Consider the following 72,089-nt stretch of genomic DNA (forward strand, 5'->3'; position numbering starts at 1 on the left):
CTCCTCGGGTAATGACATTGCATGAACTTCCAGTATCAATCATTACCCTTTTCATCTCCCAGCCTTCAACCATCATAGTGACGACCAGAGCATCTGCATGGGGTGGTATCTCAGGACCTGCATCTGAAAAGGGGCGATTTAATGACGTCCTGTCAAGGGCGGTAGTCCTTGACTTTTTCAACGTTGGCTGGTACCCAAGTCCGCCTGCTATGACATTGATGGTACCCTTTCCTTTCTTCTTTGGGTCCTCCTTGGGTCTGTCACCTTCTCCTCTTTTGCCTTCCATTTGGATGAACCGATCCAATTTGCCCCTTTCTATGAGACGCTCAATTTCTCGAGCTAATTCCCAGCATGCATCAGTGTCATGGCCATTTTTCCTGTGGTACTTACAATAGTTTTTAGGGTTTTTACCATTATTGGTATACTCCCCCCCTTTGGTTCGGGGTATGAAATGCTCCGCTTGTGTTGGTTGTTCTCGATCCACATAAGAACTTCACTCTTAGAAGCATTGAGAGGTGTGAAGGAGGTGATAAACGTTGATTTATTCCTAGAATCTCTTCGCTTGCTTCGGGAGGAAGGATCCTAACGCTTGTCTTTGTCTCGATCTCGAGGACGAGATTCGCCCCTGTCTCTTTTTGGCGATGATGGTGAACCTCGGCGAATGTCGTCCACCTCTATAAAATCCTTACAACGCTCCATCAGCTCCGCCATGCTGGTGGGTTTCTTTCGGATGAGATCTTCCTGCAAACTCTTGCAGGTAGTGTTTCTTACGAAACATTCCACAGCTACGGAGATATCCACATCAACGATTTGTATGCACAATTGGTTGAAAGTGTCCACATACTCCCGAAGGGGTTCATTCGCTTTCTGCTTTAACTCAAAAAGCTTTCCAGATTTCACCACTGCAGGAATACAACCGGTGAATTTAGCACAGAATTCCCTGCTCAATTGATCGAAGTTGTTTATCGAGCCCGGAGGTAGAGATTGAAACCATAAATAGGCTGGGCCCCCCAGCGTGGTGACAAACATTTTGCAGAGCACGGGCTCGGTGGCTTGGTTGAGCCTGGCCAGTATTCGATACTTTCGAACGTGAGCTTCTGGATTATCTTTGCATGTGTATATTGCGAGATTGGGAATCTTAAAAGCTCTTTCTGTCTCCTCCGCCTCAATCCAAGCTGCAAAAGGCGAATCTCTATTGGCGAACGGGTTGTGCCTGGCATTTTCTTCATTCATACGGAGCACCAGGGCCCTTACTCTATCATCAAAATTTTCCGGATCCGCCCTGGGATGGCCTCTTCGTGGAGATCAAGAAGAAGAAGAAGAAGAACTTGAATCAGACGATGGATCTGATGGCGAACGTCTTCCTTCATTACCGCGTCCACTTCCTCCTCCGCCTCCTCCTCCACCACCACCTCTCCCTCCATTTCCTCCACCTGGGGGAGTCGGACCACTTCCTCCCCCCTGACCTCCTGACGGGATGTGTCCAACAGTTCCTGAAGGCGGCGGCGGCGGTGGTGGTCCACTTGCATGGGATGCCTTTTCTGGCCTTTTACTTCGTCTACGGCCAGTAGATGGGGGGCGATCTGCCACGGTGGGAGGATCTTGCTCGTCGGGGCGAAGGTGACCTTATCCGCTTATCCTTCTCTTTTCTATGCTTCTTGCGAGTTGGCCCTTTAGATCCGCCAAGGGATAAATTCGTCCGTGGACGCCTGGGTATATTGGACCCACCAAGATTCAACCCCGGACCCCCAGATCCGCCAGGAAGGGTCGTATCATTTCTTTGACTTCCCTCACCAGGGAATAACTCCCGATTAATTGGTCGCTCGCCACCTGATGTCGTGGCAGTTAACATGGAATCCGTGTTGTGAGCTTGAAGGAACGAGGAGCTATGGGCACCTGGTCCAAGGCCAAAGTTTAACAAAGGCAAAGATGAAACGGTTGAAGTAGACGTCGTGCTCCAACGCGGAGGAAGAGTCATGTATGTTCGAAGGAGATTTCCTATCTCGAGTCCATATCGCGCCTCGATATCTTGTGCACACATATTGATAAAAGCGGCGGTAGGCATGTTAGTGTCGACATGCGATATTGGAGCGGTTGTATCGGTGCGACCAGCACTAGATGGTGTAACTAACGGTGTTTCAATCCCTGAGGAAGGATTTTCACCTCCGTTGGTCATTGCGTTTTCAGCGTGAACGAAAAAACCCTTTGTTTGATTAAGGATTCCACGTTCACCGCACCAATGTTAACTTGAGGAAAAATCCTTGATCGGAGCACTTCCCTGTGAGGTGCCGTTGGGATCGGCCGGGGACACTCCGATGCCAAAGTCAGTAAGATGGATCAAGAAAACCAATGGAATTGACAAGAATGGTGAGAATGTGTGTGTGTACCTTGATAACCTAGGGGATCAGGCTATATATAGCTGGGAAGTTGTAACCTTCAGGTAACTAGAAAGTCTCCATTAATGCCTCATTAATGGCGGTTACGGGTTATTCTGAACCTGGCGGATTAAATGTTAACTCATTAATGATCTTTTATGGCCGAGCCAGCGGTCAGTCGTTATAGAGGCGAAGGGAGAGATTCGCCTTATAGGTCCGCCAGCGGATCTCTCTGAGCTGATCTGGGGAGATCCGCCAACCAGCTTCCTTTTGGAGACCACTACGCGACGTACTTCGAGGTGAATATCCCTTTTGGTCCTCAGGATAATATCTCAATGTTATCATTTAGCTTTCTGTAGTGTAATTTTTTCCATTTTCTACGCAGCAATCCTTTCGGCTTTCTCCTTCTCAACTTCTTCTTTAGCTTCAGCTAGTTCTTTTCTCAAAGAAGTTAGGCTAGTAGCTTGTTGAGTGTTCAACAGAATCTGTTTTTACAACTCTCCATGTTGCTCATTGAACCTTTCGGCTATTGATCGATATTGCTCTACCAAAATGGTAGTAGCAGTTTGATCCTGCCAAGAAGAGTTCATCAAATAAGGAAGGCTCAAACCAAAACCGAAAGAAAAAAGTTAAAGATACTTACTGCAGCTTTTCGTTTAAGGACTTCCTGACAAGCAGAAAGAACGCTAAGTTGCTCAAAATGTTCTGCATCTTCCGGCATTACCGAAAGGCGAGAAATGTCCTCTACAATCACATGGATTTTAAGAGAAACATTTTTGCCAAACAGTTTGTTCCAAAGCTGCAAAAAATCGAAGGAATTTAACAAAGAATGAAGAATCAAAGAACTCAGAGGGTACGGATTGATAAAAATAGTTTTCTTACCTCAGGTCGGTCATACTGATGAAAGCGATGCAAGTCATCCAGGCTGACGGAATCTGTCACTTGATAAACCGTTCGAAGGTTTATTCCTTTCGTCTTTCATTCTCCTTCAAATTTCCTCCTTTTAACATCCGGTTCCTCGGTAGAAATGGTAATCCCTCTATTGGAGCGCTTTGTAAAAATGGCGCAGTTTGGAGGAAGAGAAACTACCATTTGATCCAAAGTTAGACTTTGCTCCATTTCTCTTTCGGTAAACTGCTCGAAACGAAGCAATATTTCTAGTATCAGATATGTCAGTATCTGAAACTGAGGGATTGTTTCCTTCAGCAGTTGTTTTGGAGGAGGAGGCCGTGTCTTTCTTCTGAGGGATTGAGGAAGAGACCATTCGTTGAAAATTTTCTTCGGAAGAAGGAAAGTCTGAAGAAGAGCTTACCTTAACATGAGGAATTGAAGAAATCACTTCAACTTTCGGAATAATTGGGGTAGCTTCGAATGGTCCAAGAGAAGGGGGAGTGTCCACTTGAGTTATGTTTTCAGTGGGCGGAGTTAGAAAGCCATCTCGAGGAATTGTGTTTTCGAGAGTGTTCGGTTTTGGAGCTGTTGGTGGAAGTTGACTTGGTTTTTGTTTCAAAACTGCAAGGATTGTTGTTTTTGTTTTCTGGCTAGTTTTTGCTTTACAGCTGTCGAAGGAACCAGATTCGGTTTTTTATTGTTTATGGCCGAAAGAGCTTGTTTCGGTTTGAGGTTTGAGACCGGGGGGTTTTTGGAAATCCCCATTTCTTCAATCACCAAGGGTTGTTGTTCAGAATTTGGCTCTTTGTTCTTTTGAGCAACTTCTTGAGCTTTCTCCATCTTTTTCAAACGAATTATCATGGTATCACGAATAGCCATGGTCAGAATGACCTGCAAAATAAAATTCAAAAACGAAATTAAAAATTGAACTGAGAAATCACATTCAGCGTATAAATAGCTCAGTTCATGGGTAGATAATCCCATAACGACGAGAATAAAAGTAGGTCTTTCCACAATTCTGGAGGACTCTAAGCACATCTTTATAATCCCATTGATTAGTGTAGGCTTCGATCCGAAGATGAGCTGTGTTTTCAACAGCTGATAAGGCTCGCTCCGGTTTCCATGTACTGAAAGATTTGGGATTGGGATTCCACCCAGTGGGAAAGGGATACCCACCTAGGGCATAAGGGTTATTGGGATTCGCGCCATTAGGTTCCATCCAGAACCACTTCGGCTTGAAGTCCTTATGGCTCTAGACTTTGTCCTTGATAAAAGCCTTACGTTTTGAGCTATATCTCCAATATATCATATCTTCGTCTTCTTTCTTCATCGGTCGCCAGTAAAACCGAAAAAGTGAACCCGTTAGATCAAAGCCAAGATCAGTGCATATTTCGTTAAAGCTCAGCAGCTCCAGCTATGTGTTCGGGGCAATCTGACAGGGGCTAATATTAAACTCCTGTAGAACCGAAACAAAGCCATCTGGGAGGGGAAAGCTCATTTCCCATTCCAGAAATTGAGAAAAGGTTCCTAATTTCAGTTCAGAAGGGGGAAGGTGGGCTCTTTCGTCTGGTCCGGGAAGCGTGATGGTCATCGTGTCCAGCCATTTATGTTTTTTCCTAATTTCCACTAAATTCTTCTATGTAAGAGATGAAGGCTGGTTGGGAACCCTAGGGTTTATCTTTTTAGGTTTCTTGGCTTCTTCGTCCTCTGAAGGAGAATTTGGGGTGGGTTTGGGAGCCTTGGATTGGCGTACCTTCTAGGTTGTAGCCCGGGGTGCCATGAAAATTAATTTGAAAAGAAGAAAGAAGAACATTCAAGTTAATCGATGGTAGCAAAAGAAGGAGGAGGCTGAAAGCGTTTTTCCAGTTATATGTTGTGATGAGAATGAAGTGTTATTCCTTCGAAGAGTTTTTTACTAAAGAGCTTAATGATTCAAAAAGACCGAGCAGATGAAGAGTTTCTCAAAAAGCTGACGTCAAACGTCGGTAGTAATAATGATAATGGCCCGTTAATCGAGAAAATCCTAAAGGACGTTTTTTATTTTTAAAAAAAAGGGGGGAGGGGGGTTCCTCATATAGTATGAAATGTGAAATGGGCCTAAAGAGGATCATTTAAGCGCATTATCTCATATTATTAGTTAGCCCATTCAGAGCTGCAAGGGCTTTTACAGAAACAGAAAGAATGAAAGACCTTGGACCTCTAAGCACACTGCAAAGTCACCTATTGTGGGAATTTAGGTTCCGAACCAATCGGATAGTGACACATGTGTCCAAGCACAAACTCAAATGTCTATAAATAGCACCAAGATCAAGAAGGCAGGTACACAATTCTAAATACCTGAATACTATTACATTCTCTATAAGTTCTCTATTCTTAATATTGACTTAAGCATCGGAGAGGGTTTGCCGGTCTCCGGCTCCCTATCTGACTGTATATTATTTATTTGTGTGATTTTATATCTTAATTTAAAAAAATTAGATGTGAATTTATATATACTAAACCCTAAAAAAACAATATCCTAGATCATTCATTTATAAATCTGTCTATAAAATATATTAAAATAATAATGTAATAATAATTCAAATTATTGTTTTAAAAATAAATTTCCTTTGTATTTTTGGTGATGAGAGACATTTTGAAAAAAGGGGCCCAACCCAAGAATGAAAATTCTGAGCCGTAAGAACTTGTGAAGCAAGAATCATTACAAGATTCTCGTTTGGATCCACATAATACTGACTTCCAAACTTACTCATTATCAAGAAGAAATTTGCATTTAGATGAAATAAAATGAATCTTCTCACTAATAATTTTAGAGGTAAAATAATCCATACTTTTTTAGGATTTTTAAAGATGTTGATGTTGGGAAATATAAGTAATAACAAAATTTTGTTTGTACACTAAATTCGAATAAGGATAAATGACACAGAAAACCTCTATATAGAAATATTCTTAAAACGGGCTATTTATATTCTAATTAAGAGATGATTACTAAATGGAGGTTGATAATAAAAAAAAGAAAAAAAAATCCTCAACATTTAAAAGTGTAAACTTTAATAACAATAAGAATTCTCATTCAAAAAATATTTATGTGAAGTTGTTTGACATGTCTATTTAGTTTCTAGGCTTGTTGTTACATTTTTGAACTTGCAAGTATTAAATAATTTACTAACATGAACATTTTGAATCCAAAACATATCTGACTTCTTAAGCATGTTTAAAGTTTCTTGGTATGTAACTTATTAAAAAATAATTCAGTCCCAATTATCTTTTTGCTCATCTTGTGTAATTGCATCAATTTTCTTCTTCACTTGAAACATAATTAATTATTATAGAGATATAATTTCTTAATATGTGACTTTAAAAAAAATGTATAATAAATTATATACTGGTGGTTCTTATTTATAACTGATCTAAATTGGGATTGAATTATTTTATTTATAACTGATCTAAATTGGGATTGAATTATTTTTTTAATAAGTTAGAGGCTATATAAGAATAAAATATTTTTATATGAAAATGTTACTATATAAGGTTTCACATTCTCTGTGGAATTGCCAAGTTTGATAATAATCCCAATTTGTCTTTAAAATTGTTAAGAAGGTTGAATTTTATCTTTTTGTCTTTAGATATTTAAGCTTAATTTTATCATTTTTCAAAGAATTTTATTAAACATAGCATGTATGTATTTAGTATACGGTAAAAGTTATTTATCATGAATGTAAAATTAAACTAAAATTTCTACCGTGAGGGGAGAAAAAAGGTACTTCGTACAATAAATAGAATTGATCATCATCCCCGATAACTTGAAATCTTTAACCCTAATGGGGCGTTTGGTATTCTACTGGAATAGAGATAAGGATAAAGATTGGAATAGGGATAAGAATAAATGGTTGGGATAAAAATAAAAATATGATAGTCGAGAATTATTATTCAATGTTTGGTATGCGGGATAAAGATAGGGATAAAATAATACATTTTACTATTTTAACCTTATTTAAACTACATAACATTAATTTGAGGGATAAAATAGACTTTTCCATCCAATTAAACTTGCAGGAGCTTATACCACCCCCTTCTTGGGTATATGATTTGAAGAATAAGACACATATCCCTCTCTTATCTTCCTAACTTGTCTCTAAAACAAACATGGGATAACTCATCTCAATATTTTTATCCCTATCCCTGTGCCTTTATCCCCTCTAACAAACAACCCGTAAATTGAAATGCCACCACCTTTTCAACTATAAATAATAATAATAATAATAAAATGCAACCACCTTTTGCGTAAATGATTATGATGATTATTATTGTTTTTGTATACTGCTTAATGAAAACAAAACTATCATATTAGTTATTGAAAACAGTTTTGGGCTTTGACATATTCCCACCCAATTAATTAATTTCTATCTTACAATCAAGTAGAATATATAAAAATCAACTCCACCTTAAAAAGTCATTGAGCTAGAATATAAGGGAATCATGAAATTAGATTCACTGCTTATATTATAACTATAAATTGCCTATCATACAGCAGATTGCCTCATTTAACAACTTAAACAAATCAGACATTATAGAAGTGGACTATTTCGCCAAAACAGACCCAAGGAAGAAACATTTTTATTTGTTTCCAAATAAAAGATTTAAGAAAGTAGAATATAAATATATTGAATTCCTTCAAACTTTATCCAGATAATGACTTCCCAAGAGGTCACCTTTTTTTTTTAAAGATTACAAGTCAAACATAAGCAGTGCCGCCAGTTCTGAAAGTTGCTAGTAAAAAATGTTGTTGAGAAGAGAAAAAATCAATCTCTCTTTTTTTTTAAAGAAAACCCAATCTCTTAATTAGCTTAAACAAATCTGCTAATATTTATTTATTAATTTGGTAACTATGCTTGGTCTAAAGCATTAGTTGGACTATAAAGTCAAAGCTGCTAAACATCATAACAGTGAATTGGTTCATTGTTCCTAATTACAGCTCTATCTTCATCGGTACACATGGTAAAATACAACACTCAATCTAATCAAAACAAAGTAAGTCACTGGTAAAATTGTAATCACTTACCTGCTACTCAAGTGAGACGATATTCCCGATCCAACCTTGCTGCTGAATACATGGCTCCCTTTGAACTAGATCAAATTCAACTTACTCTCTTTTCTCCTTCGCAGCAATAAATATCTTTCCAACACTGACCAAATCGTAGAACCAGTAACCGTCGACATAGCAAATAACAGATACACAGTCCACAAGGGTTGAAATGGCATAATGAAATCTATGGAACATTCATAACTTGGATGGACTGTAACATGTCTGAAACAGCTATAACAAGGTCACCTGATTTTATCATTCCTCTAGCCTTGAGCAGTGAGAACGTCTTATTAAGGTTGCTTTCCATATCATCTGCAAAGCTCAGACGGAAAGGTATCAGGCCCCATTGTAGGTTCAGACGCCTCCTTACAGATGTCGTGGTTGTGAAAGCAAAGATTGGGCAGTCAGGACGGCAGCGAGACAAGAGAGATGCCATGTGACCATCCTTTGTATAAACAAAAATGGCATCTACCTCCAAATTGTTAGCTGCAAAATAGAAAGCACAGCTAGCATTATAATTTTAACCAATAAAGGCACATGCATACAAGAATGCAAGCTTTTTGGTTCTCTGGCTATTAGAATCTTTGCACTACGCAATCATTAAGATAGCATGTCAGTTTCACATGATTGAGTTGAGCACTTTTGACTGCTCAAACATTAGCTTTGGATAATTTTATGATCTGAAGTGCTCGTCTAAAAACCCATGTACATGTAACAAGATATAGAAATTTCTCTTCTAAGTAGCAGGCCTAAAAACTAAAAAGTATACAACTCTTTAATAGAATGAACAAGAAGGCAACCAAATCTGAAATGCCATATATCCCCATCCGTTCCCCACTTGGGCCAGCAGTAAATGTCTTGGGACAACAACCACAGGTATAGGTTTGATTGCTGAGAGGTTCATAGGAAATGGTTAAACAGTAAAACAGTCTCCAAATTATTATCCTAACCTTGTAGTGAGAGGAGTGCAGTCTCTTGCACAAAACTAAACTAAACCAAACCATAAATGAAAAACAGCCCAAGGAAATATGCAAGCCAGCCTAAACAGTCACAGCTTAACTTGGTTTTGTATGTTATATATTCATAATTCTATCCAAACCGGACCAAAGATGTACTAGATTCATCTGGAGAAAATGTAGACTTCGTCAAAGAATGCTTACCCATCTTTGCAGCAGAACTGCAGATCTCTTCTGAAATACAGTCAGAAAATGCAGCTCCCACTGGTGGTAGTTCCATAGCTTCATGGCGTTTTTCCTCTCTCCACCACTTCTCGATTCTTACACTTACACTTCTGAGAACAGTCAATGCCTTATCTGGGAACTGCCCCATAGCTGACTCACCAGAGAGCATCAAAGCATCAGACCGTTGCCTGACAGCTTCAGAAACATCTGCTACTTCTGCTCTGGTGGGTGTAGGGTATTCAATCATAGATTCAAGTAGTTGAGAAGCAACAATAACTGGCTTATTTAGCTGCCTGCATAGCTGAACAATATTTTGTTGGGCTGCTGGGACCTGCTCCAATGGTATCTGAGCACCCAGATCAGCTCTAGCCACCATAGCTCCATCTGATGCTCGAATGATCTCTTCCAGGTTCTTCAAAGAATCAATACTTTCTATTTTTGCAACAACAGCAATGTCACTGCACCAGAAAATCAAATGTGTCAGTTCACTGTAACAATCATTTCTTTTGTGAAAAGACAGTTAACATCAGAACAAATAAAACCTGGGAAGACATGAATTCTTCATACATTTTTAAATTTTAGCAGACATTGTTAAAGAGTAATTGATATTGTTCAGAGCTTGCAAATTGCAATGGCACACAAAAGCAAATAACTAGGACAAGCTAAGGTTCCCAAGTATACAGAATATGTGCAAGATAAAATAATAATAAAAAATTGAACTCAGCTTCAAATGATAAGGCAGGTAAAAAACAATCCACTCGTCATCAATCCAAAAAGGTAATATACATACTGCTTAAAAGTGCTTACCTATCACGAGACCTTGCAGCAATGTAGCTTTTAAGATGCTTAATCACTTCAGCCGACTTGACAAATGATATAGCAATAAAATCAACACCCTCTGCGATACCAAAATCAATGTCCAACCAATCCTGAAAATATCAAGACTTGAACATGAGATGAGATAAAATACTTCAACTCTGGAAAAAAAAAACAAGAAAACATAATGCAGCAAAAACAGGCCATATGGTATTCATCAGACTCAAATTACATGCAAGTTAATACTCTAATGGTGTGTTTGTTAGAGTGGATAAAGATACGGGAATAGAGATAAAAAAACCTGAGATGAGTTATCCTATGTTTGTTTTAGAGATAGGTTAGGGAGATAAGAGAAGGATATAAGTCTTATCCCTCAAATCCTATACCCAAGAGGGGGGTGGTATAAGGAGGTGGGATAAGCTCCTGCGATTTTAATAGGATGGAAAAGTTCATTTTATCCCTCAAATTAATGTTATGCAATTTAAATAAGGTTAAAATAGTAAAATGTATTATTTTATCCCTATTCCACATACCAAACATTGAATAATAATCCTCAACTATCATATTTTTATCCTTATTCCAACCATTTATCTTTATCCCTATCCCAACCTTTATCCTTATCCATATCCATATCCCAATAGAATACCAAACGCCCCGTAATAATATGCATGCATGAGATAAAATACTTCGACTCTATGGAAAACAATTCTAGAAGACATAATGCAGCAAAAACAGGTAATATGGCATTCATCAGACTCAAATTAAATGCAAGTTAATACTCTAATAATATGTATGCATGAGATAAAATACTTCAACTCTGTGGAAAACAATTCTAGAAAACATAATGCAGCAAAAACAGGTGATATGGCATTCATCATACTCAAATTATATGCAAGTTAATACTCAATAACGTTTGTGCTCGTATAGATTTGCACACAGAAAAATATATAATTGATTGGGCCGTGCAAAGGTATGTTTGCACTTATCATATTCACAGGAACTTTTTATTTTAAAAAGTTCAATCAGATAGCTTATCTCCAACGTAACCTTACAGTTAACAATAGTTACTTAATCTTCTCTGTCTTAAAATAAATGAACTTGATTCTTCTTAATAAATTATATCAATAGCATGTGGTACTAGTAGTGCAAGGGTGATGCAGTACCTTAACTACCAAACCAATGATGATGGCTTACATCATAGAAGAAAAAATATTCAGATACTAATTCATTGCAAGTTTTTATACATCATTCATGGTCAGCAAACCATGTTAATTTCTACTTTTCAAAGAGGCAAGGTAAATGGGTTGGGAGAAGAAACACAAACCTTAGAGGAAATTGTGGGGAGCATGGCATTACGTTCTCTGACTAGACTCCCATCCCTCCAGAAAGTCAAATTAGCCCGTGGTAGCAACAGTCCAGGATCGGTACATAGACACTTGACATCTGGGCCAATTTTCTCAATCACTTCAAACCTTACCATTCCACCGTCTACAAGGAGTTCATCCCCAACTTTGACATCTGTATCACATGAATTACTGCTTTAATATTACTGGAGAATTAGTATGCATCACAGTATCAATAGCACACAAAATTAGGAATACCGTTTCACATAAAAATGATATCAAGCAATGATAATATTATGCCAATTTACCCTCAGCAAAACCATCATAGTTCACATTGATGGTGCGTTGTGGGAGAGGTGATTCAAAGGCTCTGACACTGAAAGTCCATATTTCACCATCCTGCACGTGAAGAGAAATTTATTACCATGAGTTCCATTATCTCAACAACAAGCCGTAGATTAAACATGTTGCAAGAAATTATGAAAGCTTTTCATCTCAATTTCAGATTGTGATAGCTGCAATCAGCAAGGCACCACTGTCTATCCAAGTGGAAGCAAATAATAATGATGATGACACTTCAGGTATAAAGAAAGTGATGCCATATCTTTAACAATATAGCGGTATTATGCATATTTTGAAAGGGAAAACGGCATAAAGCAGTTAGTGAAGCGTCAGCAAAGTTGGAACACATATCCAACAAAAATGAGCCTAATTAGACACCAAAACGACCTCAATCTTCCAGTCCAAAAAATACCTCAGCTTTAGCAGAGGAAGCACCTCCAAGATCCCCCATGTGAATCTCACTCCCTTCAGTATCCATCATAATAGCAACAGCAAAGCCTTTCTCGTCATTCAATCTCCGAACACGCTCAATCACATTCTTGTGCCATTCACGAGTGCCATGACACATATTGATCCTCGCCACATTCATACCTCCAACAGCGAGCGCCTCAAGCTGCTCGAAGCCGCATGTAGCAGGACCAATGGTACAAATAAGCTTCGTCCTCCTCGTGCTTCTAAAACCGTTCTCCTTCAATTCAACCTCCGTCACCGCATCCACCTCAATCGAACTGCCATCGGTCACAGCCACGGAAGCATAGTTAGGCACCAGTACGCCGCCTCCTGTGCCGTTATCGGAAACAAGGATTTGAGATGATGGAGCAGAGTTGGGATCTGAGGAAGTAGAGGCCTTAATGGAGAGAGATTTTGAGGAGAAAGTGATCGGAAACCGGGAATTGGAAGGTGGGAAATGGAATTTAGGGAAGGAATGGTTAGGGAAAGTGAGATTAGTGGAGCGAGTAGAAGGAGTGAAGAGATGGAGAGACTGTGACATGGTTAACGGAGAATGTAGAGAGGTGGAATGGGGAGGGAAGAGGAAGACCAGATTTGGCGGAATAGAAATTGGGAGGAGATTTTAGAGAAGAAAGGGGCGGATAAAACGAAGAAACTGAAGTTAAAGTCAGCTTCGTAGGTGTCGCCGAGCCACCGAAAAATAGCAGCCATCCTTGGTACGATACGCACACTGCTTCATGCCAAACACATTTTAACTTCCTAAATGCGTTTAACAACCAAATTTAGTAAATTACACTCATGGTGCCTAAACTTTGTCTTGCATTCAATGCTCGATTCTCCAAAGGGCTTATTGAATGTGTATTTGAGGAACTTAAATCCCTTACCAATATGGGGGTTAGGTCTGTTTCCATTTAGAATGTAACTCGGACTATTGGAAGTTTTCGAGATGTTCTCCTCCCTCAATGGTAGAGTTTGGTATTTCTCTCTATGGTGCTCTTTAATTTCTACCACTGAGGTCGCACTTCTTTTTCTTTTAATGGAGAACTGGTTGCGCTTGCGTGGGCCTCATTTTTCTTGTCCTTTGACTATTGGTCGAACACCTTTTAAAAATTGGCTTTCAATTGATCGCGCATGTTAGCAATCGTGTTGGTTAAGTTCATTGACATCGCAACAACAGTTGCTGAATTTTTTTCAATGGTTGGTTGATTGAATCCCTCCCTAAGTCCAAAACGAGGGATACATGCCCCATTACTACGCCTTGAAGAAGTGTAAAGAGTTCTCTTCAGTCATTAATCAAATATGCATGGATGTTGAATCTCTACATGGTGCAAGGCCTCAAGGAAAGGCTCGACTCCAATTGGCTTAAATAACTACATAATGTCTTATGGGCCTACAAGATAATTCCTTGAACAGCTATGGGTGAAACGTCATTCACACTCACATAGCGAAGCCTTCGTCCCAATTGAGATAGGAACGACCAGTTCTTGCCAAACTTTCACTCTGAAGCAAACAACGAAACCAACATGAGGCATCTGTTGGATATCCTCAAAGAAATGAGAGAAAAATCCCTCATATGCATGGAGGCATACAAGCAAAACATCAAGTCCTCTCATGATAAGAAAGTTAGGTCGCAACAATTCTTTTTGGTCGACCTCATGATGCGTAGCACCGAGGCATCACAATCCAAAAAAAGGCAAGGGCAAACTAGGAACCCAATGGGAAGGCTCGTACAAAATAACAGAATGTGTAAACTTGGACACATATATGTTAAAAGAATTAAATGACACGCCAGTCCCCCAGAACTAGAACACTTACTCGCTCAGAAAGTTCTATAATAAAGGCCCTTCTCAAACTGTCTTATGCTCTCCATATAGAGATTTTCGATTGTAATTGTTATTCTAACTTCCTCTATACATAGATAGTAAAAAAATAAATAGTAAAAATTACATCATTTCTTTATCTTTACTTCAACTTTAGTGTCGTTGTCAAAGTTCCCTTAGATTATATTAAGACGTAATACATCATTTGCCCCTGAACTTGTCCAAAAAGCCTGATTGGCCTCCTGAATTTTCAAAGTGTTCTGCTAGCCCCCTGAACTTGCATAAAATGTTCAGTTAGCTCCCTGAACTTGCATAAAATGTAATCAATTAATCACTCGGTTGTAAGAAAAAGTAAGTTAAATGCAGAAAATATGTTGTATGTGCCTTAGAATGTTATGACATAATTCACAAAATAGATTAAAACATATTTGATGCGAACCCACGAGGAACAGTGCCTCGAAAACCCGACAACTAGATTTGATCCCTAGGAAAGCTAACGAATCAGGGTCGGACAGAAAAGAACCCTTACAAAACTAGGTTGTAAAGACCCAATCCCAGTCTCCAACAATTAAGGATTTAATCCCGAACTGTTCAAAGTAGTGCCCCAAAGAACACAAGAGAAACCACTCATAAACTCTTAAGAGTAATATTTTTATTAATATCAAACTTGTGTCTTACATATGAAAATGCCTTTAAGGTAAAGCAAATACAAACAATTACTTGAATTGCCCTTACATATCTTTGATAACAACAATAATACAAGGGCATTTAAGTACTTTATTTAGTCAACCATTAAGACAAAGAAAATCAATACCCATAATTTGACAATAATGCAAATGAGAAAATAAGACTCAATTCTCATGGAATTGATTAGGTTCACATGGTTTTTTGGAAGTTGTAATTTTGACCATTGTAAAAGAATTAAATCAATTCATATTGAATTGATTTTATTTTCCTCATAAATCCAAATGGTTAAAATTCATATGGTGATTTTTGACTCAATTTCATCTTCATATAACTCGAAAGTGATTAAATTATTTCATTTTGAACTTCGCACGCTTCATAGGATTATTGAATAAAGGATTAAAATTCGTAAATATAATATCGTTCTTAGCATGGATCTGATTCTCATCATTTCCCCTCTCTTCAAGACGATTCGTCCTCAAATCGCAATGTTGTTCGTGGATAGACTTGAACACCTGCAATTTAGAATCTAGAACACTAAACAAACAAATGTCAAGTTTGTTAGTATAAGCACGTATCTTTTCAACACCCACGAAATCAACAAAATTTGTCTTTTCAACTCCACACAGTTGTTCATCAATTTTCACCTCATCTTCTCTTGCAACCAGTATCTCTGAAACATAACATTGGTCAGATGCAGAAACATATTGAATCTCAACCTTGTCTACATCATTCTCAACTTGAGATCTTGTTTCAATTTTTTTATTTGGCGGCGTTTCATCTTTCTTTGTTAGTTCTTCAATTTCAAGATCATCATCCTCATCATTGCATGCAGTGCTCTCAGACTCTTCCTTCACTTTGCCTGATGCATCAACAACTTTTCCAGTCTTTTCACCCTTTCTTTCTTCACTTACATATGTATGTTTATCGTTGTTACCAATAATCTCATATCGAGATATGAAGTCTTGTTTGTTGTAGTAGTTCTCGACTCGATTGAAATCTTGCATTAGGCTCGGCATGTGTTTGTACAAACCCATATAGAAATGGTTAGGAACAAATCGTTTTCTCATAACGGCTTTTAGCTCTTTCCAAGAATTAATTGGTGGCTCTCTACACCTCTCTCTGGTTGTCACAAATTGATCCCACCAGATTAAGGCATAATCTGAAAATCCTGTAATAGCTTTTCGTACCTTCTTCTTTTCTGAAAAATTGTTATAGTCGAAAATCATTTCCATTTTCCTCTCCCACTTGAAATAAGCTTCGGGATCGTCTCTTCCACCAAATGATGATATTTTGAATTTTACATTCCCAAGACCTATTTCTTCTCTACCGTAATCACCCTGATTTCTAGTCGATCTTTCACTATCATCATAATGATACATTACATCGCCTTGGTTTGTTTCTAGAGCAACTCGTTGATTTTCTTTCATGATGTTCATATGTTCCATCAAGCGGTTTAACAATGTTAACACTTGATCATCTGCCATATTATTGTGCAAAAGAAATTCAAATAGATCAAATAATAATAAAAACTCACGATTCACTCGGTGTTTCGCTCAATTTTTTTTTTTTTTTTTTGGCTATTCTCTCTTATATGCTCATCACTCTGTGCCTTTTACCGCTCGATTTCTTTTACAGCGTTCTTTAAAGAACTCAGTAGAACAAATTCAGTTTTAAAAACTCAACAATCGAAAATCAAAATTTAATCGTACAACCTAAGAAGCAAGACGTTTAAACAATGAAAGGGACACGGATAAATCAAACTGATAACCAATATTTCAACGACGATAAAATGACTAGTAAAAAAATATATGTGAAAAAAAAATAAAAGGAGGAAGAAAAGAAAAAAAACAAATTGAGATTAATGTTGTAATTCCTCAAATGAGAAAGAGAACATAAAATAAGCAAAAGAAGACTACACTTTCTTCTTCACACTTACTATAATTTTGGGAAGTTTGATTATTTTTTTTTCATACGTTCACAACACTTTTTTTTCTGGTTAGTGCATACTTTGTATTTTTTTTTAATGCACTTCAACTTTTTTTTTTTTTGCTGATTTTTTTTTTAAATTATAAATAAAACAAATCGAAAATACTAAAAATCAGAAACAAAACTTAAAAAGAAACTCATTATTGTACTTTTTTTTTCAATTTTATGAATTTTAATTGGAATAAAGAACTAAATCCAATGATTCAAAACTACAGATTAGGATATAAATTCAAATTCTAATGTTTGACGGAACAAAAAAAATAACAGAAAACAAAAAAAAATACAGATAGATAAAACCTGAAAAGTTAGAGCTCAGCTCTGATACCAAACTGATGCGAACCCACGAGGAACAGTGCCTCGAAAAACCGACAACTAGATTTGATTCCTAGGAAAGCTAACGAATCAGGATCAGACAGAAAAGAACCCTTACAAAACTAGGTTGTAAAGACCCAACCCCAGTCTCTAACAATTAAGGATTTAATCCCGAACTGTTCAAAGTAGTGCCCCAAAAAACACAAGAGAAACCACTCACAAACTCTTAAGAGTAATATTTTTATTAATATCAAACTTGTGTCTTACATATGAAAAAACCCACCCTTAAATAGGTAAAGCAAATACAAACAATTACTTGAATTGTCCTTACATATCTTTGATAACAACAATAATACAATAGCATTTAAGTACTTTATTTAGTCAACCATTAAGACAAAGAAAATCAATACTCATAATTTGATAATAATGCAAATGAGAAAACAAGACTCAATTCTCATGGAATTGATTAGGTTCACATGGTTTTTTGGAAGTTGTAATTTTGACCATTGTAAAAGAATTAAATCAATTCATATTGAATTGATTTTATTTTCTCCATAAATCCAAATGGTTAAAATTCATATGGTGATTTTTTACTCAATTTCATCTTCATATAACTCGAAAGTGATTAAATTATTTCATTTTTAACTTCGCACGCTTCATAGGATTATTGAATAAAGGATTAAAATTCGTAAATATAATCTCGTTCTTAGCATGGATCTGATTCTCATCAATATTAAAAAGGAAGTTCTTACTTGTTCAATTATAAAACTTTTTCTTCTCTAATATTAGAATCGCATACCCTGATCTTGGTCGTTTTACTTTTTTAAGATGTGTGCAACACATCTTTCGCGTATAACTTACTTTTTTACAACCGAGTGATTAATTGATTATATTTTACACAAGTTTAGAGAGCTAACTGAATATTTTATGCAAGTTCAGGGGATCAACCAAGCTTTTAAGACAAGTTTAGGGGGCAAATGATGTATTAAGCCTTATATTAAAGGTCAATCTTATGCATGCTACAAGGATTTCAATCACAATCTCTAGTAAAAAACACTCTCAAAATCCTATTAAACATATAAAATGACTTCGAACCCTCCGAGGCTCATAACTATGTCTATTCGATTAAAAATCATAGTACAAAGATTGAAGCAAAAACTTGAAACGTTTAGTCAAAACTTCTTTATATTTTACATTGACAAAGAACAACAAAGCGAATCTAAAGACATAAAAAGCACACAAAATTAATTCCAACATAAATTCACTCCCGATCTTGCACACGCCGTACGAAGAAAGTCAAAAGGAAAGGACATCGCTCTGGATATGGAAAGTGGATGGATATAAGTGAGGCTAAGTTACCAATCGTACTTACACAGTCCCATTTAAGATCAAACTCAACGAACTGAGACATGATCTCTTACACAACTTTAATCAGCTCCATTTCTTTCCTCCACCCACTCCACAATTTGGACTTCTAGAGACGACGAAAGAGGGACCCACTTAGTTCAATACCCATATCAGGGATAATCTTCGCAAAAGTTAGAAGCTTTACCCAAGAATGAAAAAAAGCCTCAAAATACAATGTGAAAATTCTCTTAGAATGTCCACAACGCTGCTCGTGAAGGAAATTGCTTCCCTAACTCAACATATTTGGGATAAATACCCAACAGAACATGGCAGGCATTATTCGCCTAGAAAGAAAAGGAGAGGAGACACGCATCCATCATCAGGATGACCAATAAGAAATGACTGCGATCTCTCTAAGATCAATATGGAAGGTTGCTCCTCAAAAAAATCAAAATTACTTGCGAGATCACAAAAAAGAAGAAGAACATGAAGTAATAAGAAGAAGTAGATGAACAAGGCATAAAAGAAATGCAGCTAACACCTTCCTCCTTTTATATTGCTCATAAGGCAAATGAAATGACAAACATCATCATTACTGACAAGTAATTATTGAAGAACATTAACAACCTATGACTCACCCCTTCAAAAAATGCAAAACTACGACACATGGTGAATAAAGACGAACCATCGTCCACTTAAAAGACATCCAAAAGCACACACAAAAAAATATGATCTGATAATTGCATTTATGAGCTGACTAAGAAAAAAGAAAATCAACTGTTAGGAGCCTGTATAACCTCCTTATCGGTCCCTCATTTCTCAAAATATCCCAAAATTATCAAGATCAAATTCCCCCCTTCAACTTATCAGGAATTGGCAATTACAACGCTTCCTGAAGCCAATGCTTTCTCATCCTAAAGAACGATAAATTAGACTCAGGGGAGGACATCTGATATCAGGCGAATATAAACTTATAATGTGGTGCTTAGGAAACCCGAACCGGTACCTAAAAAAGAGAATGTGGTGCCACCATACAAAACTGGTCAATATGACCCTATATTGGAGACATTAGCTAGGAAAGTCTCAAAAGACCCGATCAAGGATCCACCAATTACAACTATCACGCCCGATCCCGTGAATCACAAGTCTAGTAGGCTTAAGGATATCAGACCCCGATATCCGGACATATGTTCACCTATCAATAAGCGACATGTAGCACATCCCACTCCTAAATTCATAACCGTCTTCTACAACTCGATCATAGTATAAATAAAGTAAGCACAACTTTAGGTACGCTACTTCATTCATTCATTAAACTTACATCTTAGCTTTGGTTTAATGGTGTGTTCATCCTCAAGTTTTATTTCAAATTGACTAAGACATCAGAGCGGGTTAGCCGGACAATGACACCCCTTTGACCTTGTTTTTATCCAATTGTGGGTTTCCAATTGGACTTACAAGATTCAACCACATCATGTGCTGATTGATAAAACTGAAAATTAAATGCTGTAAAAATAAGTATTAAATTTTAAGTGTTAAATATTAGAAGCGTCGAAAATATTAAATGATACAACTTTTTAATAAATATTAAATATAAAAAACTTAAGTTAAATATTTTGAGTTATCAAAATAAATGATTTTGAATTAATTGGATAATTTAAGTGATTAAAAAATTATATCGATTCAAGACTTGTCGAATAATTTTTAGATGATTAAAACTTTCTGCGTACATCAATGGATATTAAATAATTTTTTAATTTATCAAAGAATGCATAACTCTTAAAGATTTGAGACATTTAAAGTACTCAAATGAAATATAAATATGAAAAACTAGAAAGTTTAAACAACAAAGTTGGCTAGGCAAAAAATAGCTTTGAAATTATATAGTGCAGTCTGCAGGCTTAAGCAAAATTGGTTTTGAGTAATACTAATAGGGTAAATTACACCCTTAGCCATTGAAGTTTACCCATTTAACATTGTAAGAGCATCTCCAACAGACTCTTAGTGAACTCTCTAAAAATAATATAAAAAATTGACTCTTAGTGATTTAAGAGTGACTAAGATATATCATCTCCAACAATGCTCCTTATATTCACTCCTTATTTATTATTTTATTATTAAGATTATTATTTATTGTTACATTACCAATAGTGTGAGAAGAGAGACTCATCAATAATAAATTATTATTAAAAAATGAAGTTAGGAGGCACTAAGAGGTGGAGAGAGGCTCTCTATTAATAGAGAGGATGAAGAGACTCTTAGTGATTTGAGGAGCCACTAAGAGGCTGTTGGAGCTGATTTTTTATTCTCCCTCCTCAAATTTTAACTTAAGAGCCAATTTAAGAAGCTGTTGGAGATGCTTTAATAACTGAACTTCAATTTTTTAACAGTATGGTCATTGCACATTACACTTTTTAACACCGGTGGCCACTCAACGTCTCAAAACGACCGTTAATGGCCTCAAAATAAAAAATTCGAATAGTTAATAATATTCTAAGGAACTTTAATTCTTAAAAAAAATCGTTTTAAGGTCATTTATGTGTTTTTTAATTAGAAGAGAGAGTGAACTTGTAGAGAGATAAAGCTCCAAAAAATGTGATTTTGGAAAATAAAAAATATGATTTCATGGTAAATGTCGTTATGAACAACTTTAATTCTTGAATATTTTCATTTTGAGGTTGTTACATGTCATTTTGAATAATTAGTTAAAGTTCAATTGCCATCGGTATTAAAAAGAATAAAGTTCAGTGACTATACCGTTAAGAATTGAAGTTCAGTGATCACAATGTTAAAATGAGTAAAGTTCAGTGGCCATGGGTGTAATTTACCAATACTAATAATACAATTACAATACTCAAACTTTGAAATATAGAATCAGCTAATCCAAAACAATGGTCCGCCAAAACTAACAAAGACCTAAATTGTATTGAATTGAATTAAATTTATTTGAAAGCATATTCTTTTCCGCGGCTCAAACAGACACTGCATTCTTGTTAGACTTTTCATTTTCATCAAATCCATCTATTTAATTTGTTGGAATAATATATTGTTGAATATATTTGCCCATAATATCAAAACTGATCTCTCTCTCTCTCATGCTTTAGAAAAAAACAAATAATTAAGACATGGAAGAACAAATAATTTCCATGAGATCAAAATCAGGCCGTCTCCAACGTTTTTTGGGCCCTGTGCTAAATAAAAAATTAGGTCATATTTATTAAAAAAATTAATGCTTTTATGTAATAATAATATTTATACAAAATGAAACATCAAAATACTTTTAACTTAATTTTTAAGATAATAAATATAATTAATTAAATATTGTATACTAATAAAAAAAATTGGACCATTAAGACCTTTAGAGCGTTAATTTTCTGGATAAGTTAACGTTTACTTAATTTTTCACATAATAATCAATAACAATAATTTATTTAGATTTGTATAATAAAAAATATTGGGCCTCTTAAATTTGTGGCCATGTACGGAAGAGCTCCTTATATATCTTTCTCCTACTCCCTTCATCAAAATGAAGTTTGGAAATATATTCGGGTTAATATATCCACATGTATGGATCAAGCTTATGTAGATAATGGAGGAATGTGCACATGACACATCAATATTGATTTAATTTTACAATTAAAGAATGTGTTGTTTTGTTTTTATTAAAAAATTAATTATTTTCAGACCTTCCAAATATCAATTATATCTAAGATATTTTAATATATTACTAACAAAGTTATAAAAATTATGTTAAAATGCTAAAAACTAAATCTGTTACATATTTTAGTGTATTGAATTGCATTATGTTTAGAAGTCATCTTTAAACAAAGAATTTAACAAATGAATTGGCTTCTTTGAAATTTAAGTGCGATAGGATAAAACTGAAAATGAAGTGCTGAAAAAAATAAGTACTGAATTTTAAGTGTTGAAAAATATTAAATAATGTAAGTATTATAAAAATATTGGTTGATAATATTTAACTTATAATGTTAAGTTAAATATTTTGACTTATCAAAATAAGTGATTTTTTGACTTAATTGACTAATTTAAGTGATGAAGAAATAATTGTTATCAAATACACTTAAATTAAATAAATTTTAAATTTTAATTTAAATGACTCAATACCTTATATTTTGTTTTCATAAAATCATTAGATTCCACCAACAAGTAGGTGGTTGGAAAAAGAAAAATCAACGAACCAATGGAATAAAAAAAAGATTGAGCGAACTCAAAAAAAACTGTGCAGATAAACTAATGAGTGTGTTGTTGGCGTATCAAACCTGTCATCGACCGGCCACCAAAGAAACTCCCTTGCTCTCATTATGGGACAGAAGCTGTTATCCCTTTGAAGTTAAGATTACCCAGTAACCAAATCTCATAATATTGCGAGGAGCTCAATGAGGCAAATCTCAAAAGGGGACTTGATAGTCTAGAAGAAAGAAGTGATAAAACCTACATCCGCATAACAGCTTACAAACAGCTAATTGCTGCTTACCACAACGAACATGCCAAGCTAATTGAGCTAAACGAATGAGATATTGTGCTACGAAAAACTGACAAAATCCAATTAAATGAAGGGAAATACAAGTTGGAGGTAATATGGACATGTCTTTATCGCACCCACCTAAAGATAAAGAGAGAATTTCGTTTTCTTTTTAGAATTTTGTAATTTTGTCACCTCAGTTTCAAACTATTATTCTCCTAGTTTAGCTATTATAGATATATAATTATTTTTTTCGATTTTTAGTATTTTATATTTTTATTGTTTTAATTTTGTATATTTATTATAATAGTTAATTTATTTTCATTTTTTTTTGGTAGAAAAGGAAAAGAAAAAACAAACAACAACAAACTACCCAGGAATTAGCCTAGGGAAGCTAACCCCAATCCTATCTTCTAAAAGAAGAGGAGAGATGAAATTAGGGGAAACAGAAAGGGTAGTAACACCTAACGTCCCCTCATAGCCCGCCGCCGCCAAGCGATCTGCAACTCGATTCTGCTATCTAAATATGTGACTGAACTCTAAGAACTCAAAGGAGGAGCAAAGCCTTTTAATAGCTTTGATGAGGTTGCGACTGTTAAGACCCATAGAATGATTCTCAGAAATCATTTTGATAGCTTCCATATTATCAGACTCCACAGAGAGCCTCTTAATACCCAGCCTTTTAGCAAGATTGATTCCAGTGAGAATAGCCCAGAGCTCCGCAGAGAAGGAAGAACCAACCCTAAGTTCTGGGAGAACCCAGAAAGCCAGGCGCCCCCTGCATCTCTAAGCACACCTCCAGCCGCAATCTTACCATTACTGAGGCAGGAACCATCAGTATTCAGCTTCACAACCCCCTCTCTTGGCCTGCTCCATCCAACGAGATGGACATCACAGCACTGAGAGGATCTGGCAAGGGACTCTCCTTTGAAACTATCGATAATAGAGAAAAGCTTTTTCGAGAAGAATTCCGCTAAGTTTGTCATAAATACAGTTTTATCTCCAAAAATCTCCTCGTTTCTCCATTTCCAAACTTAGTGACAGATAATAGCAAAGAAAATGTCACCATGCTCCATGTATGGAAGTAACTTGCCACTAATACCATCAAAGAACCAGTCGACCTCAGAATGGGCCATGAAGGAAGAGAAAATATGGTGTGGGAGAATTTTCCTCCAAACCTCTTTACTATTAGAGCAATCTCTAAGAGCATGGCACAAAGTCTCAACATGGCCTCTGCATCTACTGCAAGCTCCAGAATCAGCCAAGTGCCTTTTGTGCCTATCCGAATTAGTAAGAAGCCTGTCCTTAACGCCCAGCCACAGGAAACTCCTAATACGGTAAGGAACTTTGAGGGCCCAAATCGACTTCCAAACATCTGAGGGAGGATCAGATCTGTTGAGAGAGAAAGCTTCAAAGGCCGATTTGCAAGAATAAACTCCATTGTTAGTCAGCGCCCAGCAATGCCTATCCAAGTCTTCCTCTTGATTACTCACCTTCACTCCCCGCATTCTAAGGAGAGTCTCAAGGCTAAAGAAAGTATCAAACTTCGGCCAGATCCAGTCCCCTTCCGAGTCCACCACATCGGCAATCCTCCAGTTGCGGATATCACTAGGCGGGGGGGGGGGGGGGGAAGAACACACCTCAATTAACGGTTTATCCCCAATCCAGTTATCAAACCAGAAACTAATGGACTTACCATTCCCCACCTCCAGGCCAACTCCCGAGCAGAACTCATCAAACACAGCGCTAAGTCCTTTCCAGAGGAAGGAACAATTAGCAACTCTCTCTTTCGGGCCCCCGAAGATTTTGTCTTTCCGATACTTACCACAAAGGAGGCGAACCCAAAGAGAGGAGGGGCTTTTCCACATACGCCAAAGGAGTTTCATTAATAAAACTTTATTATTGTCCTTTGCTTTCCTAATTCCCAGACCCCCAGAATCTTTAGGCTGGAAAACCTCACTCCAAGGCACTAGATGGATCTTCCTGCCCTCCGCAGCTTCCCCCCACAGAAACCTACGGTTAATCTTATCAAGATCATTAAGCACAGGATCCGGAAGCTTACAAGCCTGCCTGATGTGATTGGGAGCAGCACAATTAATAGATTGAATTAATGTGAGGCGGCCAGCGAGAGACAGAGTCTTGGCTTTCCACGTGGCACACTTCGTATTAGCTCTATCCAAAGTATCTTTGAAGGAGCCTTTAGACACACTCTCACTGTGGAGGGGAACGCCCAGATACTTCCCAAGAGAATCAGTAAGAGGAATACCTGAGAGATCACTTAATCTTTTACAAACTCTCTGATTCATATTCTTATAGCACATCATCCTAGATTTCTGGATATTAAGCTTCTGCCCAGAGGCCGAACAAAAACAATCCAGAATATCCATAATGACCCTCAACTGCTCCTCATTGCCCTCAAGAAAGATAAGGACATCGTCAACAAAGAATAAGTGAGTCACCTGGGGACAGAAGCTGTTGATCGCCACAGGGTGGAAACTCCCATTATCAATCGCATCCTGAATCAGGTGAGAGAGCCTCTCCATAGCAATAACAAAAAGGAAAGGGCTCATAGGATCCCCCTGACGGATTCCCCTGCCCGGGGAAAATTCCTCCGACATATCCCCATTGACCATAACTTGAAACACAGGAGAAGAAATACATACCTTAATTAATCTTCTCCAGCTGTCCGGGATTCTAGCTCTCTCAAGGCTCTCCATCAAGAAATCCCAATTAATTCGATCATAGGCCTTCTCCAAATCCAGCTTCAGAGCCACAATGCCTTTCTTCCCCTTCCTAATCTTCATCGTGTGGACCATCTCTTGGGCGATCACCACATTATCCATCATTTGTCTACCAAGCACAAAGCTACCCTCATTCTGACAAATGATCGCAGGAAGAATGCCACGGATTCTATTAGCCACAATCTTTGTAACAGTTTTGTAAAGAACATTACAAAGACTGATAGGTCTCATATGCAAAAAGGAAGAAGGCTTATCAATCTTAGGAATCAGAACCAGGAGGGTTCTATTAACCAGCTCAATATCCTTCGAACCACTAAACACCCCAAAGATAAAATTATAGATGCCTTCCTTCACGACATCCCAATGCTTATGGTAAAATCCCGCCGGAAGACCATCAATCCCAGGAGCTTTAGAAGCCCCAATGCTGAAGATAGCTTGGTCAATCTCTTTTCGGGAAATAGGTTGAAAGGCCTCCTGACTACTTTCCTCATTGATTAAAGGAAAGGTAGCAATAGAGTGAGCCCTCTCCAAAAGAACAGGATCCTCTTTGAACAGATCCTTGTAGAAATCCAGGGCTAAGTTCCGAATAACCTCATCTTCATAAACCCAATCCCCATTAGAATCCTTAATGGCCTCAATTCTATTTCTCTGCCTTCTGATCAGGGTAGAAAGATGGAAGTATCTGGTATTACGATCCCCATCTCTAATCCAGGACTTCCGAGACTTCTGGAACCAAAGGAACTCCTCCTGCCTAAGCACAGCCTCCAGCTCTTTCTGAAGGGTTCTGAGGAGGCCCTCCAGGCTATGATCAAACCTCCCCTCCAACCTGCGTTGAATACCCTCCATCCTCTTTAATAACTTGTTCTTCCTTCTGATAATATGCCCAAACACATTCTTATTCCACCCCTGCACCTTATTCCTGAACCCTTCAGCAGCTTGCAGGACATTCGAATGAGGTATCCAATTCTCGTGAACGAACTCTTTGAACTTAGGATGGGACTCCCAAGCCAACTGATACCGGAACGGTCTCTTACCCCTAGGATGCTTACCTCTCAAAAGTCTAAACAAAATAGGACAATGATCCGAATGACGGAATGGGAGGTTCAAACAGAGCACTCAGGGAAGGAAGTCAGAGAGAAAACATTAGCGTAGACTTTGTCCAATCGAACAAAGGTATTATTACGCTTCCAAGTGAATTTATGACCCGAAGCCCCCAGATCGGAAAGCCCACATAAATCCATACTATTCTTGTGGTGCAGACAGCGATTAACATAATGATTGGATCCCCCTCTCTGGTCACTCATAAAGGCGATATCATTAAAGCCACCTGCCATAAACCAGGGCTCCGAAATGCTGACACTCATAGAATAGAGAACCTCCCAGAGCCGTTTTCGATTAGACAAGATAGGTTCGGCATACACAAGGGTAAACAAAAAGGGAGTATTGCCGGAAATACTCACTTTACAATGAATGAACTGCTTATCCATGCTAAGAACATCAAAATGAATCTGATCTGGCCTCCAAAAAAGCCAAATCCCCCCAGCCCGGCCAATTGCCTCCGATCTAACACAGTACCAGTTCCTAAACTTCTTAACCACCTCATCTGCTTTCTCACCACTAATCTTAGTTTCCAAAAGAGCAAAACAAGATGGATTAAATTGCTTAATAAGATCATTAATATGGATACGGGTAGCCTTGCTAGCCGCACCCCTAACATTCCAACATAACAAATCCATAGAAAGGAGGACAACTGACCACACCCCTACCCTAAGCCAGGTATTTACTAGGGGCTCCTGAGAGCCTTCCCGAGGTACCCGCAGGCCCCCTCTTATCTGGAAAAGCCAAAGTGTTAAGGGCACTTTTTTGTTTTCCTTTAAGCTTTTTCATATTAGTTTTGTTAACTCCCATAGATTTCCCAATCCCAGGATCAATACCAGGAACAGGAATACTAACTTCATTTGATTTCTTCATCCTTCTAGCTGCAAGGGTCAGGGTCCCCCCCTGGGCTTCTTCTTTAGAGACAAAAAGCGGGTTCACAGATTCAACCACCTTCTCGACTGGATCTACAGACTCCAATCCTGGCATGCTCTGATCCATATGATTCTCATCTTGGTCCGACTCTTGAACTTCCTCAATCATCAGGGCCCCAAATTTGGAACCAGGCAAGACTACTGAAGAAGCCTCAGTCTCCTCCCTAGCTTTGAGGACAAGCTTCTCCCTGACATTTGGAATAACAGTAGCTTTAGAAGCAGGGGACTTAGAATTTGTGTTGATATCAGGAGGATGATTGTGAACCACTGAAGGTTGATTCCTACGTCTAGCGGGCCTCTTTGCCACCATCCAGGGACCAAAGTTCCCTTTGTTCCCCTGGTTCCCTCCAGATATCCCCACACTACTCTCAACCCTCTCTTTAACAACCTTCTCCCCTTTAGGGCAACCCTCCTGAGAATGACCATACATGCCACAATCATAACAAATGTTATGTAAACCTTCATACTCAATGAAGAACACTTTATCCTGAACACAGAACTTTGAAAGTAAAGGTTTAGCCAGATCAACATCTATACAAACCCTAGCAAACTTACCCCTAATGGCCCCAATTATAGTTTTGTCCACATGGTGGACCTTACCAACCAAACCTCCTATTTTACTAAGAAAGTTTTCACTGTAGTACTCAATGGGAAGGCCCGGGAATCTTACCCAAGTCAAGATCCTGTTAACCAAACAGTCGTGAGGATTAAAATTAGGAACCCAAGGCCGTAAGGCCAAAACATGATTGGAAATGATATATGGGCCTCCCTTGATAACCGAATTATAATCCTCAACCCTGGTAAATTTAATGACATAGTAGTCATTTTCCAGGTCAGTAATACTGACTTTACCTTTCCTTGCCCACTGCGCTTGTATTCTTTGGGCAAAATAGTTAAAACTAATTCGCTTACCCAGGACAGTAACAATCAAAGACACCTTCCACTTCTCTCTGAGCTCACGCTTCTCTGCAGCGGAAAGTCTAATGACCGGACAGAGAGGATCCTCCTGGCCATTATATTCCTCATCAGAATCCGAGACCATATCATCAGATTCTCCCACCATTAAAACTTCCTCTAAAACCGGCTCTTCCTCAGCCACCCCCATGACCGTGTCCTTCCAAGAGTTTTTACCAACCTCGCTCATCTGAACCCTAGGTCTGGGGGAGACTGTCTTCCCATGAGCTACTCCTTCAACACCCACCCTTCCCGAATTAATAGAAACATCCAGACCCGAGGCAGCCTGCCTCCCCGCCGTTGCCCCTGCCTGTCCCTCACTGCCCGGAGGAGAGGATCTCGCGCTAGGCACTGCGCCGACAGCCCCAGCCCACTGCCCGGCCGAGGAGCCGGCAGCGCCTGGGCAGTGCCCGGCACTATCGGCGCATAGCCCTGCGCCAGGCACCCCCCGCCCCACATCTCCCCCCGAGATTGGGGGAGCCTTGCCCCCGGCATCAGAAAACCCAGCCGCCCGTATATCCCTTTGATCCGCCTCCAGCCGCGACAACCTTGCTGACTCTGGCGCCCGTGGATCACAAAGATCCGACCCCAGCCGCACGGACGCCGCCCGCGAGAACCCTGCCGACGCTCCATCCATTCCCACGAGATTCCTGCCGACGCCCCTGATCTCCCCTGCCTCCACACTGCCGAGCGCCCCGCCCCGATCTACACCAGGCGCACGCCCGCCGCCACCTAAACTCGCCTCACCCTTCTCGCCCCAAACCACCAGGCCGCCGCCCCCTTCCCTGCCGCAAATCCCCTCCTGATCCGACCACCCCTCGCCGGCCACAGCCCCCCTATCCCTAGATCTATCCCTAACTCGTTTCACCATAAACCCTAGCCGAGAGAGAGAGAGAGAGAAGTACTCTTTTCTTCTTTTAGTAAAATGTGCTTTCACTTTTTATTAAATTGGTATCTAATTTTATATATAGTCTTTTTGTTTTTTTTAACTGTTTTTTTTTTGTATATTTATTATAATGGTTAATTAATTTTTATTAGTTATATTTATTATTTTTTTTTTTGTGATGTAAATTAATTAATATAATATTTATATAATATTAATATAGTATTTATGATTACACCGATAATATATTTACTTTTAGATGTTAACTAAGTTTAAAATATTTATTACAAATTTTGTCTGTTTCCACTATATAGATTAGAGTATATATATTTCTTTAAAAAAAATTAGTATGAAACCTCGTGCAATGCACAGGATTATGTTTTAATAAAATAAAAAAATATATAAATTTTTTGGTGAAATGAAAAAATTAAACGATTACTCTACTAATGTAAGACGAAGAGCGCTTGATGCGCCGGTTAGGAGGACTTAAGAGTGGCAAAGGAATGTAGTGGTGAGGGATATGAGTGTATTGAGGATTGAGGAAAATATGGTAGTGGATAGGAAAGAGTAGAGGGAGAGAATTTGTGTCACCGACACAACTTGATTTCACGGTTTTATATGATGGTTCATGTTAGCCGACCCCAAAGAAGAAAATTGAAAAAAACAAATCAAAACCTGAAACCATTCTTTACCCCATAGAATGTGGATTTTCACAAAAAGATACTTGAAGCTAATTCATTTTGTCTGCCCCTTATAACTTCCGCTGTCTTTCTATCTATGCAATCCGTTCGGATGATTTGCAGGTGGTGCCAACAGATAAGAGACACTTATCTAATGAATTTCACAAAAATATAGAACGACATCCATAGAGAAAACTAATAAAAAAGAAGAAATATAGAACGACATCCATAAAAAAAACTAATAAGAAAGAAGCAGTTCAAGGGGCAAGTAAATCAAAACCCATTTGAAACACATCAAATAGTTCATATGAAGAGGGAGATTGAAGAAGGAAAACCGCATGAGTTGATGGAGTGGAAAGTTAATTAGGAATAGGGTTCGAAGTAGTTGAGAAAATGGACTGAGCAGAAGCAGTTGATGAAGGAGGTAAGATAACTGACTAATTAAAGAAGGCAAAGAATGAGAGAGTGGCTGTAATTGAGGTGAAATATGTAAAATGTAAAAATGAGATTAAAGCTAGAGTAAAAAATAGTAAAGAAATCATAAAATTTTATGGAAGTGACACATCATCCATGAGTATCTTGCTTTAAATATAGTAATAGATAGATGGAGTATGTATATTTTTCAATCAAATCACTACGCATATAATAACAAATATTGAAAATTTCACAAGTGAAAATGGAACTTAAAAAGTTTCAGGACTCAATGGGCATGAAGCCCATCCAGGTAAGACGATGGGAAGACACATCATTTGAAGTGGATGACGTGGATTTCCACTCATGTGTACATGTTGGCAGCTAATTGCCAGCATGTCATCGACCACAGTACTCCCACGCTTTCTCTCTCTTACTCCAAACCGAACCCACCCACACCTACCCACCACCAGCCCACCCGCTTCATTTAAACCGAACCCATTTCTGCGAAATAATTATTTATTTTATTTTTTCATCTCATTATTCTTTCCTTTATTCAATAGTACTTCCACAAACAGATCGCACAATCTCTAACTCTAATCTATCTCCAGATTAATCTAATAAAACTTCCTTTTTCAACTTGGTCATCTTCTCCTCTTCAATTCATCTACTCATCTTCTTGTCCCTCTGCAATCTTTTAATCAAAGGTTCGATCTTGGTTCTCTCTTCTTTTACCTCTTTGTATATATGAGATAAAGATTTGTAGTTTCGGCCCGGACCGGATCCCTGACTTGTTGGGTTCTTTTTCTATTTTGTTATAATTTGTTCTGCAAATTCCTCTAATTTTGTTCAACTGGTCATATTGAGATGGGCATTTTCTGATTGCATTTATTGTTCTTTTTTAGGTACTTGAGTGAGATAGGAAATGGGAGGTTTTATGTCCAAGTTTTGGTTCATGTTATTTCCTGCAAAGGAGTACAAGATTGTTGTTGTTGGGTTAGATAATGCTGGCAAGACGACGACGCTTTACAAATTGCATCTGGGAGAGGTGGTTACTACTCATCCTACAGTTGGCAGCAATGTTGAAGAACTTGTTTACAAGAATATTCGATTTGAGGTGCCATTTCTTTAACTATTATTTAACTTCTTGCAGATTCAATTTCATAGGGTGTTGCATTTTCTTGTGTCAACTGCTTGGATTATATTATTGGATTATGAGTTTAGATTCTGATACAAAACTTAAAGGATGTGATTGATAGAGGAGCCATTTGATGAATCAGAGTTATCAATGTCATTGTAGATAAATGTATGATGATAAAATTTTATAATCTGAAATTATGCATATATTAGTTATGCAGTTCAGTGAGAATTAATTAATTTCAAAACCTATCATCTCATTACCCTTTGGTTTTAGGTCAGGAACATATAGATGAATGAATGATGATCCCTTATAGTAGAAAAAATTGGCTAAACTATTAAAGAGAAGCATCATCATTTGATTAGACTGACAACTCAGGACTGTGCTTCTCTAAGAAATTTTGTGTTTTCTTACCTCTGAAGTAGGTTGCTACCATATATTAAAGGGAGCTCTTACCTTAAAGAAAAAGCTTGAGTCGTTTTTGTTGGAGAACATGACCATATCTTGTCATTACATCATTCGTACTCTTTCTTTTTTTTTTTTCGAAAGAAGATTGCTTTTGGTAAGTGGCATCCTTCTTGTCACTCAATAATGTTAGGAAGCAATAGGGGGTAGGACAAAAGGGTGGTTTCATCATATTGGAATTTTCATTTGGTGGTGAGTAGGGAATTAGGAATCATCATCCTTTGTACTAGGGATACAGAAAGGACTCGATTTTCTTTCATCAATCTGGCATCTGCCTTGCCCAGCCACTTAATTAGATTTCGGTGGTAACTTTTCTGCCATGTCCAGGTGGTGATATATATCATTTCAATGTAGTAGGAAGTGATTTGGGGAAATGGGAAGAGGAACTTCAGGGTTTAAAATCATTGAGTCACTTGATAATGACGAATGTCTCCTTCGATTCCAATTCTTGGCTCAGTTCATATCTTATTCAAGTAACAATTCCTTTTCATATTATATTCTCATGCCCTTGGCTGCTGGACCTTGTCGTGTTGTTCTGTATGCATTATAATAGTTATGCAGCTGATAGAGAATGAACTTATTTCAAAACCTATCACATTTGCATCTAAGTACCTTTGTGTGTTAGGTCAGGGACATATCTTTGTTCAGTTGATCTGATGGTCCTTGGAGAAAATTGGCTAAAATATTAAAGAGAAACATCATCTTTTGATTACATTGGCAATTCAGAAAGTGTTGAATCACCTGGGCTTCTTTAAGGAATTTCTGGTTTCTTATCTCTAAAAGTATACATCATCTTTTGTTGAGAACATGGCTATGTCAATTGCAAATGACAAAGGGTGGTTTCATCTATGCGAATTTTCATTTGGCTCGTGAGTAGGGAAACAGGGATCATCCTCATGTGTACTAGGTTACAGAAAGGAGTCAATTTTCTTTCATCGTTCATCAATCTGGCCCAAACACTTGATTAGATTTCAGTGGTAGCAGTTCTTCCATGTCCAGGTGATATATATCATTTCTACGTTGTAGGAATTGATTTGAGTGATTCAGAGAAATGGGAAGAGGAACTTTAGTGTTTAAAATCACCAAGTCCTTTGATAATTGTATAATGCAGCTTTCCCGTGGTCTCCTTGAAATCTAAATCTTGACTCAAGTCATATCTCATTCAACTTAGGATTTCTTTTCATATTATGTTCTCATGCCCTTGACTACTTTACCTTGTTGCGTTGGGGGCTGAGATAAGAATTCTCATCACTACTCATAGTGCAGTTACAACTTGCAACAGCTATTTGGCAGATCAACTGTCTCCATACTGAATGGTTTATAATAGCAAAACCAAAGACAAAACATTCATGGTTATCATTATTTCCAATACATGTAGAGGCATCTTAAAAGTCGAGAGGCTCAATAGGTAGATTTGAGCCAAAACGGACAATTTCTACATGGTATTTGACTAGGCTATTAGTATCAGAGCCGACTCTCCATGTACTGTGTGTTTGTTGGGGGATGAATCAGACGGAAGCTGATGAGTTTGGAACGACCCGGTCCTAAAGAGGTGGAAGGCTTGAACAAGAAGCAACCTTAAGGATTCAAATCGAAAATAGAGAGAGTGACTGATCTATATTAGTAAAAAGAATGTTTATGGGAATTGAAAGTTGCCGCTTTTATGGGACAATCTAAATATTATATGTGGATATGCTGTCTTTTAACTTATTGACTAGCTCGGGGCCAGCTTTGCTATGGGTTGAAATTTACAGTGTAGAAGTGTTATCCTCCACTAAACAATACTTGTTTCAGGTTTCTTAATAACATTTGGTCAAAGTTCAGCAATTCGCTTTTTTTTTTATGAATCGTGTGAAAGATGTTACTTGATCACCTGTTAATGTTATGCTGTTGAAAATGCTGTTTTCACATTCCCCGAAACAATGAACGAAATTTCCTCCTGTTAACCAGGTGTGGGATCTTGGAGGTCAAGACAGACTCCGGACATCGTGGGCAACATATTATCGTGGCACTCATGCTGTCATAGCAGTGATAGATAGCACTGACAGAGCCAGAATTTCAATTATGAAGGATGAACTGTTCCGGTTACTAGGACACGAGGATTTACAGCATTCTGTTATACTTGTTTTTGCCAATAAGCAAGACCTGAAGGATGCCATGACCCCAGCTGAAATAACCGATGCGCTATCTCTTCACAGTATCAAGAATCATGATTGGCACATTCAAGCCTGTTGTGCTGTTACTGGTGAAGGCCTGTATGATGGTCTAGGGTGGATTGCACAGCGAGTCACCGGAAAGGCACCAAGTTGATGATCAAAATTAGCAAAACAATAAGGTTCACATTTCAGATATTGATGCTTAAAACAGACATCTTATTGTAAGAAATCTCATTTTGTACTATCTAACAATCTCAAAATCAATTCTGTATATCTTTTACATTGGGCTGAAGAATTTGTCATGTTTTGCACAATGAAGCATTTTTCATTATAGATTCCCAAATGGAAAAAAATGTAGCTATGTATTGATTGTTATTTCCTGCACAATGAAGAGGGATTAAATCTATATTTCACTCTGCGGTATCCAAAATTTTGACATTTGCTCATTGGAGTATTCTGATATGTGATATTTAACCCATTTTAGATGGAAAATTGACTAATTTGTTAAATTTTGCCACATCACACAATTTTGTAATATGTGTCAAAAATTGTATCACGTCGCAAAAAAAATTAACAAATCGGTTAGTTTTTCATCAAAAATAGATTAAATGTTACTTATAAAAATACTCAAATTTTATCAAATAATACTAGAGGAGCAAAAGGACAAAATTTTGGATATACGGGAGCTAAACAGGGATTTAATCCCAATGAAGAGTTACATCAAACTTTGAGTTGAGAAGCGATATCAAAGCATCCAGCATCTGCAACCTTGGGAATCTTGTGCACTCTCAAACCACCGATCCCATAAAGGATTTAGAGGGCCATGTGTTCTGTTAAAAGTACAACAAACAGAGGTTCCTTATGTTCAGAAACTCAGTATGGATAAATCATGAAAAATGATGCAGGGAATGGATCATGACAAGGAAGTTACACTGGGAGTAGTGGGTCTGGTCTAATTTCCACAACGCCAAGCATTCTGTTGCGTACAAAAAACAACATTTTTAGCTGATAAACTAATTGAAGTTTGGACTCGACTGAAAACTCCATCATTGGGTATTAAGCACATCATCTGTGGGATAAGGTCTAAATTTGTGCCTAACCTCTTATGGGATAAGAAATTGTAAAATTTAGTCCTCAATGTTCTTAACTTCAAGCAATTTTGGGCTCAGACAACGGTATATGGACCAATTTTTTACCCAAGTAAGAAAATCCATAAAAAAGACTCTTCCATGGATTCAGAGACGGAGGCAATGATAGGGGTGCCAGCACCCCCAGCCGTCAGGAACCAGCCCTTATAGGGTGGTTTTACCCTTGCCCACACCTCCATCTTCATCTACGCGATGAAGATTGCACCCCAAAAAGATGAAGGGTTGTGCATCTTCTTTTTTGTCTCAGCCTAGACCAAAACGGTATTGTTTTGCCTGGGTAGAGGCAAAAAATAAATAAATATGGGCTGAGTTTATATTTACACTTTAAGCAGTCAAAGGCTGGCTCCGCTGCTTTCCGGACCCAAAATTGCTATACATTGAGGACAAAATTTTACTTTTTCTTCTTTACGTTACGGGTATATCTGCACTTCACCAAAAACATTAGGTGCAAATTTGTACCGTATCCCTTTAAACTTACTCCTTGCAGGCAGCTGAGGCCATTTCTATCTTATCAAGCTGCTCCAATTCTTCCTGTGCAAGCAAAAGTTAATTTGCTTAGCAAATAAGAAGAGATAACATTTCTGATATTCTACTGAGGTTAAACTACAAAACTAACATAAATTGAAGGATGCCAACAACTCTTGGAAACTTATTTACTATATCTTGCTGTAGTTAGTAAAACATATCCCATTTGCTCATAACAAAATAATTTCCTAAAATTCTAGATGTGAAAACAGATATCAACAGGACTTAGCAACCATCACAAATACCTGTAATCAATGAAGAAGGAGAGCCATATATATAACCTTTTTGACAAGCATAGCAAAGCCTAGTGGTTAAGCTATGTAGCTTTGATGCTTGAGGTTCAAATTTTTTACCAGTTTTTAATTTTTCTTTCTCAGAGCTCAACAAGTAGAAACGCCTATTAACAAATATCAAATGGTCATAAAATTTTAGCAAGTGAAGACACTCTAAAAGGATCCAGCAATGAAGGAAGGTTTTTCGTTTCCTTTATTTCTTGGATAAAAAGGACAATGGTCCGAATTCTGCAGAGCTTCGAATACTGCTTTGGTACACATGTTTACAAACATAGCTCTAAACTCGAAAAATAGGATGGCTCTAAACTTAAAAGAAAGGATCTGCCAAGCATGATGTATTTGCTACAGCCTGCTTACTCTATAGTAACTCCAAGTTGTGAATAGTATGCCTACTGAAGCACTTGAAGTTGATGCCCTGTACCCGGATATACCCGTAGCTCAGCAGGTAAAAAGCTTATTGCTTTTTAGACAAAACAGAACTAAACATTTCGTTGCTAATAGTTGAATCCCGGATTACCTATTAGTAACCTTCAAAATTCAGAGAACTTTGGAAAATAGAAAATCGTTCTATTAAGATAGATATCAAAAACTCCTTTACAACCAAAACAATCCTTTAAATAGTAAAAACCTATAGAATCCTAAAAGGAAAAGGAAAACCAAATCATAAAAGGAAAAGGAAAAACAAAAAGGAAAGTATTAAATAGGCAAAACCCTAAACAAGGAATCCTAAACCGAATAGGAAAAACAAAAAGGAAAGTATGAAAAATAAAGACTAAACAGTAAATTGCGTTTTTGAAGGCCTAAACGATGGAATTTGACCAAAAAGGCACGTAGCTAATGAGATTAAAATTCTATATTCATATGCCAAAGAAAAGTACTAAAAGACTGTCCAACTGGCTTTTCTTTGTACCCTGTTTAACTGCATAACAACTACTTCTCCAAGGATGAATTTTACTATTCATAAATTTTTAGAAGGCATTATCTCACAAAGATCACTATTTCCCTTGGCAATGCGGCAATGCCAATACATGCTATGAAAAGTTCTCTTTAGTAGCACCTAAAAGCTCTGGTACAAGTAAGTCCAAATGAACTGCAACTTAAAGGAACAAATCTTGTGAAACCTCTTTTTTCCTGTTGTGTAGAACACGCATACCACGATGCAAGGGGCTAAACTGAGGGAAGGGAAGAGAGAACACATAATCTCGTTTCTTCCTGTTCTGGGATATAGAATTTAACAGATTTAGAGTAAGTGATAAACCTATTGCACAAAGGTTAACTTCAAAACTTGAGAAATTGAAGTCAAAAGTTTAAATCTGTAGACTCTATTTACTAATGCCAGTGCTTGTACAATAAGATCACAACAAGCTTCACCTGAGCTTTTCTATGCATACTATGCTTACTCATATTTACACATAGACACAGATGACATAGAAAACAAATCAATCCACTATCAGATCAAAGGAACTTGTAGGAAATGATTTGACACTTTCAATTCTTTCCAAAACCTACTTAAAACAAATTGAGCATTCCCAATCAGAACAAGCAGCTGAAATCCTCACCTTAAAAGACAAATTTGCACTTACACCTCTTCTATGATGCTCTTGACAGAAATTATAAGCAAACCTGACCATACTGTAATAACTTAATAGAATCTTAGGATCCGATATCATATCTACGGTTTGCTGTTATTGGTAGAAGTTAGCTGATTTTACTTCCCAAATAGGAGGAATAAGCAGCTGTTCTACTGTTCTACTATTCTACTTGCACTTAATGCATTGAAGTTCACTTGTAACCCCTAACTAAGAAATATCATCAATGTTATTAATTTATAGGGACAACACTGAAATTCTCACAGCCATTTGCAGTATACAAGTAAAAGTAATTGAATTAGGCAGCAAATGCAATTCCTCAAACATCAGAGTGCAGCTAAAATCAGCTGCTTAATCTTCAGTAAACTTGCAATCGGATAAGCAATTAAAAGCAGCAGCCAGAAAAAGAAAGCCATGAATAATGAAAAAGAAAGAACCTGTAAATATCTAGTTTCCTGGTCAAGGCGTTTGAGCTCGGCTTGTATCCTATGTTTTCCTCTTGTATCAGTATCAGATTGTAAAGAGTTGACACGTTGGGCAATCGAACCAGAGGAATCGGACCTATCCGATTGCATCTTATAAGAATAATCCAAGGAAAAAGAGGAATGGAAAAGAAAAATGAAAAGCCCTAACTTCCTCTCCTCTCGTCTCCTCCCCTTTTGACAAAAATGAAAGTTGTTGCATCACAAGAAAGATGCCATGAGAGAAGGAAAGAAGGGTGACCCAGAAATCAAAATGGACCCCATTTGCCTAAAATTAAGTATTATCTTCCATTAAAGCATAAACAAAAGAAATCTGTTGAAATCAAACAACTCAAAAGAAAGGGGTTTTCTTATTCTTTGGCTTTTAGTGAAGGGCATGATGATGAGAGGGGAAAAAGGAAGAGACTTTATTCTTGTTTTTGTCAAGTGTTCTATGAAATGAAAGCTGAAACTCTTTTTTAATTTTATTTTATATTATTATTTATTTCTCTCAATTTCTGAGTCTGTTTTTGTCTTTGGCTTGGTTTGGAGTCAGATTAATGTTTGTTTCTCCCTTTTCTTTTACTAGTTTCCAAGTTCTTTTGTACACGCGATGTCTCTGTGTTCTGTAGTGGCAAACTTGAAATTACAAGGTAATCTTTGGGGGCTTTCAGCTTCCTAAAAATACAAAATATAACTCTGTTCCTTATCCCCATCTTGTTTACCCATTTTTAGAAACTTCTGTTGTGTATTAATGATTTCTATATACTAGTACAAGTAATCCCTAATTCAACATTGAAGAAATTTGGATTTTTTTTTCAAAATAATTCATTATTTTGAAAGAAAATATTTTCCGTCAAAAAAAAGAAAATATTTAAATAATATGTAATGTTATGAGTTTTTTTTCTTTTTGGAAATTTTCATTAATAATAAACAAAAAAAAAATGAAATTTATGTTTTTATAAAGAAGAACAAAAGTTATAGAGGTTTAGACTCTCAGAAGTAGTATTTCTTTCGTTCTAAGAATGTGATGTAGATTAAGTCGATATGAACAGTTTTAATCGTAAACCGATAAAAAATACAATCTTTTCAAATTTAACTTGAAGGTTGAATAAACCCAAAGGATGATAATCCAAAGCTCCAATGGAAGCTAAAGTTTTGATTTCATAAAAGTTTTTTTTCAATATCAAAAGATAGGTTTTTATACCTTCTCTAAATTAAGTGATAAAGACTAAGGCTCTGTTCTTTATTACTGAAAAAAACTGAACTGAACTGAACTGAATGCTACTGAACTGAACTGAACTGAATGATACTGAATACTGAACTGAACTGAATTTAACTGAATGCTACTGAACTTAACTGAATGATACCGAACTTAACCGAATTTAATCGAACGTAACAATAATGATGATATTAGACTTTAAAATAATTTAATGATAATATTGGACATTAATAAGCTTATAATAATAATAATAATAATAATAATATTTCTACCAAAAAAAATAATATCAATAATAAATAAACATATTATTAAAGATTAAACTAAATTAAATATCAAATAAAATCTAGGCTCGATAAAATCCTATGACATTAAATAAAAATGAGTCTAATTTAAATTAAAAATATAAATTACATACAAACACAAATTTATATATAATTTAAAGCCTATGAAATTAAATACAAATTTTTATATGAATACACACTCTTAACTTTTTATTACAATTAAGTATTAAGGTACAAAAATACCTTTAACGTTTTGGGTCCGGGGTTATTTTACTCCTAACGTCTAAATATGAATTTTCATATGAATACAAAATCTTGACTCAATTTATCAATGTTAATGGTAAAATTGCTATTGGCTTCTAATATTAGGGATAAAATTGCACTATTTGAGATATTAAGGTAGTTGAGCCAGTTAATTTTTTAGAGCATTGTAATGTAAACGTATTAATATAATATTTATTTACTTTTCGCAAAATTTGCAAATAAGTTGCACCAAATAATTATAATAAATAATGATAATATATATAATGACAAAGCATAAATTATATATAAATATAATTATAATAAAAATAGATAAATTAATATATAATAAATTATAATAATTATAATAAATTGCTGAAATTATAAATAAATAATGATAATAATAATAAATTATATATAAATAATAATAATATATAATAATTGTAATAAATAATGATAAATTATTGAATACTACTGAAATTATAAATAATGATAATTATAATAAATTATTGAATACTGAAACTGAATACTGAACTGAACTGAATACTACTGAACTGAACTGAACTGAACTGATTGTTACTGAAATTAAGTAATAAAGAACATGGCCTAAAAGCCCATACTAGGGTTATAAGTCTAGTAATACTTCGGGGTAAAATAAGGGTAAGGAACAAGTAATGGCAACAATGTAATTAAGGAGTAGTGGCAAGACAGAAAATAAGAGGTAGCAGCTCTTGTCTCTTTCCCGAACAACTTGGAGAGGAAGTATTCCTTCATCCAGGCACGCTCCGCGTGTTATGTCCCACGTTCCGCGTGGGTGAGCCCCTGAATTTGACTCGTCTTGGTTGGTCTCTCCACGCTCCGCGTGTTTGAGCTTCTGGGCTTGGTTCTCTTTGGCCGGATCTCCCTCGCCTTCACAAGCATTGAGCCCACGCTCCGCGTGACTTGGCTCCTGGTCACTCGAGCAAGCGATGTCCTTATCAGAATGTGTTTGAGATGGATGCAAAATTGATTACGAATGGTATTTTTTCTAGCCTCACCTCTAAGGGCTCGTTTGGTTCGCGGAATCGAGGGGGAATAGAATAGCCTATTCTTAAAGAATAGTTATTCTTACCTTTGGTTGATTTTTTTATGGAATAGCTATTCCATGGAATCCCTATTCCTTGATTTCATGGAATAGCTATTCTTCAATTTAGGTTAGGAATAGCCTATTCCTAATATTATATTTTTGTAATTTACAAAATTATCCTCCATTAAATCCTCAATCTTCTCTCTAATCACTTTCCCAAATCTTATAAATTTTGGTCAATCCATAATTTATATCATATAAAACGTGAAAAATGGAAAAATGACGAAAACGTTAAAAAATGTAAAAATACGAAAAATATGAAACACGAAAAATGTGAAAATGTTACAAACACGAGAATATGCAAAAAAAATAAAATACGCGAAAAACATGAAAACGTGAACAAATGCGAAAAACACGAAGACGCAAAAAAAAAAAAAAAACAAACACACGAAAAATAAAAAATAGGAATAGCGCGAAAAAGTGACAAAACACGAAATATTAAAAACGTGAAAAATAAAAACACGAAAATGCGAAAAAAATACGAAAAATGCTAAAACACAAAAACGTGACAATATGTGAAAAACATGAAAATGCGAAAAACGCAAACAAAACACGAAAACGTTAAAAACAAAAAAATATGAAAAAATACGAAAAACATGGAAAAACGTGAATAACACGAAAAAGTAACAAAATACGAAAAATACAAAAACGCGAAAAAAAAACAAAAAGGGGAAAACCGAAAAACTAAAACGTGAAAAATCGAAAAAATGCAAAATAAAACACAATAACATGACAAAACGTGAAAAATACGAAAACGTAAACAAACGGAAAAAACAAGAAAACTTGGGAAACATAAAAAAACGTTACAAACACATTTTTCGTGTTTTTAACACTTTTTCATGTTTTCGTGTTTTTCGATTTTTTCACGTTTTTCATTTTTTTTTCACATTTTCGTGTTTTCCACTTTTTTCATGTTTTTGTGTTTTTTACGGTTTGCACATTTTTTTTGTGTTTTTTCATATTTTGCGTGTGTGTGTTTTTTTTTGTGTTAACACGTTTATATGTTTTCGTGTTTTCACCCTTTTCCACTTTTATCTCATTTTTTTTCTTTTGTTTTTGTGTTTTTAATGTTTTTTTTTTTTGCGTTTTTACATTTTGTTTTTTTACCTCTCTTTTTTCGTGTTTTTACAATTTTTCCGTTTTCATGTTTTTATTGTTTTTTCGTTTTTAATGTATTTTTCGTGTTTTTTTCGTCTTTCGTGTTACCCATTTTTCTATTTTTTATATATTTTTTAAAATAATATATATTAAATATTTGAACAATTTATAGTAAAAAATTAAAATTTTAAAATAAATAAGAAATTACATTTGAGGATAATATTGTCTTTTTAATAAAAAAAATTATCTATTCCATTCTACCTTATTCCATCAACCAAACATAGGAATAGTAATTCCTAAGAATTTCTATTCCATTCTTTGCTATTCTATTCCTTTGGAATAACCATTCTATTCCGCGAACCAAACGACACCTAAGAGTTTTGTTGAATAATACATGATTGTTGGAACCTTCTTCATATTAACACAGATTATGTTATGTTTTTTTATTCCTCCATGAGTGAATGAGATTGTCTATGTTATTATTCACAAAGCTTGCGATTTTATTGTCTTTTCTATTTTTATTTGGTTAAAAAATGTACTAATTTACGGGTAAAGGTGCAAAATATACCCCTTAACGTTTTGGGCTAGGAGCAATTGTACTTTTAACATTTAAAATGGTGTAATTTTACCCCCCAACGTTTGTAGCCAAGAGCAATTTTATCCCAACGTTGATAAATTGGGTCAATTTCATTATAAAATACATATATTTTTATTTCTTATTTTGCATCAATTGCATATCAATTCGTTCTAGAAAAACGAATTCCATGTTTTTTGTAATTTAATAATAGAATTGGAGTTTAATATTTATAAATTCGGTGAATTTTTTAATTTTTTTGTCTAATTCGTACAAAAGACAATATATATTTTTTATTTTATTCACATCCCAACATATGTTTGTGATTTGTTACTGATAAAATGCTGGACATATGAAGTGTAGATGACAAGATTCATGACCGAGAAGACAGTTTGATGAATTATTTTTCAAATTGACCCAATTTATCAATATTAGGGATAAAATTGCTCTTAGATTCCAATGTTAGGAATAAAATTGCACTATTTTAAACGTTAAAGGGAAAGTTATTTCTAATTCAAAACCTTAAAAGTATTTGTACACCTTAATAATCTTTTATTTAATGATGTTAATCATATTTATTAGTGAAAGTTCTTGTTTTCTTTTATACTCGTTTGTTTTACAGTGTGGAGAAGATATTTTGCAAGCTCAGAAGATATATAAATAATTGCCCAACTAAAAATTATTTGTTAGTATTGTTAATGTGAATGACTAATGGGGTGTTTGGTTGCTCCTTTTTTCCTTTTGCATTTTCATTTCAAAAGGGAGAGTTTTAGGTGTTTGGTTAGTGACCTCATGTTTGCTTTTTACAATTGAAAAACAACATTATGTGTTTGGTTAGTGATCTCCTGTTTGCCTTTTACACCCGAAAATCAACTTTTTACAAAAGCAGAGAATCTCTGCTTTTTGGAAAAACAGTTTTTTCCAACAGCAAACCGTAACAGCAACAGCAAACCGTAACAGCAAACAACAAATAGCAAACAGCAATAGCAAACAATAGGTAAAACAAACGGGTCCTAAATATAACAGAAATCAAGAGACAGGAGCGTGCAGTGACTCGAGGAATAAGGTGGGTATTATGTGGAGAGGCATGGAAAAGTCCACTCAAGAATCAAAAGAGGTCTTCTTCCCGTGACTTATGTGAGTGTCACGCGCCACTCATTATTTAATTCTTTCAAATTTTTCTGCATAGGTGAGCGCGAGATGGACATTTTCAAATTGAATTTTAATTTATACACGTGCAATGTGTTTCAAATCTCACTTAGAAATCAGATCCCATTTCTTCAAAATCATTTTTATGATTTCTCATATTTTAAAGGTTATATACATATTTGATTCTGTATTTATCGGTTTTGATACCTATATTTTTATAATAAATAAATATATAAATGTATTTTTATATTTTTCAAATAACAAAAATGCTCTAATCTAACATATTAAGTTTATTTAGCGTTAATCAAGTTATCACACTACTGACATAACACCAATTAATACATTACATACTCTAAAAATTATAACACATGGCATAGGAAACCATCATCATTTGTCTCCAATTCATTTTCTCAAAATTTTCGTACATCGTCGATGGATTTCAATTTATCATTTCGCAATACTCGCAGTCGGTTATGGAAACACAACTGGACTCGATCGTTTACCGATACTTCAACGAGCACGAACTCCTCCCCTCGTAGAACTGCTGAAGTCGGTGAAATTCTCCTCCTTCTACAGATCCGAAACGGAAGATGGTGAATTTGAACCGGATAACGGAAACACAACCGGAGTTGATCATCTGTCTGTGATTCAACGAGCATGAATTGTTCCCCTCTTACAACGGCTCAAGCCGATGGACTTGTCCTTCTACAAATCCGAAATGGTCGCCGATGAACTTGTCCTTCTACAGATCCGAACTACCAAAATGTATGGATTTGTTTTTTCCCCAATTCAATTGATTTCATCTATATGTTTAGTCTAGAAATATTTTAATTGTAATTAATTTCAATTGGTTCTCAGTTGAATTGACCGTGGGTACCTAAGCTCAATAGTTTTTGCATAAATTTATTTTAGTCCCTTTAATGCAAAAACAATAGTTCCTAACCTTTTATTTGTTTACTAGTTGTTGTTTTGCAGGTATAGTGTGGCAAATTTCAGGGCTAATACCACCCAACTGGGTAAGCTTAGCTTCAGTACTTGGCTGCTGCAGGAATTGGACTTGGTAACGCCGGAAGTAGCTGTTCGGATGTGTTGCAGGCAGCATACCATTGGGGACCATCGGAACAGGGTGGTGTGGCGAGAAGATTGGTGGACGACCGAGCGAAGTTGGAGATGGTGCATCGACGGTTACCGCGACTCGGCAGCATTTCAACGGAAGATGGCTCGACGTAGACCCTCTCGCCTGATGGCACCTCCATGGCAGCCATGCCCTCACGGCACGGTTAAATGTAACACGGATGCGGCCGTTTTTGCGGATGAGGATGGATGTAGACTTGGAGCCGTGGTACGTGATGAGACATGAGACAGGTAAATTTATTTTTTGTAGTAACAGTCTAATCCATGGCCTAAAAGACCCAAAAGTGCTCAAAGCGTTGACGGTTCGTACAAACATGCTTTAGCTTAAGAGTCTTAATTTTACACATGTTGAGTTTGAAATAGATATCAAATTAGTGGTGGATGGAATTCACTCTTCCTCATTGGATCTTCAGAGTTCGGTTCAATAATACAAGATTGTAGGATCATTCTAGCTAGGGCTGTGCATTATGCGGTTTGAAACCGCAAAACCGAACTGAACCAACACTGTTCGGTTTTATTATTATACGGTTCGGATTTGGTATGTTATTTTGGTGAATATCGGTTTTCGGTTCGGTTCGGTTCGGTTTCTAATAAAAACCGAAATAACCGAACCTTACCGATTAGTTGCTATTATGTTGTATAAAACATGTATAGTTGGAAAAAAAAAATGTATAGTTGGAAAAAAAATTATAATCCTTCCTAAATTTATACACACCACCTATCTAATTTTTGAATTTATGATTCTAAAAAAAACATTTAATATAACCATTAAATTCTAATCTAACATCTATTTACCTTAAGTTTGAATTTAATATAACCATTAAATTCTAATCTAACACCTATTTACCTTAAAAAAAACATTTAATATAACTATTAGTATATGAATTAAAGATTTGTGCTTTTTAGATTATTTGTAAAGTTTTATATAATTCGGTTAATTCGGGAAAAACCGAACCGAACCGAAAAAATCGGTTCGGTTCGGTTCGGTTTATGTTCTTACGTCGGTTCAATTCGGTACAAGATTTTTAGATATTTCGATATTCGGTAAATTCGGTTCGGTTTTAAACCGATGCACATCCCTAATTCTAGCTTCTAATCTTACTTTTAAAATTTTATTTATTTATCGTTTAACGAATAGTGCTGCTCATTTAGTAGTTAGGCAAGCCCATTCTAACACTAGTGATTATGTTTAGATAATTCTATCAAGTAATAGGAGACTCCTATTACTTAATGTTGTGTTGATTTTTGTAAAAAAAAATCTTACTTTTTTGTCTCATAATTTTTTAATTAATTTTGATAATATCCCCCTTGAAATAAATAAGTGGCTCTCTTGGGTATAGGGCCGAGAAAGGGCAAATAATCACAGGTGAGGCCACAAACAGACTTACAGATACTTGGGCTCATGTTTGTGTTTATGTTTAGTCAAAGGGGCACGCTAAGCTCAATATATTAGGACGTGAGTGATGGCAACTTATTAAACACTTCCAATAAATGCGTTTTGGATTAAAAATACGAATTTACATTTAATACGATGTTTAGCAGAGGCGAATCTACACTTGGAGTGGATTTGTTGGTCTTTACCGCATGCTGTTAAAGTTCGAGCTGATTTTTCTTACTTTAGCTGTCTCCAGGAAACGAGATAGAAAAAGGTCAAAAAAGTCGATAAACTTGGGGTCTAGACCTCTATACCATTCTTGTGCACTCACGAAAAGAGTGGTGGGAAAGACTTCGAACATTATATCCTCGTTTTTGGAATACAGGTTTATGGTACTCATGAATGAAGCTACGTAATCATTGGGATCTTCGGTGCTGGAATAGAAAGTCACTTTGAGAATTTTCCAGTCTTTCTGGAAACGTGTGTCAATGATGCGATGTATTAGAGGGGTTTTGCTTAACGTTATATTTTCTCCCATTACTCTGCTTAGAGCCCGCTTATCGAGAAAGCTTTTATTCAATTCTAGCAAATCCTCCACTTCCTACGGAGCCATGGTTACTATTGTAGGGTCTATTAAAGCTAATGCAAGTTGTTGAATAGGAGCGGAAGGCAATGGTGCCATTGTGAGGTGGGCCATGGACTGCGTCGCTTGAGGTGTGATTTCTACGTGGAGTATTGAGGTTGGTTCCATCAATATGTGGATAGTTGAGGTCGTGGTCCGTTGTTGTGAGGCCACTTGTGCTTTAAGGAAGTCTCAAATCTTGATGTTCTTTCCTCGTAGCGCACGCTGCTGTTTGCACTATCTGGGTGGTTCGAAAATTTCTGATAACGTTGATCAGTTGTGCAGAAATACTTGCTGCCTGTTTATCTGATTCGGCCTCCGTGAGCAAAGGGCCAATAATTTGGGGCATCCTGATAGGGGTTAATGAGGCTTCCTCACCAAATTGATGATCTGCCATAATTCAGCACCAAATTGATTTTGCAATCGAAGGAAAATGAAGATTGCTTGCTGCTTTAAGCTCACCACACCAAATAATGGAGACGTGAGATCACCTTGTTTACTTTACTATTTACTCCTCTTGTGTCGAGAGCGGTTCTAGAAATACTCTGAAGTTCAAGTTAGATAAACAGATGGAAGAGAAAATAATTATATAGAGAGTCATGAGTAAAAGAGAGAAGTTGGACGTCTATTCTGTTGGACAAACATTTACGTCTGTCTTAAAAATGTTAGATGTGATTAACCAAAAAACAAAACGAACACAGAAAAATATATAAACAGTAAAACTGGAAATTAAAATGAAAGAGATAGACAAATCTGAGACCTGTATTAGCAGTTTCCTTAAGACAGATGTCATCGCTATTGACGATCGTCTCTCAGGATACAACAAATTACGCAATCGAACTCAAACCGTGTGTAGCCTAGTTATCACCGGAGTAAGAAAACAAGAACAATGTAAACAGACAAAGAGTATTTTGAAAAACTTCAACAACAGCTTCAACCACTAGTGAATTTGACAATCCATTCTATATAAATAGAACTTGAAAGGATATGTTTTTTCACGAACGAACATGACTGTACACGGACAGACACGACTGTTCATGTACGAACACGACTGTACACAATGGACACGACTGTTCATGAAAGGAGGTATTTGTTGGTATATAAATTAATATATAATTTTATTCAAAATTTTCCAACAATCCCCCACATGAATAAAATTAAAAACGAGACGATTACGGCGTGGTGATAACTTTCTACAGAAGATATCTGCATAGGATAGGTAGCTAATGTGCCTTGAACTTTCCCTTGTGTATGTTCGTTATGGTCATGAACATCGCCTGGTTCTGCGAGAGTTTAAGATAACTAGGCCCCACTAGTCTCCATCGAAGCGACCCCACTTCACTCTAACATAGGTGATTTATTTGCTCAGAATACTGACGTACAATATATCATTACTAACGCACAATGTATCATTAAAAGCATATAGCTTAACCTTTTTCCGTTGGTGTCACTGTTTACATATAGGAATGGACTTGGGTTTAACCCCCCACAGTGAACGCACAAGGTTTATGCAATTAGGTTGTCCCTTTGAACCTAGATCTTGGGATCTCCAGTCAACTAGGTAGAGGTTTCCTTCATATAACGCCTCTTCTCTACGGGCTTTAGACTCATTCCTTTCGATGAATTTTCAATTTGATCTCGGTTTAACCTCTAGGTTAGCGGATCCGCTGTGTTATTCTTTGATTTTACAAAATCAACAAGGATGACACTCGTTGAGATCAATTGACTAACGATGTTATCACACGGAAGCTTTTCTACCTGTAACTCGTCATACAGAAGCTTTTTATACCGTATATTCACCAATTGTTATGATATTTTTCTTCAATTCCATCATTGAGACGTACTTATTTTAAGGCGATTTGATTTCTACATTTTTAATGACTTTCATAAATTAAATCTAGCCAACTAATGTTCATCTACCAGCGTCTAACTCGGCTAGATAACATCACTGCTCAAATTTGTCAATTTATGACATTTCACATTTCTAATGTAAATCAACTCTTACGCGCGAGAATGTCAAATATGGAATTTTCGCATATCACCATCGTTTTGACCATCTCTGAAGAAAACCTATTTCTTTTATGGTCAAGTCTTAAAATTCATACCAATGAATTTTCTAGACTTTCATTGTGGCTTTCACGTTGCCACTGGTACAAGTAGGCTTACTGCCTCTGAAGTGACCGTGTTCTTAAAATCGGATCCATCTTCAATCAACATTTGTACCAACACTTGCCAAATGGCAATTAAGAAAATAAACAAATAATTTATTTCCTGAAATTCCAAACAACCAATGTTAGGATCAGAAAATTATAATCTATTTAAATAAACAGATACATAACAAATAACTAACAAAAATATGATCTGGGAAATTTGGACTTCAAGAAATGGGAAAGTTTGGAATCAAACCTAAACCCCAGCTATGGATCTGATCCAGCGTGCTGCAAGAGAGGCGTCGGACTGGCGGCTTGCCTGGGAAGTGCGTAATAGAACAACTGCAACCGCTGGCCCCTGCAATACACGATGGAGAAGACCGAAAATTGGTAGAACAGCTTGTGATATTGATGCAAGGGTTTTCAAAGATAGGGGTTACTGCTCGTTTGGTTTTCTAATTCGGAATAATAGGGGCTTATGCAGTTTCGCCTCCCACGGGGCATACCCGGGTTGCTATGATCCAGTTACAGCGGAAGCTCTGGCAGTAAAGGAAGCACTATCGTGGTTAAAAGATAAAAGGATTAGCAACACGGAGCTTCAGACAGATTGTCTCTCTGTGGTAAATGCCATTAATGGCAAAAACCACGCATTATCGTATCTTTCGGATATTATTTTTAATTGTGTTACATTAATTAGCGAGCTAGAGAATACCTCTATCTCTTTTGTTAAACGTTCAGCGAACTGTGCTGCACATAGCTTAGCTAGAGCAGTCGAGTCTGTACGTAAGGAGTGGCAGGAATGTCCTCCCTTCCTTTTTTCTATTCTCTTTGCTGATTACAGCCAATAATATCACTCTTTCTTTTCAAAAAAAAAAAAACTAACAAAAATATAAATCATATTTTTTTTTATGTTATCCATAATATAATTTCCACTCAAACGTTCACAATTATATTATATTTGTCGAGACAATTTATCATTAAGGTATTCCTGTTCGTCAAGACAATCCATTATCAAGGTATTTCTGTTCGTCAAAACAAATAGAAAAGTTACAGATCAAAAATGAAAATTAGAACAACTAATCCATGAATATTCTTTCTTTGCATCTGATCATACATAAACATATAATGACTTATCATTTTTCGACACATTTATTCATTGAGTGCACCCAAATGTCTTCGCATATGTGCTGCCAATAATGGAAGATTTTGAAAATGATTCCATGAACCCACCATTCATTCCTGGAAGTTTTGAATTCTTCTCAGGTGATATAGAAAAATTATTAAGCACCAAACTAAAGGCAATATATATGCTGTTTCATTTTTCATACAATTACTATTACTCACAAACTACACCAACTCCGAAATTAGTAGCATCAAGAAAACCTGGTTAATGCTAATAACAATAATAATATTTAGATTTTGATTATTAAAACTACGCATTTCTGTCAATATTTCGGAAAGAATAAAAATTCGTTCCAAATAATGTTTTTGTATTTGTTCTTTGAAAAATCACCAAAATAATTACTCTGTCTTAAGAATGTTGGACAAACATTTACGTCTGTCTTAAAAATGTTAGATGTGATTAACCAAAAAACAAAACGAACACAGAAAAATATATAAACAGTAAAACTGGAAATTAAAAGGAAAGAAATAGACAAATATGAGGCCTGTATTAGCAGTTTCCTTAAGACAGATGTCGTCGCTATTGACGATCGTCTCCCAGGATACAACAGATTACGCAAGCAAACTCAAACCGTGTGTAGCCTAGTTATTACCGGAGTAGGAAAACAAGAACAATGTGAACAGACAAAGAGTATTTTGAAAAACTTCAACAACAATTTCAACCACTAGTGAATTTGACAATCCATTCTATATAAATAGAACTTGAAAGGATATGTTTTTTCACGAACGAACATGACTGTACACGGACAGACACGACTATTCATGTACAAACACGATTGTACACAACGGACATGACTGCTCATGAAAGGAGGTATTTATTGATATATAAATTAATATATAATTTTATTCAAAATTTTCCAACGTATTCTTTATAGTATGTCTTTATATAGGAACTGTGATGTGGACCATACCTTCATTTTAGTGAGTACTTTAGATGTTGGACCGATCTCTCAATTGAATCTGGCCGTATACCTATCAATATATTTTTTATTAACATTACAAAATATATAGTCGGTCAAATTCGTTTTAAAGGTTTATAAATGTGTAATCCACATACTTTTTACTTTTCCTATATTTCCATTTGATGTGCCTATTGAAGTTTATCAATTTTAACGGTATTATTATTGAACTTCAAATGTAATATAAAAATTATTAAATTTTATATTTTATTACGTTTGTGATCATTAAACTTCAAGTAATGTCTCAAAATGACCATTGACGGTCTTAAAATAAAAAAAAATTCTAAAATGTAACGATATGTTAAAAATTAAACTTAATTTATTATAAAAAAATAAAAAAATGAAATTAATTATGTGATTTGAAGAAAAAATTCAATAATCAAAAGTCAATAAAAATAAAATAAAATAAGATAAGAGATAAGAGATAAGAAATTAAATGTGTATGGGTTGGTTTGAATGGGTTGATTTTCTTGTGTGTGTTTTATGCTTGTAACCTCTATAAGAGGCTTTATGCATTGTAATTCATTTTGAGAAAAAAGTGAAGGCAAGTGGCATTATAAATTAAAAGTGTGTCCAATGGAATAATTTATTCCGAAAATTAAAGATAGTCCCTCCAAATTTCAATTATAGTCCATTTATTTCCAACAAAGTGGTATCAGAGCCACATTACGAGAGTCAGTCTTCCGCAAAACAGACCCTATAAAAATGTCAGACGGTCTCAAACTTCCTTATCAATACCCTCAGCTCACCAAAACCAATTATTCAGGTTGGTGTATTCGAATGAAGGCGTTACTCGGATGTCAAGATGTCTGGGACATTATTGAAAAAGGCTACGTAGTCCCAACCAACGAGGCAGCGTTGACACAGGCAGAAAAAAATACTCTGCAGAAAAATCGCAAAAGCGATCAAAAGGCGCTTACTCTCATCCATCAAGGTTTGGATGAATTAATGTTCGAGAAAGTAGCCGAAGCTACCACCGCCAAACAAGCGTGGGAAATCCTACGAGTTTCTCTTCAAGGGGAGGAGAAAGTTAAAAAAGTTCGTTTGCAGATGCTGAGAGGAGAATTCGAGACGATGAGGATGAAAGAGACGGAGGCCATCAGTGATTACTCATCCCGAGTCAAATCTATCGTAAATCAGATGCGGCAGTATGGAGAAAAAATTGAAGAGTCCAGAATTGTTGAAAAAATTATGCGATCACTACTACCAAAATTTGATTACGTAGTGGTGGCTATGGAGGAGTCTAGAGACATCAGTGAAATGTCAGTTGACGAAGTTGTAGGGTCATACAAGCACGCGAGGAGCGGTTTGAGAAACGAAGAGAAGATTCCGCAGAACAAGTCTTGGCAACGAAGGCTGTGTTTAAAAATGGCAAAAGTAGTCAGTCCGGTAGAGGACACGGAAGAGGTCGGGGAGGAAATGGTAGAGGTCGAGGACGTGGCAGAAGTCAAGGCAGAAATGAAAACGACAACAACAACAATGATAGAAGCACTCAATTCACCAGAGGCAGAGGAAGAGGCCGAGGACGCGGTCAAGGAAGAGGAAACTGGAGGCCGACTGAAGGACGCGACAAGTCTAATATTCAGTGTTATAATTGCTCCAAGTATGGTCACTACGCGGTAGAATGTTGGAGTCCGCCTAAGGAGGTAGAGGAGACTGCCAATAATATTCAAGATGAGGAAGTAACTGGCACTGTGTTACTTACCTACGAAGGTGAAGAAAATCGCGAAAATAATATATGGTATCTTGACAATGCGGCAAGTAACCATATGTGTGGTGACAAGAAGATGTTTGTGGAGCTCTATGAATCCGTTCGCGGTAATGTTGTATTTGGAGATTCCTCCAAGGTTCCTATTATAGGCAAAGGAACCATTCTTATTCGGCTCAAAAATGGCGCTCACCAGTTCGAGTTCGTCCTCGAGTAATGAAGACAGTTCAGATGAACATCCGCCCGGAAAGCCTAAAAAATTCATACCTATTAAAGATCTCTATGATGTAACAAGAAATCTCGATGATGAATTAACTCTTTATTGTCATTTTGTTAATGATGAACCAACAGATCCAGAAGAAGCAATGAAAGATGAAAAATGGAGAAAAGCCATGGAAGAGGAGATTCATTCGATCGAGAAAAATAAAACATGGGAGCTGACATCACTTCCGGCTGGTCAAAAACCCATTGGAGTTAAATGGGTGTTCAAAGCAAAGAAAGATGCAAATGGTGAAATTTTCCGACATAAAGCAAGACTGGTGGCGAAAGGGTTCAGTCAACGACCCGGAATTGACTACAATGAAGTATTTGCCCCTGTTGCCAGAATGGAGAGTATTAGACTGGTAATTTCTATAGCTGCTCAACACGGGTGGAGAATCCATCAAATGGACGTGAAATTCGCATTTCTCAACGGATATCTAGAAGAGGAAATTTATATCCAGCAACCACCCGGGTATGTTGTGAAAGGTCAAGAAAATAAAGTGCTAAAATTAAAAAAGGCACTTTATGGTCTCAAGCAAGCACCACGAGCCTGGAACAGTCGCATTGACAAATATTTTCAAGAAAATGGTTTTGTCAAATGCCCACATGAATATGCCCTGTATGCAAAGGTGAAAAATGGAGATATGTTACTTGTTTGTTTGTATGTAGATGATCTCATTTTTACAGGGAACAATCCTAAGACGTTTGAAGAGTTCAATAAGACAATGGCTCGTGAGTTCGAGATGACTGACATTGGTCTAATGTCATATTATCTTGGCATTGAAGTGAAGCAGAATGACGACGGAATTTTTATTTCACAAAGTGGTTTTGCAAAGGAGATCTTAAAGAAGTTCAAGATGGAAAATTGTAATTCCGTTAGCACGCCAGTTGAATGTGGAATCAAGTTGACAAAAGATGAAGGTGGAGACGGTCAACCCGACATTATTCCGAAGCTTGGTCGGAAGTCTCAGATACTTGACATGTACGAGACCGGATATTCTCTATGCAGTCGGCTTAGTAAGTCGATACATGGAAGCCCCAATGGTGTCACATTGGAATGCAGCAAAAAGAATTCTCCGTTACGTGAAAGGTACAACTAATTTGGGATTATTTTATTAAAAAACTGACGATTTCAAATTAGTTGGATATTGTGATAGTGATTGGGACGGTGACAAGGATGACCGAAAAAGTACAACTGGTTTTGTATTTTTTCTGGGTAATGCTGCATTTACATGGAGTTCGAAAAAGCAGGCAATTGTGACGCTGTCAACCTGTGAAGCTGAATATGTTGCTGCAACCTCATGTGTCTGTCATGCAATTTGGCTCCGAAAATTGTTAAAAAAATTTCAGATGGAAGAACGAGATCCGGCAGAGATTTTTATCGATAATAAGTCTGCTTTGGCATTAGCAAAAAATCTAGTGTTTCATGATCGGAGCAAACATATTGATACGAGGTATCATTTTATTAGAGAATGCGTTCAACAAAAGGAGGTGACACTGAAGTACGTGAAGACGGAAGATCAGATTGCAGATATTTTTACGAAGCCGTTAAAATACGATGTGTTCAGACAATTAAGAGCTTTATTGGGAGTTACGAAAAATTAAGTTTAAGGGGATATATTAAAAATTAAACTTAATTTATTATAAAAAAAATAAAAAAATAAAAAAATGAAATTAATCATGTGATTTGAAGAAAAAATTCAATAGTCAAAAGTCAATAAAAATAAAATAAAATAAGATAAGAGATAAGAGATAAGAAATTAAATGTGTATGGGTTGGTTTGAATGGGTTGATTTTCTTATGTGTGTTTTATGCTTGTAACCTCTATAAGAGGCTTTATGCATTGTAATTCATTTTGAGAAAAAAGTGAAGGCAAGTGGCATTATAAATTAAAAGTGTGTCCAATGGAATAATTTATTCCGAAAATTAAAGATAGTCCCTCCAAATTTCAATTATAGTCCCTTTATTTCCAACACGATACTCTAAATAATTTTAATTCTTAAATTTTTTTAATTTTAATATCATTTAGATGTTGTTTGGGTTAGGACAAAATGAATTTTTAAGGAGGAAAACTCTAAAAATGATCATTTTGGAAAACAAAAGATATAGTTTCATGATAAATATCGTTTTTAACAATTTTAATTCTTAAATATTTTCATTTTAAAGTCGTTAAGAATTATTTTGAAAATTAGTTAAAATTTAGTAGTAATATATGTAACAAAGTGTAAAATTTAATGATTTTTATGTAAATTTTGCAATTCAATGAACATAATTTACACTGTCATTAGAACTAGATGAAATTGACATTTAAAAAAATATTGTAACCAAAGTTGCCAATTTTGTTTTACATTTAATATATTATTTTTGTTTTTGTACAAATTGAAAGTTTCATTTCCGTACGTCATGCAATCAGTACTTTAAGCAACCGACATTAACCAACATTAACAAAAGCTAAAAAGATATGGTGATTTGGATGGAGGATGGCAACCTTTAAATATGTATACAGTACACACGTATACACTTATCTATATACACACGTCATCTGAGGCAGCAGCCACCACCGCAACCGCTTCACATCACGTGTCCTCCCAATAAATCCGATCTCCAACAATTAAACTTCCGTTGTATTCAAATGGCAAAAGCTGTAGTACCAAATTTGGTGTGTTTTCTGAGGAATTCAAGTAAATCATCATTATTATCACTACTAAACACACGGCCTGATGATGATATTGTTGACCCTCCTCCGCTGAGTCCAGGCCCTAATCCACCAGGTCCCGATTTTCCACGTCCGCCGATGCCTTCTCCACCGGCACCTGATATTCCAATGCCCAACCCTGGGAAACCGCCTCCTGATAACTTCCCTGATCCTTTGCCCAACCCCGATATCAATCCCCCTCCGCTGCCCGACATCCTATAATTAACGCCGGATATTTTTCTTTTTTGTTTGTTTTTGTCTTTTAATGTAGAAATATAGACTTCAAACATGAGAGAATTTTGAAGTTTGAATTCTATTCTGCATCATTTTATTAAATTCAAAAATCAGATATGTTATATTTATGTTATGAATTTAGATATAACTAACAAATTTCTTCTTCTGTCCGGCTATTATATATTAGTAGTAACTTTTTTTTTTATCAAGTGTAATGTTTAATCACATGAATAACATTTTGATCCAGCTGGATATTAAAATTAAGTTACAGTTTAGAACTTTCTGATTAGGTAGCATAAAGGGAGTCATGAATCTTATGAATTCATTTACATTATGATCATTTAAAAGTATTTACGGGGTATTTGTTAGAAGGGATATCGGAGGTGTTAGATGAGATATAGGAGGTGTGATAGGGATAAAAAAACAATATAGGTTATTTCATGTTTGTTTGAGAGATGGAAGAGTGAGATAGATAAAAGGTAGATCTTTTATTTTTCAAATTCTATATCCGATAAGGATGGTATAAGAAAGTGGAATAAAAGATAAATTTTTTATTTTTCAAATCCTATATTAAAAAGAAATGGTATAAAAAAATGGAATAAGTATCTCTAATTTCAAATTCTATATCCGATAAGGATGGTGTAAGAAAGTGGTGGAATAAAAGATAAATTTTTTATTTTTCAAATCCTATATTAAAAAGATAAGGATGGTATAAGAAAGTGGAATAAAAGATAAACTTTTTATTTTTCAAATCCTATATTAAAAAAAATGGTATAAAAAAATGAAATAAGTATCTCTAATTTTAATAGAATAAAAAAGTTTATTTTATTATTTAAATTAATTTTATTTAATTTAAATAAAATTAAAATAATAAAATGTATTATTTTATATATTAAATATTGAATAATAATTTTAAATTATTATATTTTTTATTTTTATTTTAATCATTTATTTTATTTATGTTATAATTTTTATTTTTATTTTTATCCTAATAGAATACCAAATGTCTATTAGAATTAATCATAAATGGTGTACTAAAAATATCTCTAATCATAAATGGTGTACTAAAAATATTACGAAAGGATATGGAAGGATATGAAATGAAATATAAAAATGGATACAAAACATATTATTATGTTCATTTTAAGTATTTTATTTGATGAAATATTAAAATAATTTATTTGTTTTAAGTATTTTGTTTGAAAAATGGATACAAAACATAATAATATGTTTATTTTAAATATTTTATTTGATGAAATATTAAAATAATTTATTTGTTTTAAGCATTTTGTTCAAATGTTTGTTTTTTTGTGTTAAATTTGTGAATGTTGGTATTAAATTTTTATAAAGTATTGATTTGTATATGTTTTATTAAATTTATAATTAGTTTCTCTCCACATCGTCTCCATTTTTATTAAAAAAAAATTATAATTAGTTTGATTTATTTATTAGTAATTTCGATAGAAATGGTATCTATATTAAAAATGACAAAATAAAATTAAGAAAAATATAGTTGATTTATGAAAATATATTTGATTCAAAATTTATATTCATTAATAAAATCTGATACGAAGATGAAATGTAACAATTCTCTTAATAAAAGGATTGGGTTCAAATTTTTTTTATACCTTTTTTATTATAAATTTAAAATGATTAGATAATATAATATTTTAGATCAGTTTGGTTTTTTAGCATCTAGAAATTATCACTGTACAATTTGATCATTTGATTAGCTTGTGCATGTTATACAAGTGTCTTTCATATATATACCCAATTTCCAAATATTTCTACTCATGTTACTACTTAATTGGTTATAATTCTTTATATTTATAAAATCTCAAATATTTTACTACAACCTTATCATTTATCACCATTGATCACTAAAAATGTTAAAAATCTCCACTTCTGTTTTTGCAATATCGACTCATCTCATGAAGAGCACAATCCCATTTCACACCCCCAACTTAATCACTACTATTAAACCATTAAAACCTCCATATCTCATGTTTCCAATCCCGAGAACATCAAATTTTGCGTCTTTTGCCGGTATCCCACCGGGACTTCCAGGCAGAACCCCATCGGAATTCCCTAAAACCCCAGAGTATACGCCGCCTTCAGTTCCACAAGAGGTACCAGAATTACCTCAGACTCCGGAGTTTGATCCTTCTCCGCCTGATGAAGTCAATACGCAACCTCCAAATGTTCCAGAGATGCCCACCCCCGGACCGGACTACCCTGTGCCACCGCCGTCGCCTCTTCCCGACGTTCCACCACTAGGCCCTCAGCCACCTAATCCGCTTCCTGATATTGATCCCGATATTTCACCACCTACACATCATCCACCGCCTGATATTCAACCAACACCGCAGATGCCGCCGGAAATTAAACCGCCGCCTGGGCCATTTGTATCTTTTAGCTTTTAAAGTAGTAAGTACCATCTGAATAGCACGAAGCGTGAGTTTATTAGGAGAATTATTTATTTGTTTCTGGTTACGTTATGTATATAAAATAAAATTCAGGGTTTCAATTTGATTATTACAATTCGATTATGTTTCAAATCTCTATCAGAAAAAAGAAAATAAAAATTGCATTAGGTTTCAAATCCCTGTCAGAGAAAAGAAAATAAAAATTGCACCCTCAATCATTTCATTTCATAGATTACATGAAAGAAAATAAATTACTTTTATTAATTTTGATAGTTAATTAAAATAAAAGAAGATAAGATCTTGACGTTAACACAACAACAAATTTACTCTTTAACTGTCTTTTCAGTCATAATCTTATCTATGCTTCACATATGTTTAATTTTATCACTTACTCATAATAATAGATTTCTATCACTCATTATTGGATACTAATTGATGATCCGTGAAACCAAACCGGGCCGAATCATAAACACGGGCCCAACCTATATTTAGGCCCATGGTTCAAGATCAAACGGGCTCCGAATAAAGGAAGCGGGTAAAAAAAGTAACCGCCCCGAAATCCTAAACGGAGCATTAAACCTTCCACTCAAAACAAACGAGACCACGTTTGTAGCCACGTAAGGGACGTGGCCTGGAAAGAGTAACCGCCCCCGACGGTTACCTAGGAACACTTATAAAAAGGACATAGAAGCAAATGGGGAGGTACGTTCACATCTTTTCCCCACAATACCAGTATCAATTTACCAACCTTCCCATAAAACTGACTTGATCGTCGGAGAGTTTTTTCGGAGATCCTGTCTCCGGTTCTGTTTTGCAGGTAACCGCGGCGAAGATCATCAAATCGAATCTAGCAAGTTATCATTGGTGCGATGAACGTGGACCTTTTTTTACCAACATTTGGTTAAAGGTACCCTAAGAACATGTCAGAACCATCACGAACGGCCGGAGTTACAACCAGATCAGCTAGTACGAACTCAAGAGGTCCACGACAGCCTGCGAGTACACAGCCTGTGGTACCCAGCTCGTCGAATCCTTCAAGGCAGTTGAGTCCCTAATTGGAGGTCCAAGTGCAAACTGAGATGGAGATGTCTAATAGCGATTTTGTACAAATGGCAGGACAGGTCTTGGCTTCGAATATGAGCCAAGCGGCTGGGGATCGAATGATTAGTTTGTTAACTGCAATCGCTGAACACAATACCGCCGTAACGGCTGCCCCTCAAGAACCTGTTGTCATCTCCACACAACAACCAACTATTCCTGCCATATCTACGCTTCCACAGCCATCTCGAGAGCCAAATCGGATGAGTCAGAATAGTCGCATGACACCACATAGCCATCCAGACCACTACTCACATCAAGATCCTATTATGACGATCCATGCGACCTGGCAGTCATCCCAACCAATGCCAGGAATGCAAGGAATTCTTCCGCTACGACAAACAGAACCCTTTGACCACGGACATTCAGGGTTGATGACGTCTGGAGGGAATATGTCTGGGCGGGAGCATACTTGGAACTTTGATCCTATAACTGGACAGCGGTTAGCCCCACGGCGAGAACAAGTGACGACACAATATGGCGGGTGGACGTCACCCAGAATTCATCAGCAACGGATGGAAGAAGTTCGGCGGGAACCCAATACTGAATTGGAAGATCAACTGCGAAGCATGATGGAGCGGATGGGATACACACCTAGGGCAAGAGCAGCGGTGCAGAGTGATTCGCCTTTTACCCTATCATTGCGAGAATTTATTCCAGATCACAGAATAAAAGCACCGGTGATACCTAAATATTATGGGGATCCAAATTCTGACCCTGAGGCGCATGTCAGAAACTATAGAGAGTTGATGGATGTTGTAGGAGCAAGCGAAAGCATAATTTGTCGATTGTTCTCGACCACTTTGGGAGGAGCAGCATCCGATTGGTTTCGGTCCCTACCAACTGAATCTATTCACAACTGGAATCAATACAGTCGTGATTTCTGTGCAAAGTTCGTGGGCTGTAAAGCAGCGGATGTGACGGATAGGCACCTGAAGGAGATCAAACAGAGAAACTATAATTCCCTAAGGGAATTTGTAGTCGCATTCAATGATATTCTGGTGCGGTTACAGAACCCAGATATCGTGAGCATTCGCAACATCATGGCGGATGGAACCACAGATTGGAGCATGCGGGAGGAAATCATCCGCAATAAACCACGCACAGTGGCTGAACTCATGAAGATAGCAAAAGAATTTATGGAAGTGGACGATGTTAACAGGGAGCATAGAGCTCAAACCCGGCGAGAAAGAGATGCGGCTAGATCCACCTCGGACAATCGCCGCCATCAAGGCCAAGCATATTCTAAGGGTAATCTGGTTCGAAAAAGTGATCGTTCCTTTAAAGGGGGGGGATATCAAACACCATTGAACACGACTCGTCATGAGGTGTTACTTTGGATTGAGAAAAACCCTCTGAAAAAGGATGTGCAGTTTCCTGAGGCGAAAGGTCGAACCAATTTGGGGCGATATCCTAACAAATATTGCAGGTTCCACAGATTGAACGGCCATGACACGAACGATTGCTATGAATTGAAGAAGGAGATTGAAAAGCTGATTGAGAGGGGCAAACTGAGTCAATTCATTAGAAAAGAAACGATTGATGAGAAAGCAACGCTCCCGCATGAGGTAGAAGCAAGGCCAGAAAAAAAGCAGAAAAAAGGGGTGATTAACGTGATAGCAAGCGGGATCTATGAGCCTCCAACAAAAAGGGCTCCCCGTGAACAGCGAAAAAGCAACACGCGTAGGGGGGATGCCCTCAATTACTCATTTGCGCGAATCACGGAGCCGCATGCGGATGCTTTGGTGATTACGATGGCCATTGAAGGATGGGACGTTAAGCGGGTCCTTATTGATACAGGCAGTTCTTGCAATGTCATTACTCGAACTGCATTCAACAAGTTGGGAATTAACGACGAGCGAGTGGAACATACGTTCATGGATGTAACTGGTTTTGGAGGTCAATCATCTCAAACAAGTGGACAGGTGGTGTTGGAGACAGAAATGGGCGACAAGAATCTAAAATGGCGAGGTGATCTAGAATTTGCAATTGTTGATCTCCCATTGGCCTACAACATAATTCTGGGGCGTCCGTTCCTGTCGAAAACGGAGTCGCTCATCTCAATGAAGCATTTGACATTGCATTTGCCAACACACCAAGGGCGAGTCATTGTTGAAGGGGATCAACTTATATCTCAACAAGCTTATACATTGTCACTTGAACCGAAGCCAGATGGAGAGGATAAAGTTGATGAGAAGTTGACGGCTGAAGCGTTAGGAGAAACAGAACTATTCGCCATCTCAAATGATAAGAACGTACGGATAGCGACAGGACTTCCAGAGGAAACGAAGAAAGCCATTACCGAGGTGTTGATCCAATGCGAGTCGGCATTCGCCGCTCCGAATGAAATGCTGAAGGGGATAAGTCCATATATAGCAACCCATCGTTTGAATGTGGACAAAGGTGCAACCCCAGTGCGACAGAAAAAGAGAGGACATGCTCCAGAACGGCAGAAGGCGATTGAAAAAGCAGTGGCGGATTTGCTAGAATCAGATGCAATTCGAGAAGTCACCTATCCGGAGTGGCTAGCCAATGTGGTTCTAGTCAAAAAGCCAAATGGAACGTACAGAATGTGCGTCGACTTCAAAGATCTGAATAAAGCTTGTCCGAAGGATATGTATCCGCTACCTAACATTGATATATTGGTAGATGGGACTGCGGGATTTGAAGCTTTATCGTTCACCGACGTGAAATCCAGTTACCACCAGATACCAATGGAGAAGGCGGATGAGATCAAGACGTCGTTCATAACTCATCAGGCGACTTATTGCTTCAAGGTGATGCCCTTTGGATTGAAAAATGCGGGAGCAACATATCAACGGATGATGAACAAGATATTTTCAGACAAATCAGGCGAGAACTTCTCGATTTATGTAGATGACATGATCATTAAAAGCAAGAAGATGCAAGACCACCCACAGGATATTAAAGAAATCCTAGAAGTACTGATCAAATATGGCCTCAAATTGAACCTAGAGAAATGCACGTTTGGAGCAAGAGCAGGAAAGTTCCTGGGTTTCATTGTTAGCGGAAAAGGAGTTGAGGCGAATCCTGAGAAGGTTAAAGCAGTGATGGAGATGAAGACACCGAGGAACATAAGAGAAGTACAGAGACTGAACGGGCGGTTGGTGGCATTAGGGCGATTCATATCATGCTCAGCTAGGAGATGTCTACCTTTCTACAATGCCATCAAAAAATCTAAGTCCTTTGAATGGACGCCGGATTGTCAAGAAGCATTTGAGGGGATAAAGCGATTACTATGCTATCCGCCCTTAATGAGCAGGCCAGAGGATGGAGAAGATTTATTTCTTTACGTATCCGTCACCAGTATGGCGATATGCACGGTGATGGTGCGGGAAGAAGAGGGGCAACAATATCCAGTGTACTATGTGAGCAAAGTCTTGAAAGATGCAGAACTTCGGTATTCAAGGTTAGACAAAATGGCCCTCGCGGTGATAACCACGGCGGCTAGGTTAAAGCCATACTTTCAGGCGCATACTATCATTGTGAGAACTGGAATTCCAATGCGAAAGGTACTACAAAAACCTGACGCATCCGGCCGATTAATGGAGTGGTCAATTCGGTTGGGAGAGTTCGATATTCGCTACGAAGGAAGACCAGCTCTAAAAAGTCAAGTACTTGCCGATTTCGTGAATGAGTTCACGTGGGATGAAGACGAATGTCCAAAAGCACAAAAAGAAGAATGGAGTATGTTCACAGATGGGGCATTGTCCACAGATGGAGCTGGACTGGGAGTCGTCATTAAGGGATCGGATGTTATTCGCATGTACTATGCGGCAAAGTTAACATTCGAAACTACCAATAATGCTGCGGAGTATGAAGCAATGATATGCGGATTGAAGTTGCTTAATGAACTTACGCCAGAAAGAGTGGTCATCTACAGCGATTCTAAACTCATGATAAATCAGATCACAAAAAATTATCTGGTGAAACAGGAGGATCTGGTCAAGTACCATCAGGTGGTCGGCAGACTGACGCAGGAGTTAACAAACAAGGGAGTCGTTTGGGAAATGGTGCATGTTCCGAGAGGCCAGAACACAAAGGCTAAAGAGTTGGCAAAATCAGCGGCGAGTAGAGAACCATGGAGTCAAAAAGCATGCAATTTGGAAATAAGGTCAGCACCAGCATTCAAAGTCGATCAGATTATGGTCATCGAAGAGCTGGAAGATGATGAAGATTGGCGGATGCCCATCCGCCAATATCTGGAACATGGAGATTTGCCGGTTGATAAAAGCTTAGCCAGAAAACTAATTGGGCAGTCAGCGAGATACTCAATTCGAGATGGAACTTTATACCGGAAATCATATACATGTCCATGGTTGAAATGTATTAGCCGCAATGAAGGAGACTATGTACTGCGAGAACTCCATGAAGGAATTTGTGGCGCACATGAAGCATCCGCGGCGTTGGCAAGAAAAGTCAAGTTGATGGGATATTATTGGCCAAAGGTGGTGGAGGATTCCCAGAAGATGGTAGCGGAATGTCACAGCTGTCAAATCCATACGAATGAAAAGCATGTTCCCGGAGCCGAACAAGTCACTATAATGACGGCGTGGCCATTCGCAACATGGGGGATCGATATAGTGGGCCCGTTCCCAGAAACGACAAAGAAAAGGAAGTACTTGATAGTCGCAGTCGACCACTTCAGCAAATGGGTAGAAGCGGAGGCAGTAACCGCTCAAACACCTGAGCGAATGATCGAGTTCTTACGAGAGAACATTATCATGCGGTTTGGAATCCCACAAACGCTTATAACTGATAATGGCACCCAGTTCAACTGTGGAAAATTCAAAGCATATTGCGAAAGCATGGGGATCAAAAATCATTTTTCTTCTGTAAATCATCCCCAATCGAATGGTATGACAGAGGTTACCAACAGGGCCATGATTCAGGGAATCAAGAAACGGCTAGGCGATAAAAAAACATGTTGGGCGGATGAGATACCTCATATGCTATGGGCATACAGAACTTCTGTAAAGGCAGCAACAGGCGAAACACCTTTCTCACTGGTTTATGGAGCCGAAGCAGTCCTGCCTGTTGAAATCAAGTCGCCTACAGATCGGATAATTTATTATTGTGACACCCAAAATCCTATCAACATTAGAGATGCATTGGATTCTGTAGAAGAACGAAGAGAAAAAGCTTACATGCAAATGGCAGTGTACCGCAATAGAATCAAGAAGTATCATGACAGAAGGGTGCGAAAGGTGATAATCAACGAGAGCGACTTGGTCTTGAAAAAAGCGGATAAAATACAATCCAGAGAAGGCAAAGGCAAATTAGGTGTCAACTGGCTCGGGCCTTACAGGGTATCCAAGAAGCTGGGACCATCGACTTTTGAAATAGAAGAAATGAGCGGAAAAAAGCTCCCGCGCACCTGGAATCTAGAGAATCTACGCCTATATAAACAGGCCGAGTAGTTCAGGGAAATGACGAGTACTCCTTTTCCTTTTATGAGTTTTTCCCACTGGGTTTTCTGATAAAAGGTTTTAATGAGGCTTTGATCCCGCACAGTTGGTATACCCATGTAACAAGAAGTCTTTTTTCTTTATTAATAAAGATATTCAATTGTTGCATCATTCGCAAAACCTTATGTTTAATCTTAAACACACATAAATGTGTTGCCTATTAAAGAAAGGCGGATGCATGATTACGCATCATTCGCAAAACCTTATGATTAACCTTATGATTATTGTTGAAAGAAAAATTATAAGGAATAAAATTAAGCGAATAAACGAGTACTCAAAAAATTGCGAAAAGGGTCTGGCCACCCTAATGAAAACAAAACTAACTACGAAAAATTACAAGTATGAAGTCGGGAAGAGGCAAGGGTCACATACGAAAATAACCGGCATTAAAGCGACGAAGGATAAAACAACAATTGCACATATATGAAAAGCGGCGGCAAGGTCGCTCGGTTGATATATATACTGGCAGTTTGTTACATACAACAGTTCGGATATAAATAAAATTATATTACAGTTTCTTCTCCTTCGCCTCTATTGCCCCCTTCGCCTTCAGCGGCTCCTTCATCTTCTCATGTGGGATGATCTGCTTCAAGCGAATCCCCAATAATCAAATCAGTAACCGCATCAGAGCGAGAAACATCTTGTTCAACGTGAGAAACATCTTGTGGTGCCCCTCCTTCTACGTTCTGATTTGGGATCTCACAGCTAATTGGAGAATCATGAAAACTCTGCCAATCCAGGAGAAGTACCTCATCCATATCAGCATCCTCGGCCTCCAACTTGTCCCATTTCTCAGCTAAATCCTTTTCAGGAATGGGAACCTTGGGGCGATTAAGTACATGATCTGGATGTCCATGCTCATAAGCCGCATGAATCCGCTCTCCATACCAATAGATGCGAGCACCATCTTCAGCTGTGATCTCCTCGGCCCTCCTCTTTTGCATCTCCAAGGCTTCCTTGGACGAATTCAGATCATCAATGACTTTCTGAAGCTCATCGGACTTAGCCTGGAGGGATTTGAGAGCTTCCTCCTTCTCGCTCATAGCCTTCTGACAAGCACCTTCAAGGACCTTTACTTTGCCTTGGACATCATCAAAAAGCGACTTCTGAGTCGCCAATTCAATACCAAGGCTTTCCAACTCTCTAGCTCGTTCAGCATCCCTGCAGAGAGCACCCTCCACGAAATTGATAATCTGCATATAAGACGATACGCGAATAAAAGAGCGAATAGAGACATGCGTTTGAAGGATAGAACATAAGTGGAAAGCAATATACCTCTATAGCTCGCTTCTCAATCCCCTCCATGGCAGTCGGAAGCGGCACCTGTTCGCGCACACGAGAAGCGGAGGGAAGTCGCCCAAGGACATTGCATATGGAAGAAACAATGTCCCTACAGGAAAAGCTCACGGCTTTACCAAAGGTTCTGGTCCACCATCCGCTGATATCAGGAATCGGCTATGGATACACAAGGAGAAGGGTCAGGAGAACAGCGAAAACTGACAAGAGAAAATAAATAACGCAAGAAGAGCGAATAAATTATGATACCTCATGAAATGGGGGACCGCCCTTGGCTTTGGATGGAGTGGACGTAGATGTACCACCGACAGTCAAGGATACGGAGGTATTCTTCTTCCTAGGGCGAGAAGACTCCACATCCACATTACTCTTCCGCTTCCTATTTAAGGGAAGCTCCTCAGAAACAGAAGCGGGGCCCTGTGAAACGGAAGCAATTGGGGGGGAAGCCGCCTCAACAGAAGGAGTCGCCCCCACAGGAGAATTCGCCCCTGCAACAGAAGTTGTTCCCGCCATCCGCTTCTTCCTTCTCGCCAGGGCTTTCGCTTCCCGATCTGCAGCGAGTTGAGATAAAGGATCACCCCTGCAAAGGGTTAAAAGAAATCATCAACTTGGAAATAAGTTAATAGTACCTTGTATAAAAACGCGATAAGGGATATAGACAACACGATCTCCCTCGCGGTAGGCAATCGCTACTCGGCTTCTTAGCATATGGAATGCCTGATCATATGTCCATACAAAAGGAGGAGTGCTCTTCAAGAACTTTATAATATCGGATTCGTCCTTGCTGGGGTAACCAAAGTTCAAACTCTTTACATTGGGTCGGCACCAGCAGCGAAGAAAGTTTGGATTCCCTTCATGGAACTTAATGAAGAAATAGGACTTATCCCACTCGCGGATTTTGTTCGACTTCTCATCAAAGCTGTAGTAACCGCTCTGTCGGATGAAAGTAAAGTACTCCCCCGAACTCTTGAAATGATGAAGCTTAGAGAAAATCTTGAGCGAGAGGGGAACCTCCAGACAATCCGCCAAAAATTTATCCAAGGTTAAGTCGGCCCATCCGTTGGGATGCAGTTGTCCAGGTGCGATTCCATAACCACCAAGGATGGAAGCAATCTCATCCACCAGCGGATACGTGAAACCGCAGATAATCTGGGCAACAAAAATGGTGAAATACCCCTTTGGGTAGTCGCCCGGCCCTCTATTCTCCCCGGGAATGATGGTTTCCAGACCTTGGAGCCAAGGATACTGCTCCCGCAAGTCATCAATCGTCTCGCGGCAAACTAGGCTTCCCAACCTGTCCTTTTTTGGTAATAAACGGGGAGTTGGGACAGGTGGTGGAATCAACTTCTTAGGGTCAAAACCTAGACCCTCATCAGTTGTATTCGCCAGATGGAGAAAATCGGCGGGATGGGAATCAGACCAAGGAGAGCTGGTTGAAACTTCATCAACCATCTCATCAACCTCATGAGACACCTCGCGAACGTAATTTTCGTCGAACGGTGCGAAATCGAGGTCAGGGTTCGACATATTAACGAAGAAAGACGAGCAGAAATAAGAAAAGGGTCGAACGAGTTACAAGTTGCGGAAAGGAACACTTACATGTGAAAGAGAATACAGAGAAGAACGAACGCTAAAGGGTTGACGCCGGAGAAGAAATGACGGAGAACGAAAGAACCACTTTCGAATTTTGAATATCCAGACGAAGACGAAGAGTCCCCTATAACATATGAAAAGACCCTAAAGGGCTCTTGCCAAACTAAGGGGGAGGCATGTGATGATCCGTGAAACCAAACCGGGCCAAATCATAAACACGAGCCCAACCTATACTTAGGCCCATGGTTCAAGATCAAACGGGCTCCGAATAAAGGAAGCGGGTAAAACGAGTAACCGCCCCGAAATCCTAAACGGAGCATTAAACCTCCCACTCAAAACAAACGAGACCACGTTTGTAGCCACGTAAGGGACGTGGCCTGGAAAGAGTAACCGCCCTCGGCATAGTAATTCATGTGTATATTGACTCAGTATTGATGTGTATTTTGGTGATTGTGGATTAGCCCGATATTCATGGATCAGAGGGGGCGACGGATTTTGGTGACAGAGAGCCTGATAGCGATTCTGTGGAGGACTACCTGGATGTGGTAGCCCAGGTACTGCGACAGTCTGCAACTGCACATGATCGCGAGGGTGAGGATATCGATGAGCAGCCGACCCCGGTTAGACAGCCGACCCAGCGCATAGGAGGTCGCTATTGAAACACCTTTCCACATAATTTTGATTTCCACAAAATTGTTTAAGTATAATAATTTTGATTCTGTCGCAGTACCTGGGCTACCACATCCAGGTAGTCCTCCACAGAATCGCTATCAGGCTCTCTGTCACCAAAATCCGTCGCCCCCTCTGATCCATGAATATCGGGATGATTTCTCAGTTTAAGATAACTACTCGGTGTGCATATTGACTCAGTATTGATGTGTATTTTGTGTTAAGTACTCAGCATAACAATCACTCAGCATGCATTTGCATAAATCATTCAGCATAGTAATTCACTCAGCATAAATTTACATTTTAGAACAGGATTTTACTGAAGAGGATTAAACATACCAATGGCTTCTCTCAGTATGCTGAACTGTTCACGAGCCAGTGGCTTTGTGAAGATATCCGTAAGCTGCTCATCCATTGGGACGTAGGTCAGCTTTATCTCACCTTTGAGTACATGGTCTCTAATGAAGTGATGCTTTATGCTGACATGCTTCATTCTGCTGTGTTGAATTGGGTTCTTTGATAGATCAATTGCACTTTTGTTGTCGCATTTGACCTCAATTGTCTTTGTTTGAACACCATAGTCTTCAAGCTGTTGCTTAATCCATAGGACTTGAGCAACACAATGACCAACATCAATGTACTCAGCTTCAGTGGTAGACAAGGCTACTGACGCCTGCTTCTTGCTGAACCAGGATACAAGACAGCTTCCTAAGAAATGACATCCCCCAGAGGTGCTTTTCCATTCTAGCTTGTCTCTACCATAGTCAGCGTCAGTGTATCCAACGAGTGTAAAGCCATGTGTGTTGGGATACCATAAACCTGCGTTCACTGAGCTTTGCAAGTATCTAAGGATTCTTTTTACAGCTATGTAATGAGATTCCTTAGGGTTAGATTGAAATCTAGCACAGTAGCATACTGAGAACTGAATGTCCGGTCTACTGGCTGTTAAGTAAAGTAGAGAGCCTATCATACCTCGATACAATTTGCTGTCTACTGACTTACCATTCTCGTCAGCGCAGAGGACAGTGTCAGTGCCCATAGGAGTGGATATTGGCTTGCAATTTTCCAAGTCATATTTCTTTAATATCTCCTTGGCATATTTGGCTTGACTGATGAAGATGCCATTCTTTCCTTGTTTTATTTGAAGTCCGAGGAAGAAGTTGAGTTCTCCCATCATCGACATTTCAAACTCAGTCTGCATTTGTTTGCTAAATTCCTTGCACATTGATTCGTTAGTTGCACCAAATATTATATCATCAACATAAATTTGAGCCAGCAGGGTATCTTTACCCTTTCTCTTAATGAATAAGGTTGTATCAGCTTTGCCCCTGACATAGTTTCTAGTCAGCAGGAAACTGGTCAGCCTCTCATACCAAGCACGTGGTGCTTGCTTGAGGCCGTATAGAGCATTTTTGAGCTTATAAACGTGGTTTGGGAATTTTGGATCCTCAAACCCTGGAGGTTGATTAACATAAACTTCCTCGTTTATAACTCCATTAAGAAATGCACTCTTAACATCCATTTGGAATAATTTAAAGTTCATGTAAAATGCATATGCACATAAGATCCTAATAGCTTGTAGCCTTGTCACTAGGGCAAAGGTCTCACCGTAGTCAATACCTTCTTGCTGACTGTAGCCCTGAGCTACAAGCCTTGCTTTGTTCCTGACTACATTTCCTTGCTCATCCAGTTTGTTGCGGAAGACCCATCTTGTTCCAATGGTCTTCTGACTCCTTGGATGTGGCACTAGCTCCCATACATCGTTTCTTCTGAATTGGTCGAGTTCCTCTTGCATTGCGCTCATCCAGAATTCATCTTCCTCAGCATCAGCGAAGTTCTTAGGTTCCTGAACTGAGACGAAGGCTACATTGCTGAGGTACCTCCTGAGTTGATTCCTCGTCATCAGGGTATTCCCAGCAGAATCAAGGATTGCACTCTCTGAGTGCCCTCTTGGAATCCTTATCTCTTTAGGTAGATTGATGTCTTGTGCTGTCTGTGTTTCAACAATCTCTGCAGAAGTAGACTGGTCAGTGAAAACAATCTTAGGTTCACTCTTACTCTTGGTCAGCCTTTTAGTGAATGACTCAGCAGCTGGTTCTTGGTCAGCGGTTGCTGAGTGTGGATCATCCTCGATCAGTGGCTGGTATCTACCTGCAGGGTTAGTCTCGTCGAACTCAACATGTACTGACTCTTCTAAAACTTGAGTTCGTTTATTGAAAACTCTGTATGCTTTGCTGTTTGTTGAGTAGCCTAAAAAGATAGCCTCATCAGCTTTTGAGTCAAACTTTGCTAAGCTATCTTTGGTATTCAAAATAAAACATTTACAGCCAAAGGCACGAAAGTATCCAATGTTAGGCTTTCGTCCTTTTGAAAGTTCATAGGGGGTTTTCTTTAATATAGGTCTAACTAGAGCCCTATTAAGAATATAGCACGCTGTGTTAACAGCCTCTTCCCAAAAATACTTTGGAAGCCTATGCTCATCCAGCATTGTCCTGGCTATTTCAACCAGAGTTCTGTTCTTCCTTTCAACAACCCCATTTTGTTGAGGTGTTCTAGGAGTAGAGAAATTGTGGTCAATGCCGCTGGCTTCACAGAATTCAACAAACTTTTGGTTTTTGAATTCTCCACCATTATCACTTCGGATGTGAGCCAATTTTAGGTCTTTATCATTTTCAAGTTTTCTAACCAAATTTGAAAATGTCTCAAAGGTCTCATCTTTGCTACTCAGCAAGATGACCCAAGTGTACCGAGAGAAGTCATCTATAATGACCAAGGAAAATCTTCTTCCACCCAGACTCAGCGGCTGGACTGGACCGAAGAGATCCAAGTGTAGTAATTCTAACGGACACTTAGTTGAGACAATGTTTTTGCTATGAAAAGATTGTTTGGTTTGTTTTCCAGCTTGGCAAGCGTGG

At 37.5% G+C, this 72,089-nt stretch overlaps 3 protein-coding genes across 3 annotated transcripts; 1 reads left to right on the forward strand and 2 right to left on the reverse strand.

Annotated features, from left to right (window-relative positions):
* Positions 1-8,108: 8,108 nt before the first annotated feature.
* LOC136219649 (pyruvate kinase isozyme A, chloroplastic) lies at positions 8,109-13,204 on the reverse strand. The gene is made up of 6 exons (XM_066007124.1): positions 12,447-13,204; positions 12,001-12,091; positions 11,674-11,867; positions 10,341-10,462; positions 9,513-9,991; positions 8,109-8,838 (listed from the first exon to the last, which is right to left on the reverse strand). The coding sequence occupies exons 1-6, from the start codon at positions 13,023-13,025 to the stop codon at positions 8,537-8,539; spliced, it is 1,767 nt and encodes a 588-aa protein (XP_065863196.1). The 5' UTR covers positions 13,026-13,204; the 3' UTR covers positions 8,109-8,536.
* An 18,163-nt stretch (positions 13,205-31,367) lies between these two features.
* Positions 31,368-34,910, forward strand: LOC136219650 (uncharacterized). The gene is made up of 3 exons (XM_066007125.1): positions 31,368-31,525; positions 31,724-31,935; positions 34,372-34,910. The coding sequence occupies exons 2-3, from the start codon at positions 31,744-31,746 to the stop codon at positions 34,729-34,731; spliced, it is 552 nt and encodes a 183-aa protein (XP_065863197.1). The 5' UTR covers positions 31,368-31,525; positions 31,724-31,743; the 3' UTR covers positions 34,732-34,910.
* LOC136219651 (guanine nucleotide-binding protein subunit gamma 2) lies at positions 34,829-39,083 on the reverse strand. The gene is made up of 4 exons (XM_066007126.1): positions 38,570-39,083; positions 36,204-36,256; positions 35,509-35,553; positions 34,829-35,407 (listed from the first exon to the last, which is right to left on the reverse strand). Exons 1-4 carry the CDS (start codon positions 38,705-38,707, stop codon positions 35,323-35,325), a joined length of 321 nt encoding a protein of 106 aa, XP_065863198.1. The 5' UTR covers positions 38,708-39,083; the 3' UTR covers positions 34,829-35,322.
* Positions 39,084-72,089: the final 33,006 nt, after the last annotated feature.

Source organism: Euphorbia lathyris, chromosome 2, assembly GCF_963576675.1.
Source record: "Euphorbia lathyris chromosome 2, ddEupLath1.1, whole genome shotgun sequence".
NCBI lineage: Eukaryota > Viridiplantae > Streptophyta > Magnoliopsida > Malpighiales > Euphorbiaceae > Euphorbia > Euphorbia lathyris.

What these genes read in the sequence shown, in the direction of transcription:
- LOC136219649 (XM_066007124.1), bottom strand. Translation starts at nt 13,025, where the DNA reads ATGTCACAGTCTCTCCATCTCTTCACTCCTTCTACTCGCTCCACTAAT. An exon ending in GCTGCAAGGTCTCGTGATAG is followed by an intron (nt 9,992 to 10,340) that starts GTAAGCACTTTT and finishes TTTCTGGTGCAG; the next exon opens with TGACATTGCTGTTGTTGCAA. An exon ending in CAGTTCTGCTGCAAAGATGG is followed by an intron (nt 8,839 to 9,512) that starts GTAAGCATTCTT and finishes TCTATTTTGCAG; the next exon opens with CTAACAATTTGGAGGTAGAT.
- LOC136219650 (XM_066007125.1), top strand. Translation starts at nt 31,744, where the DNA reads ATGGGAGGTTTTATGTCCAAGTTTTGGTTCATGTTATTTCCTGCAAAG. An exon ending in ACAAGAATATTCGATTTGAG is followed by an intron (nt 31,936 to 34,371) that starts GTGCCATTTCTT and finishes CCTGTTAACCAG; the next exon opens with GTGTGGGATCTTGGAGGTCA.
- LOC136219651 (XM_066007126.1), bottom strand. Translation starts at nt 38,707, where the DNA reads ATGCAATCGGATAGGTCCGATTCCTCTGGTTCGATTGCCCAACGTGTC. An exon ending in AGGAAACTAGATATTTACAG is followed by an intron (nt 36,257 to 38,569) that starts GTTCTTTCTTTT and finishes TTGCTTGCACAG; the next exon opens with GAAGAATTGGAGCAGCTTGA. An exon ending in CCAGACCCACTACTCCCAGT is followed by an intron (nt 35,408 to 35,508) that starts GTAACTTCCTTG and finishes TACTTTTAACAG; the next exon opens with AACACATGGCCCTCTAAATC.